The sequence below is a fragment of the Neoarius graeffei genome, chromosome 19, assembly GCF_027579695.1.
Source record: "Neoarius graeffei isolate fNeoGra1 chromosome 19, fNeoGra1.pri, whole genome shotgun sequence".
In the NCBI taxonomy this organism is placed as follows: Eukaryota; Metazoa; Chordata; class Actinopteri; order Siluriformes; family Ariidae; genus Neoarius; species Neoarius graeffei.
Genome location: NC_083587.1, coordinates 10101972 through 10174060, shown reverse-complemented (window position 1 = coordinate 10174060; position 72089 = coordinate 10101972). Strand labels below are relative to the sequence as shown.

Sequence of the window (72089 nt, the reverse complement as noted above, 5' to 3'; positions counted from 1 at the left end):
CACTATTCTTGACACAAAAGGGATTAAAACTAAAGAAATGGTTAAAAATCTTGGTGTTTTCATTGACAGCGAGCTAAACTTTGACAGTCACATGAAAGCAATCACTAAAACGGCATTTTATCACCTAAAAAACATTTCCAAACTAAGAGGACTTATGTCAAAACATGATCTGGAAAAACTAATACATGCCTTCATCTCTAGTAGGGTTGATTACTGCAATGGCCTTTTCACAGGCCTGCCAAAAAAGACTATCAAACGACTTCAGCTGGTTCAAAATGCAGCGGTGAGGGTTCTCACACGAACAAAAAGAACAGAGCACATTACTCCAATTCTAAGGTCCCTTCACTGGCTTCCAGTAAGCTACAGAATTGACTTTAAAGTATTGCTGCTGGTATACAAATCTCTAAATGGTACAGGGCCCAATTACCTCTCTGATATGTTGCAGCGGCCTAACCCAATCAGATCTACCAGATCACAACAGAAAAATTTACTATTAAAACCAGTTGTTAAAACAAAGTGTGGTGAAGCAGCTTTTAGCTACTATGCAGTACAGCTATGGAACCAACTGCCAGAGGACATTAAAAATGCTCCTGCTGTTGGCAGCTTCAAATCTAGGTTAAAGACCAAGCTGTTTTCAGATGCTTTCTGTTAAATAATTAATATTTTTACATTTTTTATAATCTTTACTTTCTCTGCATGTTTTAAATTTACTTTAACTTTATTCTATTTTATTCTGCTAGTTTTCTTTCTTTTTCTCCTTTTTCTTTTTGCCATTTTAATATTTTATTTCTACTATTGTTTAATTATTATTTTCTTTTAATTCTTTTAATTAATTCTTTTAGAATAAAGATAAAATTATTTTATGTAATTTTATTTCTCTATTGTTTACTGTTTTTGTTTTTACTTCTGTAAAGCACATTGAACTGCCATTGTGTATGAAATGTGCTATATAAATAAACTTGCCTTGCCTTGCCTTTCTGTGTGGAGTCTGCATGTTGTCCGTGTGGGTTTCCCCCACAGTCCAAAGATATGCAGGTTAGGTTAACTGGTGACTCTAAGGCCAAGTTTACATTAGACCGTATCTGTCTCGTTTTCTTCGCGGATGCACTGTCCGTTTACATTAAACCGCCTGGAAACGCCGGGAAACGGGAATCCGCCAGCGTCCACATATTCAATCTAGATCGTGTCTGGTCCGGTGCTGTGTAAACATTGAGATATGCGGATACGCTGTGCTGAGCTCTAGCTGGCATCGTCATTGGACAACGTCACTGTGACATCCACCTTCCTGATTCGCTGGCGTTGGTTATGTGACGCGACTGCTGAAAAACGGCGCGGACTTCCGCCTTGTATCACCTTTCATTAAAGAGTATAAAAGTATGAAAATACTGATGCAAATACTGCCCATTGTGTAGTTATGATTGTCTTTAGGCTTGCCATCCTTCCACTTGCAAGTGGTAAGTGATATGTGCTGGGATCACACACACAGCGGCTCAGTCCGGAATCACAGCTTGTGCACTTCACTCGCGCGCTCTGTGAGCTGCGCAGGGCCGGAGTGCGCACCCTCCAGAGGGCACTCACTGTTCAGGGCGGGGTGATTTGGAGCGCAGGATGCCTGCGGAGCCAAGCGTATCTGTGTATTGGCGTTGCTATGTGCACGCGAATCATGTATTGGTGTTGCTGTGTGCACACTAATCGTTTTAAAAACGTTAATCTGATGATCCACTGATACGGTCTAATGTAAACCCCACCTAAATTGACCGTAGGTGTGAATGGTTGTGTGTGTCTATGTGTCAGCCCTGTGATGACCTGGTGACTCGTCCAGGTTGTACCCTGCCTTTTGCCCGTAGTCAGCTGGGATAGGCTCCAGCTTGCCTGTGACCCTGTAGAACAGGATAAAGCAGCTAGAGATAATGAGATGAGACTTTGAATTCATATCTCAGCAATGAGTGAAGCTCTGGACAAATTGAAGACAAAGAAGGTAAAAATCTGAGCACAAGACTCAAAGGCAAGTAGCAATTAAAATTGCTTTTGTGGTAAAGGAATAAAGCTACTTAGTAGTAGCGGTACTGGAAATATCTTCTGCAGAATCTCCAGCAAAAGGCTCAAAGGCACGTAGCAATGACAATGAAATCTGGCAGAGTATTCAGCAGTCTCCAGCAGAACTTCAGGGTAGAGTGGCCTAGATTCTGCCTCTGGTATTTATACTTACAGAAATGCAAATGAGGGTGGGGCTACGTACAGGTTGGACTCTCCCATCCATCTGCGGTTTTCAACCAGGTTTGTTGAAAAGCAATGTTTCAAACCATACATGACAACATACACTGGTCATACAGGCCTAGACATTAAGCATTTACCACTGGTGGCCCATTGGGTCAGTGGAATTGAAAAGTTACTGGCCCAAATGGAAAATGTGGTGGCCCGAATGCGTGTGGTACCCGAATCACAGCTGCCGCCGCTGCAAGCACCACAGGTGCTTGCACAAAGAGGGGGGTCCAGGGGCCCTTCCCCGGAAAATTTAGATTTTTCAATTCATATTTGTGCATTCTGGTGCATTTTAAGGTGAAATTAATGAAAATAAGATTATTCATATTTTGCTAACATTATTATATCTTTATTGTTTGTTCACATTGATATTTTATTGTTTGCATTTCTTGTTCTATCAATTTCTTAGTTACATTTAAAAATTTCCTTTGTTCTTGTTCTCTGTTTGTTTAACACATGCTGTTGATTACTGTTTTACATTAACAATTGTTTGTATAAGTTTTAGAATAAGCTAAGTTTTGCCTCACCATGCAACTAACTTGTTTATAGAATAAGCTTTGCCTGTAACCCACCCTGTGTGATGTGGACATATTTTCCTTTTTTGTCATGGTTTCAACTTTTGCTCATATATTCTCAACATTGTAGATATTGAATTCTCACCACTGTAGATATTGTTATAGAAATAGAAGTATAATAAACTTTTTAAATACACCTTTATATAATAGCCACAAGACACATACAGGCCAGTCCCAAGTCTGGATGAAAGGTGAGGGTGGCATACTAACCCTTATCATGCTGGATTTAAATGGGCATTTTTATTGCCCATGAAGAAGTTTTATTTCTTAATTAATAAAATATCATGAGAATCATTGACAAACCATACATTTCCTGAAAGGGTGGACTTTGGGGAATAATCTATTGAGATTTTTGCAAAGCCTTACCTGCTTGGGGGTGATTTATAACCATAATTACATGTTAATTAGCTAATTAACAGGTATGCTCAGGTGATCCAAAAAGGGGTGAAATGTTGTGTTTTTTTAATAAGACAAGATATAAACACCAAATTTTCAGGATATGTCCTTGGGGGAACTAGTAGTAAATTTTTTCAAATTCAGCTCATTTGCATAAACCGTTGCCATGGCAACAGCAGATACCCTAGCAACTGGGGGTATACTGGGTTTAGCATGGTCTGGTTGTACCAGAGAGGGTCAGAATAGTTATTATTTTTGTTGTAATGAACTAATGTAGACCTAGTCTGGCTATTTTGATAGATTTCATCATCTTTGGATATTTGAATAATATATGGGATCAGATCTAATTTACCACATTATTTTATCTGTTCTTCTATTTTAGTCATAGCAACCAACATTTATACTTCATTCTTTAATCACTAAAAGTTGATACACGTGTAGCCATATTCCTTGGCATTGTATCCTGAAATTTTGATATTAATATACAAAGTCTGAACTATTTTACACCATCTGAAGCTAAAGCGTGTGTGTTGAAATGCTGTTTTATGATTTGGCGCCATATTTGGCGAGTTGTAAACTGAGCGTGACGTCGGGCGCTCTGATTGGCTGCAGAGTTCAAAATGAAGCCGTTCGTTAGCACCCAATAGTTAATTTATGCACGATTGTATTTATGAATGAATGACACCACTGAACTCTCTAGCGGAAGAGGCAGAAAGTGGTATAAAGATGGCGACGATCGGACAATGAGAAGTTTATTTGTTTTTAGCTCAAACTTGACATCTTTTCTGCTTGAAGACGGGAGAATGGCGATCATCCATGCTTGCGGACTCGAGATAGTAAGTTTGTTAATGCTCTGGGTTGATTAAAAAGCCGTGACAAACTCAAACAACACGCTTCCGAACAGCGCCGAACATCTCCGAAGATGCACGAAGACGACACACTCCTGCCGTGGAGCGGAGGGTGACAAAAACGAAGATGGCAGACCTCGTATCGAAAAGGTGCATTTTACGAACAATTTCTTCACAATTCTGGGTAAAATATGAGTAATAAAATTGTTAATTTGTATCAAAAACGTACTGGCCCACCCGGGCCACTGTTTGGCCAAATTTAGTGGCCCGAACAACGTAAAAAACACCGCCGGGCCATCGGGCAAGTGCTAATGTCGAGGCCTGCACTGGTCATACAAAACATACAGAGCAGCAGCACAGAGCTATCAAAATGTCAGTGTCAATAAGAAAATATCAACAATAAGTATAGATGTATCATAATCATTAGACCCTGCATGGCAGGGGCGTCATTTAGAGCAGAGTGAGTGCAGGCAGATGCAGGGCAGGCTGAAGGCAGAGATTCCCAGTTTAATGTCTTTGGATGTGAAAATGGATGGAGCTGGACAATTCAGTTGCATTTCACCGGGTCTGGGACATGCAAGTGAAAGTCTGAAGCCCCTCCTCCCTCTCATCCAAGAGACTTTTTGAATGCACTGGGAAGCAACACTTCTTGATTTGGTGAAATAGTCTTGGTTGCAACAAAAAACGTCACACTTCGTTTCTCTCCACCCATTTCAAAAGTGCAATGTTTGGGCTTGACGTTGGCATTCTTTTTTGAATACTGGATTAATCTGCCTGGAGTCTGCTTTCCAGGGTGGTGGTCACAGCCGCTCTTCATCACTTCCTGGCCCTCGCTGGCTGTGACAACATGTCCATGGTAGTCACAGACCACCTCACCAGCGCAAAATCTGCGGTTTGCCATGATGCTTGTGCTCTTCCCTTCAGAGTGCTGGATGCTAAATCCTTTCCGCTTCTGCTCCTTCACAAGTCTCTGAATCTGTTTGCACTCCATGATGTTTTCCTCAGATCTAGAGGGTGTCCACCTCTCAAAAAGACGTGTGGTAACAGGGCTCGACATTAACAGTAGCCAGATTGCCCGGGGCAACCATTCAATAGATTCAGACAACCAGACTCTCACAAATGCTTGCCCGATCGGGCAACTACCCAAATATGTCAACTTACGTGAAAAACGATGTTTATTCATTCATATTATGATGAAATTCCATCACGATTTGCGATTGTTTGGCTCGGAAAGACCGCGTCCATGTTATCATTACAGGATGTTCAACAACTAGCGGAATTCACATTTGCACATCGCGGGCTCGCAATGCAGTTTCCCATTGCTAATAATTATCGCGTAGTGCATATTCAGTGCTCTATTCAGACCCTCCAGGATTTCGCGATGTTGTGATTTGCAACTTCAACGCAAATTCAACCAATCCCCGCAAATTCAGGGCGGTGTTACAATTATATCCAATCACCGCAACTTTCCCACAAATTTGACCAATCGTTGGGTCGTCTTGAGGTGACGTCGACAAACTACCTTCCGCCTTACTTCCGTGTATACGTTCAAGAGAAGCAGCACGTGTGCAGTGTTGCCAGATTGGGTGGTTTTAAGTGCATTTTGGCGGGTTTTTAACATATTTTGGGCTGGAAAACGTCAGCAGTATCTGGCAACATTGCATGATGTGCGAGTCAGTGTTTATGTAGGCTTAAATTCTGTTACTGAAAGTGTGTTATGTTTACAGTGAAGGACTGTGTGCACTTTACATTATTTTTTTTTACTTAATACAAGAAATTAATGGATGCCAACATTTTTGCCAAAATGATATTTTATTTTCCATTGTTTAGGCAGCTTCAGAATCATACTGTGAGATTCTGTTCAAATTGTTTTTTTTTTCTTCTATGAAGCCTGAGCCATTTATTTTATTAGTTTATAATTGTTTAATTTAGTCTTCAGGAGAGACTGCCTGCACACAGTACTAGTATTAATAGTTTTTTTCTTACATGAAAGCTGAGGCATTTATATTTTATTTTAAGGTAACTTCATGTTGTGCTGTGAGGTTCTATGCACTTTAACTTTTGAACCAAGAGGTACATTTGGATAAGTAAAGCCTATTTTTCTGCATTTTTGTAGTCCTGGTAATCTTTTATATTGGTAAAGTTGTTTATAGGACCATTTCTCAGTGTCTTTGTTTTTTTAATCAATAGTTTTTCAGTAATAACTTAATATTTAACATATCACTCAATTTTAATCACAAAAAGAGAAAATCGCAACAATTTCTCGCAACTTTCACTTCCTCCCGCAATGTAATCGCAACAAAAACCTAAAAAACACCGCAACTTTCATCGCAATTTTTTGGAAAAACCCCCGCAACATCAGACATTTTAGCCCGCAACAATCACAAAAAAGGCCTGTGAAATCCTGGGGGGACTGTCTATTGGTATGTCCTTCACTACATGACTAATTACCGCATTACTTGCACGAGGCGCTAGTGTCAATGCTTGCTGATACAGACAGCGTCTGAGAAGGTTGAATAATAAATAAAAAAATAATAATATGTAATATTTGGGCAACCATGTTCTGAGTTCAGGCAACCAGATTTCTACAAATGGTTGCCCGAATGGGCAACCATGTCTCAAAATTAATGTAGAGCCCTGTGGTACCAGTTTTACTGACCCATTCCGGCTTTGCAACCCATTCTTCGAGCTGCTCCTGTGTTGGCTGATGCCAAGGGAAGTGTGCTGTGAAAAAAATAAGTTGTGTTAGTCAGGAAGACAATGAGTGACAACTTTGAATAACATAATTATTTTTACATGAAAATAATATTAAATATGGAAAGAAAAAATAGTCACAGAGGACACATTCTTGTTGCAGTTACAACTGCCTCTTCTCCCAATGCTCATAAACCTTTCGCCAACAAGAAACACCCTGTAAAAGTTCCCGTTTTGGTTTTGTTGGCTCATCGACTGTCACAGGATATTTCGTCGGTAGGTTTTGAAATGACACCTCAATTTCCTTTTCCAATTCTGACAAAGATCTGACAGCAGTAGAACCGGCAGTGTTGCGGGTACTACTGCTGGTACCCTCCCCAGCAGACTCTCAGCTGGTGCCCTCCTCAGAAGGTTTAGAGGTGGCTTCCTCCCCAGAAGAATCAGATCTACAATTATAATTAAAAAAATAATAATCATAAGAAAAACATCTTTTTTCCTAAATATAGAGTATGGTGTGCTTGATTGTGCTTGTATTAATTGTGCAAAAAATGCTCACCTTGAGGCAGCACCCAGGTCCTCGTGCTCGTCCTCCTTTGACAGGGCAAACGAGGCCACTTGCTGTGCTCCATTCTTGTGCTCCTTTACCCCAATCACATAACATGAATCACATGCTTTCCTGCGAAGCCACTCCTGGACCTAAAATAAATGAGGGTATCATTATTTTGTAGAGTTAATGACGAAAATATCAAGGGGAAATTTACCATTGTAGACCAAAATAACACAAACACTCACAGTCATGTTCTTCACCACACTTGGTAATTGGAGGTGTTTCAAAATCACAATAGCCTGGAGGTAGTGCAACACAAGCATGTGATCGCCAGACTCCAGGGTGTCAGAACTATCGTCAGACAGTTTATCCATAACTGCTAAGAAGTCCTTCTTGGCAACCTCCAGTACAGACAAGCAGTCTTGTGTTGACAACAGATTCATGTCCATCAACATGTCATACCTATGAGGAAAAAAATGTTAAAAGAATGAACTAATCATATTACAGCAGGCAGAGAGAGGACTACCAGTTCTTGACCATTTACATGGGTAAAATCACTCAGTGCGTTTACATGCACATCCAAATCGAGCTACTGTCGGTAATCAAGCTAAGGGTCCCAGCAGGGGTGTCAGAGAAATCCAATCCTACATGCACACAAGGAAATCGAGCTATTGTGTGAGGTACATTGTGCACCCGAGCCACAGGTGGTGCTACACGCCCCATTGTGTTGGTACACTTCCGGTTGTCGTCATGAAGAAGAGCTATTCAAGAGTATAAACAAAGTTATCAGTTCTGTGTTCACAAGAAGAACGACGACGAGGACAGCAACCAGGGCTTAATTTGAGCCGGAACATGACGGAACAAGATCCGTAACCTCCGTTGTCGGATCCGGCAGCTATTTTCATTTCATTTGGTGTTCCGGCAACTATTTAAATGGATCAGATCACCTCCGTGACCATCACAAAGAGAAAAAAATCAAACAATAAATTAAATAAGTAAATAAAAATTTGTTTAATGTTCGGTTTTGATTTTGATATCTGTTGTTGATTTCTCTCCTATGACATCCACAAAATCTATGCGAAAGGGGAAGAGGGAGGGACATGGGGTGTATACTTCCGCTCAATAGAACACCGGGTTTTTTGTAGCCGTTAGCTTGCGCTGTGGAAAAAATGGCAAAAAAACAAGAAAGCTTACTAAAATTTTTAAAATGAATTCTCCAACTTGTTTTGTAAACCCTTTATTTCTTAAAGGAAAAGGCAACTTTTGTAGAAAACCAGGTGTGTAATAGGAGAAAAACATATACGTAATCAATTCTGTTAATTATTTCCATTATATATCGAACATGAAAAAATATTTTTAACTTTGAAATCATGAATTGACACAGGAGTTGAAATTGGAGGAGTCAGCCATTTTGAGATTGTGGGCAACTATAAACCAATCAGAATCTTTCGTTAATGCGCCTCTCTCTGATCTGTGACGTCACTGGGCCCATGAAAACAGTGTTTACAAACAGATCACTGTGATTAGGAGTCCCGGCGGGTGGCTTGTATTTGATTCGTTTATGTCCCGACCTTGTCAGCTGTCAGATTTATGTTCATGGACCCAGTAAGCTGGTAAATAATATTTATTTTTTTTTCTTTACCAAATTCTAACAGAAAACGAGAGCGCCCGAAAGGGAAAACCGAGCCGAGCCGCTTCATGCATGCGCAGTAGGCTTGGTAGGACAAATCCAAATAGGAGTCATTCAGGATTCAGCCATGTTTTTGCTCCGTGTTTTTACTCAACCAAAGTTATACAGTATTATGAACTTTAAGTTGCATAAATAAAACCATTTGGTGAAACTTTGAAGAAGCGATTGTACTGGGTTTTTTACCTTATTACCACGAAGCACTGAAGAGTTCTTTTCAGTGGTGGGCCGCATGACGTCACGCAGTAGATCAATATGGCGGAACGCATCTTCGCTGAGCTCAGCGCAAGCCCATATTATTAAAAGTTAAAAGATACTGTTATGCGGTCTGTTCTTTCTCTATAAATTCCATGATCGATTACTTTATATATTTATCTATCTATTTGTGGTGATTTTGTACAAAAGTTGCCTTTTCCTTTAACTATTACTTGAATTGATTGCACTTGTGTTTGCTGGCACTGCTTTTAAATTATTCTCTTTTTTGGGCTTTTTCCACCTTTATTGGATAGGACAGTGTAGAGACAAGAAATGAGCAGGAGAAAAATGGGGAGGGCTCAGAAAATGACCACAGGTTGGAATCGAACCCGGGTCCCCAGATTTATGGTATGGCACCTTATCCACCTGAGCCACAAAGTGCCGCTGGCACTGCTTTTAAATACCCTACTTAAATCCTTAAAATGAGTCATTTAACTCATGTCTTGCGTGATCTGATCTCCAATGGTGAAATAAACCGGTTGTGATGAGTACAGTCTGTTATTTTAGAAGATAAATTTAATATATAATTTAATATATAGCCTAATAAAAAATAATATAACATAATATCACGACATATTACTGTCTGTAACTGTTCGTCACTAAAGCGTTTTCTAAGATCATAATGTCTGATATTATTATTATTATTTTTTTTTACACACACAATAGGCGTGTGCGTAAAGTTATAGTAAACCACCCCCCGCCTTTTTTTTTTGAGTCGCTGGACCCACCCACCTCCTGCGTTCCGGGACCTCCCACTTCACAAATTAAGCACTGACAGCAACATCGAGATATATTTTTTATATATATATATATATATATATATATATATATATATATATATATACACACACATACACAGTGGTGCTTGAAAGTTTGTGAACCCTTTAGAATTTTCTATATTTCTGCATAAATATGACCTAAAACATCATCAGATTTTCACACAAGTCCTAAAAGTAGACAAAGAGAACCCAGTTAAACAAATGAGACAAAAATATTATACTTGGTAATTTATTTATTGAGGAAAATGATCCAACACTACATATCTGTGAGTGGCAAAAGTATGTGAACCTTGGCTTTCAGTATCTGGTGTGACCCCCTCGTGCAGCAATAACTGCAACTCAACATTTCCGGTAACAGTTGATCAGTCCTGCACACCGGCTTGGAGGAATTTTAGCCCATTCCTCCGTACAGAACAGCTTCAACTCTGGGATGTTGGTGGGTTTCCTCACATGAACTGCTCGCTTCAGGTCCTTCCACAACATTTCGATTGGATTAAGGTCAGGACTTTGACTTGGCCATTCCAAAACATGAACTTTATTCTTCTTTAACCATTCTTTGGTAGAACGACTTGTGTGCTTAGGGTCGTTGTCTTGCTGCATGACCCACCTTCTCTTGAGATTCAGTTCATGGACAGATGTCCTGACATTTTCCTTTAGAATTCGCTGGTATAATTCAAAATTCAATGTTCCATCAATGATGGCAAGCTGTCCTGGCCCAGATGCAGCAAAACAGGCCCAAACCATGATACTACCACCACCATGTTTCACAGATGGGATAAGGTTCTTATGCTGGAATGCAGTGTTTTCCTTTCTCCAAATATAATGCTTCTCATTTAAACCAAAAAGTTCTGCTTTAGTCTCATCCGTCCACAAAACATTTTTGCAATAGCCTTCTGGCTTGTCCACGTGATCTTTAGCAAACTGCAGATGAGCAGCAATGTTCTTTTTGGAGAGCAGTGGCTTTCTCCTTGCAACCCTGCCATGCACACCATTGTTGTTCAGTGTTCTCCTGGTGATAGACACATGAACATTAGCCAATGTGAGAAAGGCCTTCAGTTGCTTAGAAGTTACCCTGGGGTCCTTTGTGACCTCATCGACTATTACATGCCTTGCTCTTGGAGTGATCTTTGTTGGTCGACCACTCCTGGGGAGGGGAACAATGGTCTTGAATTTCCTCCATTTGTACACAATCTGTCTGACTGTGAATTGGTGGAGTCCAAACTCTTTACAGATGGTTTTGTAACCTTTTCCAGCCTGATGAGCATCAACAATGCTTTTCCTGAGGTCCTCAGAAATCTCCTTTGTTCGTGCCATGATGCACTTCCACAAACATGTGTTGTGAAGATCAGACTTTGATAGATCCCTGTTCTTTAAATAAAACAGGGTGCCCACTCACACCTGATTGTCATCCCATTGATTGAAAACACCTGACTCTAATTTCACCTTCAAATTAACTGCTAATCCTAGAGGTTCACATACTTTTGCCACTCACAGATATGTAATATTGGATCATTTTCCTCAATAAATAAATAACCAAGTATGATATTTTTGTCTCATTTGTTTAACTGCGTTCTCTTTATCTACTTTTAGGACTTGTGTGAAAATCTGATGTTGTTTTAGGTCATATTTATGCAGAAATATAGAAAATTCGAAAGGGTTCACAAACTTTCAAGCACCACTGTATGTATATATATATATATATATATATTTTTTTTTTTTTTTCAACTCCTTAAGCTGAATGAGCATGAACTCTATCTCCTCATTGCTCCAGAAGTGCACGTTTCTACTACTCATGCCGACCGAGGCTGTTGTGTTTCCCGCTTGTGGTCTTGTCACTCGTCACTTCCGGAAGGGGCAGTGCTGAAGTAAGTAGCTCGACTACGTAGCTTGATAGGGTTTACATGCACTAAGTAGCTCAGCTACAATTGCATAATCTAGGTCGCGTAGCTCGATTACAAGAAATCTAGTTCGGTTTGATTTCAGCCGAGCTAAGGTGTTTCCATGGCATTTAGAACTTCGATTTCAGTCGAGCTACGGCAGAAATTCGATTTTTTCTATGTGCATGTAAACGCACTGACTGATACCTAGTTGAGAGAACCTCTTCCTATGCAGACTTGGTAATTATTTCCTGCAAAGCACCAATGAAGGAAATGAAGTTCACGCCCTGTCTATGGAGTGTCACATCCTCATTTCTCAGGTTGGTTTGGACTGTGTGGAAAACCAGGAATCTGTCAGAGGAAGTACAAGGATATAATTACATACATGTACTAACAAAATACAGAAGCTTGGCTGAAAGGTTAATTTACAAACAAGTTACTAAACTGTTGACATCATAATAAAAAACTGCTACCAAACTTTTCAAGCTCTTGAGGTAATTCTGCTGTGTTCTCTTTTTCAATTTTGCCCCCGAGAGGTCACGGAGGTACTGTCGGATATTCTCTCTGTCTTTGACAAACTGCAGGGATGGTGTCCGTGGATCAGCATAATATACAGTGGGGCAAAAAAGTATTTAGTCAGTCACCAATTGTGCAAGTTCTCCCACTTAAAAAGATAATAGATGTCTGTAATTTTCATCATAGGTATACCTCAACTATGAGAGACAAAATGAGAAAAAAAATCCAGAAAATCACTGTCTGATTTTTAATGAATTTATTTGCAAATTATGGTGGAAAATAAGTATTTGGTCAATAACAAAAGTTCATCTCAATACTTTGTTATATACCCTTTGTTGGCAATGACGGAGGTCAAACGTTTTCTGTAAGTCTTCACAAGGTTTTCACACACTGTTGCTGGTATTTTGGCCCATTCCTCCATGCAGATCTCCTCTAGAGCAGTGATGTTTTGGGGCTGTCACTGGGCAACATGGACTTTCAACTCCCTCCAAAGATTTTCTATGGGGTTGAGATCTGGAGACTGGCTAGGCCACTCCAGGACCATGAAATGCTTCTTACGAAGCCACTCCTTCGTTGCCCGGGCGGTGTGTTTGGGATCACTGTCATGCTGAAAGACCCAGCCATGTTTCATCTTCAATGCCCTTGCTGATGGAAGGAGGTTTTCACTCAAAATCTCACAATATATGGCCCCATTCATTCTTTCCTTTACACGGATCAGTCGTCCTGGTCCCTTTGCAGAAAAACAGCCCCAAAGCATGATGTTTCCACCCCCCATGCTTCACAGTAGGTATGGTGTTCTTTGGATGCAACTCAGCATTCTTTCTCCTCCAAACACGACAAGTTGAGTTTTTACCAAAAAGTTCTATTTTGGTTTCATCTGACCATATGACATTCTCCCAATCCTCTTCTGGATCATCCAAATGCTCTCTAGCAAACTTCAGACGGGCCTGGACATGTACTGGCTTAAGCAGGGGGACACGTCTGGCACTGCAGGATTTGAGTCCCTGGCGGCATAGTGTGTTACTGATGGTAGCCTTTGTTACTTTGGTCCCAGCTCTCTACAGGTCATTCACTAGGTCCCCCCGTGTGGTTCTGGGATTTTTGCTCACCGTTCTTGTGATCATTTTGACCCCACGGGATGAGACCTTGCGTGGAGCCCCAGATCGAGGGAGATTATCACTGGTCTTGCATGTCTTCCATTTTCTTATAATTGCTCCCACAGTTGATTTCTTCACACCAAGCTGCTTACCTACTGCAGATTCAGTCTTCCCAGCCTGGCGCAGGTCTACAATTTTGTTTCTGGAGTCCTTTGACAGCTCTTTGGTCTTGGCTATAGTGGAGTTTGGAGTGTGACTGTTTGAGGTTGTGGACAGGTGTCTTTTATACTGATAACGAGTTCAAACAGGTGCCATTAATACAGGTAACGAGTGGAGGACAGAGGAGCCTCTTAAAGAAGTTGGTACAGGTCTGTGAGAGCCAGAAATCTTGCTTGTTTGTGGGTGACCAAATATTTATTTTACCGAGGAATTTACCAATTAATTCATTAAAAATCCTACAATGTGATTTACTAGATTCTTTCCCCCCATTCTGTCTCTCATAGTTGAAGTGTACCTATGATGAAAATTATAGGCCTCTCTCATCTTTTTTAAGTGGGAGAACTTGCACAATTGGTGGCTGACTAAATACTTTTTTGCCCCACTGTAGATACTGAGCAACGTTTTCAACCTGAACATAAAAGAGATCATGTTACATTACCTTCTGGTCATGACTGTTTTGCTTCATCTTTTATTAACCTGCATATAAATTTCCTTATAAAAACTGTTTAATGGTCCTCACCACCTGTTTGTAATTCTTATTGAAGAGATCCTCCCTGCGGTATTTCACAAAGTCATTCAGCAGTGGATGGTCCAGGGAATGCCTCTTGTAAAGGCACTTCTCAAGCATTAGCTGCTTGACCAGTTGAGAATACTTTACGTGTTTGACATGCTCTTGACTGTCAGTGGTCCTGGATTGCCCAGTAGTAGCAATGGCATTGGGCGGTGAGTGAGGAGATCCAGGTGGCATTTTGTCGCTGGACGGCCCAGCTGTAGTGGCATTGGGTGGTGAGTGAGGAGATCCAGGTGCCGTTTTGTTGTTAGATGGCCCAGTTGTAGTAGCATTGGGCAGTGTGTGAGCAGCTCCAGGTAGCTCTCTGGTAGATGGTTCAGCATTGGGCAGAGGGGACGGGCGTCCAGTCACAATCAAGTGATGACGCTCCAGCTCCTCGATCAATCTTTCAATCAGAAAAACAAGATATTTCAAAATGTTAAATGAACTAAAGAAACTCAGTTGAAAGAAATAGCAAAATGGGATTGTGATGAAAGCAAAAAATAATAGTTTTAAGTGTGAAGGCAAGGCTTTTCTCACTCTCTCTCTCTCACACACACAGAGACACAGAGCTATCAGCCAGAACAAAAGGAGGGCCATTAACCAAAATAAAGCATGTGGCCCTTTGGGGGATGAGCTCTGGGACTAAAGTGTTTAAAACTAAATTCAAAGAAATATTAAAAGGGGATTGTGATTAAAGCAAAAAAAAAGTAGAGCTCTTTTCCAAAATGCTATAAATTCATTTTGATTGTTTTCAGAAAAATGACATTTATTTACCCAGACCCATACATTTTGCAAATATTTAATTTATCCTGTTGTAGTAGATAGTTGGTTCAGTCTGAACATTTTCAACAATAATTGACAATGTTATTGATTATAAATCCAAAGTTTATTATATATTTTTTTTCAAAACGCAATAAATCCACTCATTCTTTTTTCAAAATCCTATAAATCCATTCATTTTTTCTGTCTTTGTTTTTAAAAACAAGAGAACATGCTGTAGATATATATCAAGAACTTTCATCATACAATTAATAATAAAATCAAATAAATTATATAAACACTTAACATTAATTAATTTATGTTTAATCTTATGTTTGAAGACTGTCCACCACAGAAAACAACTAACTAAATAACAAATGGCCAGTTAGTTCAATTTTTCAAATGCAATCCATTCAGAGTGTCACCTTAAACAGCATGATAAAACCACTAATTAAATAACAATAATCAGCCCGCCACCAGAATAGCGAATTTTCTTCGTTTGCTCTCGTTCATGGTTATCTTTGTTTAAACAACGTCTTCTACCACCTAGTGTAGATCTCACATAGCCTGGGCCTGCCCATCCTAAGTGTGACGCAACACGAGGGCCTGTTGCGAGCTTAGTCTGGCAAGGCAAGCTATCTCCAGCTCTTCCAAGCTCCCGAAAAATCGGGAGCCAATCAACTTTGAGCAGCTCCAACTGCCCTGGGTAGAGGCGTGTTCAAGGCAGTGACGTAGTAGAACTGCGACCGGAAGCCATAGATTGTTTACAGAATCTATGCTGGAAGCGCTTCATTCACTAGAAACATTACGAACATGGAGCAGCGGCAAGCCTTTGACACAGTGGTAGATGCTGTATTGAAAGCATTCAACGGGAAGTTCTCATTGAAAATGGAGCAAAGAGCAGCCCTGGAGGTATTTATCTTCTTCCTGTTACTCAAGCAGTTTCCGTCGCGTCACATACGTCAGAGGAAAGAGTGATGTGATTGGTTTAAGCTTCGTCACAGCCTTTTCTGGCTTCGACCAGTAGCAAACTGAGGCATTTCAGGGAGGCGGGTCAACCACGCCTTTGGGAAATGGTTGGGCTTAATATCTTTGCCAGACCAAATGTTCGCAGAGCTTTGAAGTCGCGTTAGCCAGACTAGGTCTCACAGGTTCTTCAGAACCATCAAAAGTATTCACAACCACTATTTGCAAAAGTTGTTTGTTCTCAAGAAGCGACACAAACAAACAAAACTTCTCGCTTCCGGGCGCCGCCATGCGTGTAGAACGCTGAGCGAACTCTGATTGGTCGAGAGGAAATGTCGCACCCAGCCAAAAACAAGGTGGAGTGTCTATCGCATTTTGGAGAGAAACTACAATTTGCAGCACATATAAACAAGTAAATATAGCGATTTGGCATGAATCATTAATGGAGCAGTGAATAGGCTCAGTACACAGCAGAATAGCGCGACAAACTCTTTTTTTTTAATTTGGCTTTTATCACGTTTTGGAAAAGAGCTCTTCAAATAGTTGTGATAGAAAGTAATGAGGAAGCCACCAACCTTTGGATTGGATGTGCATTTGACAAAATGTGAATAAGGACTGCATAGTCAAATGCTCTGGCATTCCTCAGAAGATCAACAAGATCCAATTTGGCCTTTTCTACAACGGCTGCAATTGCAGCCTCAGTCCTGTTCTTCAAGCATGCCTTCCGCAAATGGCATGACAAGCTCTCGTGTTTTGTCACAAAATGGGCAGAGTAGAAAATGTCTATGTTTAGGTTTCCTGGAAAAAGAAAAGAAAGGCATTAAGTAAATGTGGTTAATAAAAGAATATGATGATTCATAATAGGTTGCATTAAAGGTGCATGAAATGTACAAACTAAAAACAAAAACACCTTACTTTGGAGCCATATGGAATGAGTGAAGTCAAGTCAAGTCAAGTTTATTTGTATAGCGCTTTTAACAATAAACATTGTCGCAAAGCAGCTTTACAGAATTTGAACGACTTAAAACATGAGCTAATTTTGTCCCTAATCTATCCCCAATGAGCAAGACTGTGGCGACGGTGGCAAGGAAAAACTCCCTCAGACAACATGAGGAAGAAACCTCGAGAGGAACCAGACTCAAAAGGGAACCCATCCTCATTTGGGCAACAACAGACAGCATGACTATAACATTAACAGTTTTAACATGAAGACAGTTTCGTTGATGTTGCAACTCTTCATTGATGGAAACTTGAGTGCAAAACTGTTCATGACAACTGCAGTCCTAAAGTTAGCAAGTTAACTGTAGTCCTCAGCCATAAAAGCATTACTGTAAGAGTCCAGAGCATCCTCCAGGTGTAACCCTCAACTGTCCTCATGGGGCCGTCCTCCACAGGGGCGATGCGATAAAACTCCAACCAGACACAGGGCACCAGGATGGATCAAGCAGGTCCGAGGGGCAGAAGAGGCCAGCATCTCAATCCCAGGACCAACATGTAACTCAGAGGGACAGATTGTGTGTGTGGGGGGGGGAGAGAGAGAGAGAGAGAAAACACAGGTTGTTAGGTATGCCCTAAAAATGACACAAGAATTAAATCCGTGTGGTAGGCTCGCAGAGACGAGAGTCTTGACATTAATAAATTAATAAGTCAGGACCTAATCATCATCAAAGAGAGAGAGGATTGAGAGAGAGAGGACTACCTGCTGCTCTGAGTGTGTTCACTGCTTCAGATGGGCTAAATGCAGAGGATGAATTTCACTGTGCTTGAAGTGTGCATGTGACAAATAAAGGGTTCTTAGGTTCTTACCAGGAAATGCAGAAAAATGAAAAGACATTAGATGACAGGGAACTAACCATAAGTCTGGTGTTCTCTGCCAAGAGAGACAGTCACAGCTTAGGCCAAAACTTTGCTGAAAGCAACCCAACCCTGGACCCACTGAATAGCACCAGTATACTGGCCAATATTCATATAAGTTGGGAGGCTTTGGGATTTAACTTTTAATTCCATTTTTAAACTTTTTTAAAAATTAAAAAATCATATTCTATTTGGGCTAACACTGCACATACTTGGCCAGCAAGTATGCTGAACTTCAAGACATACAGCATGAGAGAGTGAGGCAGGCAGACAGAGAACCTTAAAGTAATTAGAAATTCTGGAAATACAGGGCTCGACATTAACACTTGTCCGGGACAAGTGATACTTTATGTCGGACAAGTTAATTGTCTCAGTTACTTGTCCGATTGGACAAGTGCCAAAATACACCGATATTCGGGTTACATATCAAATTTATCAGTTTATTCACATGATTTACGAAGCATCACACTCGACATATTGTTCTGATGAATCGCCGGATGTTTCTATTTGGAAAGAGCGATGTGCGCATGCGCAATATTCCACTTGTGAAACCGGTCAATACCGCTTCGTGTATTTGAACTGAAAAGTAAACAGTCATTTATGATTGGTTTTAATCGCGTCATACACGTGGATTTGTTGACATTTCTGTTGGCGGGATCATTATTCAACTGTATATTTACGTTGAGTATGTGGTAATTTCCAAATCTTTGAATTGTTGTTGGTGGTGTTCATTATATAGCCGAGCATGTGGCGGGGTGTGCTGGGCTTGGAATGTGCACCTGCATGCGTGTGGATTGACAGGGAGTGAGGTAGGAGTGGGGAAAGTTATCTATGAAATACCAAGCTGTCAAATGGCTGCTAATTAGGTTACTGGCTGTATTAACTAATTAGTAATGGGAGTTTAGGGATTTGAAACATAGGGTTCTATAATTTAGATATAATTATGGATTATTTGAAATTATCTTTTTTTTTACCATTAAATACCATACAGGAGCCGCACTGAATAATTAGACAACAATTAATCAGTGGAGGATTTTATGATAATGTTACTTTTTGTGATATTTGTTACTGAACTGCAGAGTACTGATCTGTGTATATATAATGGTTAGTGTTTCTGGATCTCATAGTATAGTTATTTTGTTCTTAAAATTTTATGTTCATAATTTCTACTCTACTGGAATATATTGCTTCTGAACTTCAGCATAATAATTGGTGAATTATGGTATCAGTCTGTTTTACTATATTTAACTTTTGCCTCAGTATATCAAGTATTGATTACTTTTGATTCATAGATATTATGCATATGTTGAGAATTCGGAAACAAATGCAATAAAGATTGTTGGGTTACAAATAGTTTGTGTTTTTTTTTTTCTCTCAAATATTTCTTCGGACAAGTCAACTTCACATTCGGACAAGTAAATTTCCTTTTAACTTGCCCGACAGGACAAGTGGTTTCAAAAGTTAATGTAGAGCCCTGTAAATACTCTAATAAGACGCAGAGTAAATGAAACGCAGCAGACAGATATTTGTATTCGCATCACCACAGTTTACTAACATTGACATATTATAAAAGTACAGTAACAAGCAGTAGAATGTGGCTTTCTATAACTGTATTTACAGAAGGTACATTATATACATATCACACTTCCAGGTGAATATCTGTGGCAGTTGCATATTCCAATGAAAGCTTCTGGTTAGAGATGCAGATCACATTGTGTGTAGTCAAGTCAAGTTTATTTGTATAGCGCTTTTAACAATAAACATTGTCACGAAGCAGCTTTACAGAATTTGAACGACTTAAAACATGAGCTAATTTTATCCCTAATCTATGAACAAGCCTGTGGCGACTGTGGCAAGGATAAACTCCCCCAGACGACATGAGGAAGAAACCTCGAGAGGAACCGGATTCAAAAGGGAACCCATCCTCATTTGGGCAACAACAGACAGCATGACTATAATATTAACAGTTTTAACATGAAGTCAGTTTCGTTGATGTTATAAACTCTTCATTGATGGAAACTTGGGTGCAAAACTGTTCATGACAACTGCAGTCCTAAAGTTAGCAAGTCAACTGTAGTCCTCAGCCATAAAAGCATTACTGTAAGAGTCCAGAGCGTCCTCCAGGTGTGACTTTCAACTGTCCTCATGGGGCCATCCTCCACAGGAGCGATGCGATGAGACTCCAACCAGACACAAGGATGGATCAAGCAGGTCAGAGGAGCAGAAGAGGTCAGCATCTCGATCCCAGGACCGACATGTAACACAGAGGGACAGATTTGGGGGGAGGGAGAGAAAACAGGTTGTTAGGTATGCCCAATGTCACCTGAATAAGTGTAGGCAACAGGTCTTCTAGAAGAGACTAAAGAAAAAAAAAAAAAAAAACACTTGCTAGAGTGAGCAATACAAATGAATGAGAATGAGCATGTCTGCACAATTAATGTCTATGTCTAAAAATAAGTATCAAGTCTGCGTGGAAGGCTCGCAGAGACAAGAGTCCTGACATCAGGCATAATACACAACAATGGCATGTTAATATGGTTAAAAAATATCATGACCTGCTCTGGCTGGATGCTGGTTACATGTTGTTCAGCCATGAGAAACAGATGGTTGGAGATCCAAAGCAGGGACATTGTAGGCAGCAGGACAGAGGGGGGGAAAAAAAAAACATTTTAAATATCAACAAGGGGCAGGTAGAGAGAACACCTGAGTCCTGTTATCATACTGTCAAACAATACCAATACTTGCCTTGATTGGGCGATGGGTGCACACTCCTCAGCAATGAGACGGTTGGAAATATAGATCAGAGTGAGTGCAGGCAGATGCAGTGCAGGTTACTTTTCAGTGAGGCAGAGAGAAGATTCCCAGTTTATTGTCTTTGGATATGAATGGTGATGGGGCCCTTAGGGCTGGCCAAGACAATTCAGTTACATTTCACCGGGTCTGGGACATGCGACAGAATGTCTGACGGCCGATTCCCTGCAGGCTATGAGAGCCAGTCGAGGTCTCTACCCTCTCCACCAAAAGATTTCCTGTTGATTCCATAGTCAAACAGAACTTCCTCATTCACCAACAAAGTCCTGGTTGCAAGGAAAAGGATCACGTCCCTTTCCTCTCCATTAATTTTCACACTGAAGTACTTTGGCTTGATGTTGGCTTTCTTTTTGGAATGATTGATCAACCTGCCAATAGTCTGCATCCCAGGGTGGCAATCACAGGTGTCTGAGTGGGCGTCAATGCACATTGACTCTCCTTTTTTATTTTTGAAAAAGAAGACGTATCCAGTCTCCCTCTCAGTGTTGTTCCTGTGTATTTTCTGGCCCTCACTGAATGTGACAACAGTTCCATGGCAGTCACAGAGCACCTCGCCAGCCTCAAATATGCGGGTCGTAATGATTCCTCTGCCCTTCCCTTCAAACTCAGTGATGTGAAGTCCTCTCCACTGCTGTGTTTGCACCAATTTCTGTATCTGTGTGTTGTCCATGATACAGTCCTCAGATCCAGATGGTTTCCAGTTCTTAAGAACTTCATCGCTGATCTCGGCAGTCATCATCTTCCATCCCTGCTTTTTAACCCAAGCATCGACCCGCTCTTTTGTTGGCTTACGCCGACTGAATTGTGCTGTCAAAATAAACAAAAGTTTTGTTAGTCACGAATACAATAATTGAAATCTTTGAATCGTGCAATCATTTTTACTTGGAAATAATGTTGAGTAAGGCCAGTAAATACTCACAGCGGGTATGTTCTACACGCATTTCAAACTGCTTCTTCCCCCAGTAATTGTACAGCTTCCGCTGAAAGTCTTGAGACACAGTCCTACGTTCTTTCACTTCTGGCCTCTTCCCACTTAGTGTAACAGGGTGAGTTTGCAGGAGGATTTCAAATGCTTGAAAGAATTTGACCTTCTCATTGTCAGGGGGAAGCCTCGTCAGACTTATCACTGGCTGTTTGATGGATGAAGAAGGGACAGCGTAATGGTCACCACAGCTGGAGCTCTCCTCAGAAGACTTATGACTGGTACCTTCCCCAGAAGGCCCAGCACTACATAAAATAAATTAATGAGATTGTTAGAAAAACAGAAGACTTTCAGTGTGTCTAAATATAGATCATGGTGTGCTTGATTAAGTTTGCATTGTGTTGGCAAATATAAAACATGCTCACCTTGACACTTTACCCATGTTGCTCAATAGCTCAGAAGCCTTCACAATCAACTCAACCTGCTTCATGTGGTAATGCTTCTCGGCTGTTGTGTCTGAATGGGCCAGGTATTGGGAAAGCAATGACTTCTCTCCTTCTGTCAAGGTGGTACCTGCTGTCTCAAATACTCTACGCACCGTGTGGCTGTTCACTGACCAGAGATTGTATCTAAAAAGTTTGAACAGTATGTTAGAAATTTATCGAGACATCTCATCTGAGACAGGGATGAACGGCACATGAGGAAACATATAATAGGGGAAATGATTCGCTTACTTTGAGTGCAGCCGCAGCAGGTCATTTGATGGGTTGTGAATTTTCTTCCCTGTGGAGGAGACAAAGAACCTGTCTTTTGCATCCTCATCCTCCACATCTCTCTTGCGTTTCCTGATGGATCTAAGGAGATGTGGACGCACCCATCTGTAGTATGTATCAAACCACTGTTGGCAGAGGAAAAAGGGAATTAGGATTCATTTCTGCTGCTGGACACATTCTGACAGGTTCTTGCAGGAAATGTGATCTCACTGTGATGAACTTACGCGCTCCTCCTCCTCTGACAGGGCAAACACGACCACATGAGTTGATGAATTCTTGTGATGTTTTACCCCAATGATGAAATGCTGCCCTTCCAGTTTCCTGTTAACCCACTCAGTGACCTATGAAAAATGAGGATATCCCATTGATTAGTAAATGTAATGGCTAAACAGTCAGGGGAAATTTATCAATAAAGCACAGTAACACTCACAGTCATGTTCTCCACAATGCATGGTCGTTGGAGGTGTTTCAGGATGACGACAGCCTCAAGATAGTACACCACAAAGATGGACTCTGCATGCTCCAGCGGGCTAGAACAACTGTCAGACAGTTTATCCATAATTGCCAAAAAGTCTTGCTTGGCAGCCTCCAGAACAGCCCAGCACTCATGTGGAGTTAATTGATCTTTTTCAATCAACATATCATGCCTATGAGAAAACGCATCAATTGTATTAACAAATCATATTACAGCAGGCCAGTTCTGTAGTTTAATCCATTTACTTGGGAACAAACACTAACCTCTTTTGGGTGATCTCTTTGCTCACTAGCTTAGAGGTGGCTTTCTTCAGAGAATCAATGAAGTCCATAAAGTGCATGCACTCTGTATGGAGAGCCACGTCATCATCACTAAGGTTGGTTAGTGTAGTGTGGTAATGCAGGAATCTGTCAGAGGAAGTAGAGGGATTATGTACATGTAATAACCATTTACATTCATTGTCTACACTGTCGACATCATAAAAAAAAAAAACTGCTACCAACCTTTTCAAGCTCTTGAGGTAATTTTGCTGAGTTTGTTTTTTTAATTTTGCATCAGAGAGGTGACGTAGGTACTGTCGGAGTTTCTCTCTGTCATTGACAAACTGCAGGGATGGTGTCTTAGGGTTGACATAGTAGAGGTACCGAGAAACATTTTCAGCCTGAAAATGAAATAAACAATGTTAAATTACCTTCTAATCGTGACCGTTGCTTCTTGCTTCATCTTTTATGAACTTTCTCAGCGCTCAAATTAAGTGGTCTCGCAGTCTTGCCGTGACAGTTATTTCCTCTGTGCCAGAGTTGTTCATTAAGTCAGGGTTGCCCCGCGCGCAACTTGATTTTTGGGGCATACAAAATGATCCCTTTACAAGCGGCGCAGCACGGGCTTTAATATATGACGCGGTACGCGGTGGTCCGGATCACCGTATTTTCCATACAAAACGAGGGCATTAATTAATTATTTTTCCTGGATTGTGGTCCGGTTCACCGTATGCTGTATTATATTACGATATAAATAAAAACTTACCAAAATCATACTGTGTTTGGTCATTTAATACGAGTTTTTTTACAAAGTCGTACATTTATTTTTTCTCAAACCGGAAGAGAAATGCATGCGTAAAACACACGCGCAATAAAAGATACCAGTTCTAACGCATGTAAAAAAGCGGGAGCTGCCACGAGGGAAGTGAAAAATAATTTTACCAACTTTCGTCATTATGTCTCAGGGTGGTTATGAACAGCTTCTAAGGAATAAGAAAAAATGTGCTAGAGACTACAAAGCAACAGAAGAAAGGGCAAAGGAAAGAATTTATTCTAAATTAGGGGAAGAAGTAGCTGAAAATTTAAAATTTGTCTTCTGAACTTGGTGGTCCGGACCACACCTGAAAACGGCGTGGTCCGGACCACAACGGTAGTCCGGACCACCGCGTACCGCGTCATATGCTAGCTGAAATAAACAGCGGGTTGATTGACGTCCCGCCTGTGCGGCGCACGTGAGCAGCGCCTTAGTGACTAAGCTGGCATATATTAAAGCCCGTGCTGCGCCGCTTGTAAAGAGATCGTTTTGTATGCCCCAAAAATCAAGTTGCGCGTGGGGCAACCTGACTTTCTGAACAACTCTCGCACAGAGGAAATAACTGTCGCGGCGAGACCACTTAATTTGAGCGCTGCTTTCTAATTAACGTTTCTAATAAACACTGTGTGTAACGATGGTCCTCACCTCTTGTTTGTAATGGACATAGTTGAGATCTAATTCTAGGTGTTTGGCGAAGTCCTTCAGCAGTGGATGGTCCAGAGAATGCTTCTGATAAAGGCCCATCTCAAGCATGTTGTGCTTGGCCTTGTTGGAATAATTCACATCTCGGTCACTGCAACGTGGGATAAAACTTTTGTTATAATAGTGCATAATTATGATTTAATATGAGCCACACTGAAAAACACACATCAGATAAGTTGTGAAACTGAGACTCTCACCATGGAAACACCTCGCCACTGCTGGTAGATGCCAAGTCCCTGTCAAACTCTCCAGACGGCTCACCCTGGGGTCCAGTTACAGTTTCAGATTGCCGATGCCCGGTGGCTGGTTCGGCATTGGGCAGAGAGGGTGGGATTCTAGTCACAACCAAGTGATGACGCTCCAGCTCCTCAATCCATCTTTCAATAAGGAAAACAAAAAATACTTGAAAATGGTTAATGAACTAAAGTGTGTGAAATCAAACTAGTAAAAGGTGATTGTTTTCATACTCAAAACTATTTTTTATGCTTTCATCACTCACACACACACACACACACACACACACACACACACACACACACACACACACACACACACACACAGAGCTATCAACCAGAACAAAAGGAGAGCCATTAACCAAAACAAAAGCATTCTGCCCATTGGGGGAATGGGGAAATGTCAGCATTCTCCAAATTAGGTGCATTATCCTTACAGCCCCATTATCACCGCCCTCAGTCAGATGTAAATAGGTCGTTGATTATTCAATGTAAGGAATGGCAGATTAAACAAAAAGTACTGTGGAAGCCACCAACCTTTGGATAGGATTGCCATCAGCCAGTATTTGAGTAAGGACCACATAGTCAAAAGTCCTGCCATACTTCAGGAGATGGAAAACGTCATTCTTGGCCTTTTCGACCACCGTTTCAATGGCAGCTTCAGGGCTGTTTTTCATGCACGATCTGCGCAGATGACAAGACAGTGTTTCTTGGGTCCTAAAACAGACTGGGCAAAGCAAATGGTGCCTGCGTACAGGTTTCCTGGAAAAAGAAAAGAAAGGCATTAAGTAAATGTAATTAATATAGGAATAATAATAGGTTAATTCACAATAGGTTGATTAAAAAAAGGTGCATGAAAGGTACAAACAAGAAATACACAATTGGTTTTATTCAAAAGCTAAGCATATACTCTGAACATCACAAAAACAAAACTAGCTGCACCTATTTACAATACAATATCCAAGCAAGTATTAATGTTCCTTACTTTGAATCCATATCTCAGCAATGAGTGAAGCTCTGGACAAATTGAAGACAAAGAAGGTCAAACTCTGAGCACAAGACTCAAAGGCAAGTAGCAATTAAAATTGCTTTTGTGGTAAAGGAATAAAGCTTTTTCGTAGCAGCAGTAATGGAAATATCTTCTGCAGAATCTCCAGCAAAAGGCTCAAAGGCACGTAGCAATGACAATGAAATCTGGCAGAGTATTCAGCAGTCTCCAGCAGAACTTCAGGGTAGAGTGGCCTAGATTCTGCCTCTGGTATTTATACTTACTGAAATGCAAATGAGGGTGGGGCTATGTACAGGTTAGACCCTCCCATCAACCTGTGGTTTTCAACCAGGTTTGTTGAAAAACAATGTTTCAAACCATACATAACATACACTGGTCTCCACAAACGGTAAAACGCATTGTCTCACTTCGTGCATTTAAAATGACAATATGTATATCATTAGACCCTTAAAACCAAGAACTCAAAAATTAATTCGGGGATGGTTTAGCACTATTGCTGACCTTCCCTTCATATGAGAAAACTTAAAGCCACAAAACAGCATTTTATTCATAGAAGACATAAGAAAAGCCTCACCAGAAATCTTCAGACACCTGCTGAACAAAAGCCTGCTCTTCTTTTATTCAGAGAAGCCTTACCTAGGAAACCAAACAAAAAGACACAGGAGGATTTTTTTTTTTAAAAAGATGGTCAATAATGTTAACTCAAGCTCAAATGATGACGACATTGTGAAAAAGGCTGAGCTTACACACACAAAAGGGTGAAATAAAGCTTATTATAGCTTAAATCATTTATAAAACCCAGCTCAGAGAACTCTATGTTTACCCCCATAGCTCAGGCTTGGATAAAATGATTTACTGTATCCATAAACCATATTAAAGGGTACCTTAAGGCCTACCTCAGAGAACACTCTTGTTCATATAGCCCTTCAGAGATCTGAAATTAAGACAGCTTTAATAATGGCTATATTCTGCTGAGTTGTGAGACCTTAAGACATGCTGTATGTCTGACCTCCTTTACAGATCTTAAACTGCCTTGAACCCAACATATTAAAACACCAGAATAAAGCTTAGACTATGCCCTTTCCAACAATATCAGACTTGGGTGTATACCAACTCATAGTGCTGAGTAATTAGACAATATTTGTAGGCTTATTTATGGCATTTATGAAACCCAGCTCAGAGAACTCTTTGTTTACCCCCATAGCTCAGGATTGGATAAAATGATTTACTGTATTTTTAGACTTTGATGATATTATTGTAATAATAATAATAATAATAATTAGTAGTAGTAGTATTCAGTCTAACATATCTATTGCCTCTTTTCCACATTTCAGGATCTCTCTCTCTCTAGCCTGCTTTTCTCTCCGTCTCTCTCTCTCTCTCTGTTAAAGAGAGACAAGTTTTTGTTTTGACAGCTAAGGCGCAAGCTACAACCCCTCCCCCAGAGTCTAACAAAGAGAAAGCCATTAACAGAAGAGCTGGTCCGTGGGGGGTTGGGTTGCTTTGGGCACAGCTTTGGCCTAAGCTGTGACTGTGTCTCCTTGCAGGCCTTGGCAGGGGCAGAGAGATTGAGCCCATGTTTACATTAGACCGTATCAGCGGATCATCAGATTAACGTTTTTAAAACGATTAGTGCACACAGCAACGCCAATACACGATTTGCGTGCACACAGCAATACCAATACACGGATACGCTCGGCTCCGCAGGCATCCTGCGCTCCAAATCACTCCGCCCTGAACAGCGAGCGCCCTCTGGAGGGTGCGCACTCCGGCCTTGCGCAGCTCACAGAGCACGCGAGTGAAGTGAACAAGCTGTGATTCGGGACTGAGCCGCTGTGTGTGAGATCCCAGCGCACATCACTTACCACTTGCAAGTGGAAGGATGGCAAGCCTAAAGACAATCATAACTACACAATGGGCAGTATTTGCATCAGTATTTGCAGTATTTTCATACTTTTATACTCTTGAATGAAAGGTGATACAAGGCGGAAGTCCGCGCCGTTTTTCAGCAGTCGCGTCACATGACCAACGCCAGTGAATCAGGAAGGTGGATGTCACAGTGACATTGTCCAATGAGACGCCAGCTAGAGCTCAGCACAGCGTATCCATGTATTCTGAATGCTTACACAACACCGGAGCTGACACGATCTGGATTGAATACGTGGACGCTGGCGGATTCCCGTTTCCCGGCGTTTCCAGGCGGTTTAATGTAAACGGACAGTGCATCCGCGAAGAAAACGAGACAGATACAGTCTAATGTAAACGTAGCCTGAGGCAGGCAGACAGAAATTCAAACAGAAATCTGCAAGAAGGCAAAATAAAATGCATACAGTACCTGGGATTCCTAGGCAGTATCCCACTCAAGTCCTAACCAGGCCCAACTCTGTTTAGCTTCTGAGATCAGACAGGATCAGGCGTTGTCAGAGTGGTTTGGCCGTAAGCAACAGCTAGTTGGAAATGTGGCGTTTTTCAAGGCTTGGCTTGCCTTGTGCCACCCAGAGGGGAAATTCAAACAGATATCTGCAAGAAGGCAAAATAAAATGCTAACAGTACCTGGTATTCCTAGGCAGTCTCTCACTCAAGTACTAACCAGGCCCAACTCTGTTTAGCTTCTGAGATCAATTAGACAGATTTTTAAACAGATTAAGTAGAGTCTGCTTCTTTCAGCTGCTCCCATGAGCCATATACAGGGGTGATAGCGTTCCGGCGCCGCGCCGGATTTCCGGCGTACCGCCGCGCCGGAAAAAAAAAAAAAAAATCTAGTTCGCCCATTATCCTGTGTCATTCTGAGATGCGCAGATAGACAGTAAAGGGAATTCTGAATTCCCTTTACTGTCTATCTGCGCATCTCAGAATGACACAGGATAATGGGCGAACTAGATTTTTTTTTTTTTCCGGCGCCGCGGTACGCCGGAAATCCGGCGCGGCGCCGGAACGCTATCACCCCTGCATATATTTGATTTGGCATAGCTTCCCACCCCCAAACAACGGATACAATGTACTCAGGCTTGGGACTAGCACTAAATATGCACTGGCTTGTGCAACCCCAGTGGCTGGTTATTTTTACCTCATCTGCATGTCTTTGAACTGTGGAAGGAAACTGGAGCACCCAAAGGAATTCCACATATAACATGTAAACTCCACACAGAAAGGCCCCCGTTAGCCATGAAGTTCAAACCTGGAACCATTTTGCTGTGTGGCAACAGTGCGAACTACTACACCTCCACACCACTCTAACCCCTTTTCCACCAAATCAGTTCCAGGGCTGGTTCGGGGCCAGCGCCGGTGCTGGTTCACAACTCGTTCAACTTGCGAGACAGCTGAGAACCAGTTTGCTTTTCCATAGCTCGCGGTGCTAAGGGAAGCCACGTCATTACATCGCTGTATACGTCAGTTACGTCGTTGTATACGTCATTTCATCACTGTGTTTGCATAAACCTTGGCGCGAATATCGAAGCAAAAACATGGAAGAAGCAGCAGCAACAACAATAATAATAATTAAAGCCGCAAGCGGCCTCGACGGGCCCTCGCGCCAGCGGCCAAGGGGGGCGGGGGCATGCGTCCCTGCGAAAAACCTTCCACAGCTTCTTCGGCAAGAGACATTACTCCCACAATGGCGACAAAGCACAGAATTGGACACAGAGTACACGGTGCGCTGAGATGTTGTCATGGACAGAACATTTTATGCCATGGCTTTCCAACCAAATTAATGTATTTACCTCATCAGTCACCAAGCTAAAGCTACATAGGATTGTCTTCTGTTAGACATCTATTAGTCTGTGTGTAACGCTACAACACTTGCACCCGACTGCCTACCCATTCCCCACAAGTCATGTGTGTTAAAGGCAACCAAAACAACATACTCCTGGTGCCTCATGATTGTAAACACGTCTCCTGCAACTGCTACAGCGCAATGAGCGCCCCCAGTGGTGAAAGTGCACCAAATTTGGTACACATGTCAAGGGACCTATGAAGAGTTGTTGTGTCAAGTTTGATCAAGTTTGACCAATCAGAAGCCGAGATATAAATTGTTGCCTGAAAACAGCACCCCCAGTGGCAAAAGGTCACAAAATTTGGGAGATATGTCAGGTGACCTGTTAAGAGTGTGGTATCAAGTTTGATCAAGATTGAGTAAATAGAAGATGAGATATTGATTTTTGAAGAATAAATGTTTTGGTTTTTCCCATGTCAGTAGGTGGCGCTGTGCTATACATGAGCGATTATGAGTTGGAAAAATAAGTGTCTAGAACAGCAACGCACTATCACAACGTAGTGGTGTGAAGGAAAAGCATTATGGAATTATTTACCAAAAACCCGTTTTGGAGCAATTGCGTCGGCCAAAAACAGCGCCCCCCATGGACGAAAATTCCCAAAATGTGGTATACATGACATGGGAGGTAGAAAGAGGGTGGCCGTGAAGTTTGACCAAATTTGAGGAAAGATTGGAATTTATGCCCAAAAATAGCGCCCCCAGTGGCGAAATATCACAGAAAGTGGTTAACATGTCAGAAGCCCAATGAGTGATCTGCGTGTGAAGTATGAGCAGTTTTGAGCAAGTAGAAGATTTGTTATGAATTTTTAAGCATGTAAAATTTTGCATTGAAAATTGATTGACGTATAACTTCTGAACGGTTTATGCTACGTGAAAGGTATTGAGTAACTTTTGTCAGCCATGTCTGTAGATGAAGTGTATCAATTTTGGTGACATTCCTATGAACGGTCTAGGAGGAGTTGCGCCGTCTTCGTGGCCATGCATTTCGCACAAAAGTGAAATTACCTCACTTCCTGTTGGGCGTGGCTAATGCATTGGCATTACATTTTTGTCCGGCTTAGTGAGATACATATGCGTACCAAATGGCATGCCACTACTACAAACTACATGGCAACCAGGCTCCTTAATGCGGGAGGCCAAAATCACAACGAGTTAGGGGGCGCTATAGAGGCCCTGAGGCCCGCCTGGATCTGGGCTTCTGGTTCTCAGTAGCGGTGGCAGTCTAAGAAAAAGGAGCCAAATTTCGTGTGTTGTCGACCATGGCAAGCGCCCCAATAAGGGTCTTGTAAAGAGTTTGCTTGGCAAGTTTGACAAATCAGAAGCTGCAATATCATTATTGCCATAACCAGCACCCCCAGGGGCGAAAGTGCACAAAATTTGGCGTAGATGTCAGGTGAGCTATGAAGAGTTTGCGTATGAAGTTTGATGACAATTGAGTAAATAGAAGATGAGATATAGATTTTTGAAGAATAAATTTTTTGGTTTTTCCCATGTCAGTAGGTGGCGCTATGCTGTACATGAGCGATTATGAGTTGGAAAAATAAGTGTCTACAACAGCAATGCACTATCACAAGGTAGTGGTGTGAAGGAAAAGCATTATGGAATTATTTACCAAAAACCCGTTTTGGAGCAATTGCGTCGGCCAAAAACAGCGCCCCCCCCGGACGAAAATTTCCAAAACGTGGTGTACATGACATGGGAGGTAGTAAGAGGGTGGCCGTGAAGTTTGACCAAATTTGAGGAAAGATTGGAATTTTTGCCCAAAAATAGCGCCCCCAGTGGCGAAAAATCACAGAAATTGGGTAACATGTCAGAAGCCCAATGAGTGATTTGCCTGTCAAGTATGAGCAGTTTTGAGCAATCAGAAGATTTATGAATTTTTAAGCATGTAAAATTTTGCATCGAAAATTGATTGACGTATAACTTCTGAACGGTTTATCCTACGTGAAACGTATTTAGTAACTTTTGTCAGCCATGTCTGTAGATGATGTGTATCAATTTTGGTGACATTCCTATGAACGGTCTAGGAGGAGTTGAGCCGTCTTCGTGGCCATGCATTTCGCACAAAAGTGAAATTACCTCACTTCCTGTTGGGCGTGGCTAATGCATTGGCATTACATTTTTGTCCGGCTTAGTGAGATACATATGCGTACCAAATAGCATGCCACTACTACAAACTACATGGCACCCAGGCACCTTAATGCGGGAGGCCAAAATCACAACGACTTAGGGGGCGCTATAGAGGCCCTGAGCCCCGGCCAAGTTTGGGCTTCTGGTTCTGAGTAGCGGTGCCAATTCTCGGAACTGGCACCAAATTTCGTGCGTTTTCGCCCATGGCAAGTGCCCCGAAAATGGCCCAACAGCGGAGAAAAATAAAGAAGAAGAAGAAGACGGAAGAAGAAGAAGAAGAAGACGGAAGAATAATAATAGTGAACTCTTACAAGAACAATAGGGCCTTCGCCCATAGGGCTCGGGCCCTAATAATAGTGAACTCTTACAAGAACAATAGGGCCTTCGCCGCAAGCGCCCCGAAAATGGCCCAACAGCGGAGAAAAATAAAGAAGAAGACGGAAGAAGAAGAAGAAGACGGAAGAATAATAATAGTGAACTCTTACAAGAACAATAGGGCCTTCGCCCATAGGGCTCGGGCCCTAATAATGGATGACTTTGCGTTTGTACAGCTGCTGCTTCTTGTCGCTTAAAAATGGCGATCTTTCGCGGTCTTGTTATTGTTGTTGGTCTTAACAACTCCGCCCCCCCGCTGACGTAAGCGGTTCTTTCCTCTGGCCCAGCAGAGAGTTGGTGCTAGCCTGGAACCGTTTTTTCTGGCCCCAGAGCCAGTTCTTTGTCAGTGGAAACAGAAAACCCGGTTCCAAACTAAGCACTGGTCCCGAACCAGCCCTGGAACTGCTTTGGTGGAAAAGGGGCATCTGAAAGCTGCTCAGAATGTAGTGGTTCATTTTTGATAGCAACAGCTCTGACAGTATTTCCAGCTGCAAGCCCAAAAGTACTGGAACAGCAAGGCCAATTCTGTTGTGGGTTTTTTTGCCATACACTGAAGACATTTGCGTTTGAGGTCAAAAGTGGGTGGCACAGTGGTGTGGTGGTTAGCACCATCACGTCGCAGCAAGAAGGTTCTGGGTTTGAGCCCATTGGCGGAGGGGGCCATTCAGTGTGGAGTTTGCATGTTCTCCCCATGCCTGTGTGGGTTTCCTCTGGGTGCTCTGGGTACTTGGAAGGCTGTTCCATAACTGTGGGGCTTTGTAAGAAAAGGCTCTGCCCCCTGATGTAACCTTCACTATACGAGGTACCAGCAGATAGCCTGCACCTTTTGATCCAAGTAGGCGTGGCGGGTCATAGAGGACCAGAAGTTCACTCAGGTACTGTGGCGCGAGACCATTCAGTGCTTTAAAAGGTCAATAGTAGCATTTTATAATCGATACGAAATTTGATTGGGAGCCAATGCAGTGTGGATAAGACGGGTAGTCATATTTTCTAGTTCAAGTAAGAACTCTCGCTGCATTTTGAACTAACTGGAGCTTGTGTATGCACTTATTGGAACAGCCAGACAATAAGGCATTACAATAATCCAACCTGGAGGTAACAAAAGCATGAAATAGTTTTTTCCGCATCATATAGTGACATTACATTTCTTATCTTAGCAATATTTATGAGATGAAAGAAAGCTATCCAGGTAATGTTATCAATGTGATTTTCAAATGAAAGACTGGGGTCAATAATCACTCCGAGATCTTTTACTGCTGCACATGAAGAAACAGAAAGGCCATCCAGAGGTACTTTGTAATCAGAAAACTTACTTCTAGCTGCATGTGGTCTGAGTACAAGTACTTCAGTCTTGTCTGAGTTAAGCAGAAGGAAGTTAATAAGCATCCAGCGTCTAATGTCCTTCACACATTCCTCAATTCTATTAAGCTGGTGTCTCTCATCAGGTTTCGCAGAACCACACAACTGTGTCATCAGCATAACAGTAGAAACTAATACAATGTTTACGAATAATATCACTCAGTGGACCCAAATCAGAACCTTGCAGAACACCAAACTTTACCTCAGCATGTCTAGAAAAATCACCATTTACATTAACATACTGATAGCGATCAGTTAAATAAGAGCTGAGCCAGGAGAGGGCCGTTCCCTTAACTCCCACAACATTTTCTAGTCTATCCAGAAGAATGGAATGATCAATGGTATCAAATGCTGTACGAAGGTCAAGCAACACAAGCAGCGAGACACAGCCCTGATCAGACGCCAACAGTAGGTCATTTACTACTTTAACCAGTGCTGTTTCTGTGCTATGATGAGGTCGAAATCCTGACTGATACATGTCATGGATATTATTCCTATGTAAATATGAGCATAACCGCTGTGCCACAGCTTTTTCAAGGATCTTGGAGATAAAGGGGAAGTTTGATATTGGACAGCTGACAGGGATCGAGGTCAGGTTTTTTTTTAATCAGGGGTTTGATAACTGCTAGTTTAAAGGATTTAGGTACATAGCCAATCCTAAGAGAATAATTTATTATGAGTGGCTCAATTACTTCAGGTATTATCGGTTTGAATAAACGTGTAGGTAAGGGATCTAGTACACAAGTTGAGGCTTTTGATGTGGAGATTAATGAAAGTAATTCAGTTTCTCTAAGGGGAGTAAAACATTCTAACTGCTGATCTGATAGTTGTATTGTTAACTACAGGGTCACTTACATTGTCTGACCTTAAATTAGTAGTTTTAATTTTTTGCTGGATATTTTCAATTTTGTCATTAAAGAAATTCATGAAATCGTTGTTACTACAGGGCTCGAAATTCGCAGTGGTCCGGTCGCCCGAGGCGACTTAATTTGTCATTTGGAGGGTAATTCCTGTCACTAGCCAGCCCGGCTGGCTAGTTGAAAATAAAAAATATGAAGCGAAGATTCAGACTAGGGCTGTGCGATATATCGAATATACTCGATATATCTCCGAAAATTCTGTGCGAGATACATAAAATTATTATATCGTAACTATCGAGTATTTTATGGTCATCTGCCGACTTGCGTTTGTTTCGTGTTTGTTGCGTTTGTTTAAAACATTTTCCAGTGGTTTTCTCCCTGTCCCTCAAGCAGTAACGTGAGAGGCTGCCTAAGGGTAAAAAAAAAAAAAAAAAAAAAAAAAAACACAATATGTCACGCACTCGCCAACCAATCCCGGGCGACATCTAGGTGCTGAAAGGAACTTGCGGGAAGATTTTCTAGTTTCGGTTTACAGCGCTGACTCAGTTCGTGCAATCGCTGGTGTTGCATAGGCTACCGTGTAAGCTCTGTCAATTTCAGCGACAAATTAAAAATGGAAGTGGACGAATTGGTTCCTAAAAGAACTAGTAAGGGGTCAGTCATCTGGCATTTTTTTTGGATATCGCAAGGAGGACGTGGAACAGCAAATGCCAATTTGTAAAAGTGTGCAAGAAAAACCTGTCATCACACCTGTCAGCACTACAAATATGTTCCATCACCTGAAAACTCACCCAGTACAGTATGAAGAGTCTCTTAAACTCCAAACTACTTGCCCACGAGCTAAAACCCCCCCACAAGCTAAACAAATGACCATAGCGGCCTCGTTCTCCAAAGCCACCCCATATGTTGCAATTTTCAAGATTGTTTTTTCAGTTTGTGCGACATCTTTGTTGAATAAAAATAGTCTTATTTCAACTCAGTTGTGATTAATCACGAACATGAAAATTTAAAATGTGTTGTTGAAAACCACTTGTAAAGTTAATCAAGAATATTATTTAATCTGCAGGGATTGTAGTGAAAACAGTAAAGAGTAAAAGTTAGATTTCATGGGGTCCTTTAGAGGAGACTTCAATATATCGTATATCGTGAAATGGAGAAAATGTATCGGGATATTCATTTTTTTCCCCATATCACACAGCCCTAATTCAGACACACTGTCAACTAAAGCCGCCACATATCAAGTGTGTGCCATGTCTGCGTTAATCAATGTGTTTATCGGCAGGACAGAAAATACCGAAGAATTCCGAATCACATCGTGTACGAGTCAGGCTGTCGGTTTTTTCACTACTGCACACGCATATAACACATCTCGTTGAATATCGCAGTAATCACATTATCAAATTCAATAGATGTGGCCACATTATCGCCCATTTATTGTTTTCATCTACATCTGCCAAAGCTACGTTGCGATGTGGAATTTTCTGAAAGGTGTACAGAAACCACCACAGACGGGGACAAGGCGACCTTGGTCTGAAGAGGAGAAAAAGACCGCCGATAAAGTGTACGAGAAGGAGAAATGACAAAGGACTTATAAGCAAACGTGGGAGCAGGGTAGGCCTTGGCTGCGATACGATTTTTATGGAATAATTAATTTTTTTCAAGTTGATTCCTAGTCAAGATGAAGCTCCTAATGCTTTCTCTCTCATAAATGGTTAAATACAGAAAGCATGTTGGACATATTTTGGGTGCTATAGTCATGATAGTATTGCCGCTTTTCCACTACAAATGCGGCTGAGTCGGGCTGAGCCGTGCCGTGCTGAGTTGGGCTGAGTCGAGCTGAGCGGGGCTATTGGAGTTGCATTTCGACTACAACCGCGCTGAACCGTGCTGGCTGGAAGTGGGTGGACACATTGGGTGGAGTTAGCGAAAGTGGGTGGACGTCACGTGATGTCGTTAGGCGGTGCAAACAGTGACATCAGTGATCTTTTAAGCGGTAGTCTTGTGAGACTACCGCTTAAAAGATCACTGATGTCACTGTAAACACGGAGAGTAAACAATAAACATGGAGGACATGGAGTCGTTAGTGTTGCTGGTCTTGGTGCTGTGGCTTGTTGTCACCGACAACGCCAACAGATACTGGCAAGAGCGTATAGATGAGGCGAGGCGCATAAGGCTCCAGAAATTCTTGTAATAATTCTTCTTCTTCCGGGTTTATGGTGTTTACAGATCCCAGCGTGCTCGCGGGGCGTGTGTGGGCATGTGAGGACACTCCTCCTCACCAATCAGTGCACAGGGGAGTGTCTGTTCATGCCCCCAGCCTCACTCAGCTCGGTTTGGCTCGCTTCAGCCCCACTCCAAAACCGTGCGAGTTTTGGGTGCTAAGCAGGGCTGAAGCGAGCCGAGTCGTGCTGTTTTGAGATAGTCGAAACGCGAGCCGTGTCGGGCTGAAGCGAGCTGAAAAAGGGTAGTGGAAAAGGGCCATAAGTATATTTGTTTTCGATACTCATACACCAAGTTGCCAAGTTTTCCAATACAGTGGGGCAAAAAAGTATTTAGTCAGCCACCAATTGTGCAAGTTCTCCCACTTAAAAAGATGAGAGGCGCCTGTAATTTTCATCATAGGTACACCAACTATGAGAGACAGAATGGGGGGAAAGAATCCAGGAAATCACATTGTAGGATTTTTAATGAATTAATTGGTAAATTCCTCAGTAAAATAAGTACCGTATTTTCCGGACTATACGTCGCTCCGGAGTTTAAGTCGCATCAGCCAAAAAATGCATTATGAAGACGAAAAAAACATATATACGTCGCACCGGACTATAAGTCGCACTTTTCTGAAGGGTTATTCTATCCATAGAATCTGTGATTCTATCTGATAAGCGGCGCGTGGTTACTGCCCGACTGCATTGTTTATTTAATAAACGAACAGCTGAGCAGTGATAACGTGCCCTTTGCCCTGTAAGTAGCCTAGTCTGATTATTTTAAATATCTACTACTATCTTTAATACTATCACTATTGTTATTACTAATAGCCTATATTATTATAACTAATATTAGTAGCCTATTACTGATGCATTAATAAGTTTGCTTTTAGAATATTTTTACCGGTAGGGCTTATTATCGCCCCATGGCTCTTTCATCTGTGTTATTAAAGCTGTAGTCATCATCGAGGAGCGTCATTCTTCATTTTTGGCGAATTTTATTTCATCAAATCAGAGGTCAAGTAGGCTATAGGTATATCATCTCCAAAGACAGGTACGGTAGTAAAAACAACCGTCTAGTGAAAAAAAAAAAAAAAAAAAAACAACCGCTTTTAAATCCCCTACTTAAATCCTTAAAATGAGTCATTTAACTCATGTCTTGTGTGATCTGATCTCCAATGGTGAAATAAACCGGTTGTGATGAGTACAGGGTCATTCCACGCCAAACGTCCGAATGCTCCCGCTCGACCATCTCAGATTTACCTGAAAAAATTCCACGAGGTTCACACACTTCCCAATAGGAAAAGTCCCAAATTTCAGCTCCCAACTCATTATAGTTTTGTCATAAAAAAATATTTAGGCAGCTAACCCCAGACACGTTTTCAGCAGAGTTTTCTAGGGAGCCACTTTCACATTGCTGTATCTAGAAAACTATTTGAGCTAGGTCTTTCAAATTTTCAAGGGCTAATATCTGGCTAAAGTACTCGTAGTATATGGAGTTTTACACGTGCTTTCGGTTTATCATAGCGTTCTGGCAGCTTGAATTTGCTCAAAAATTCAACTCTTCAAATCTGGCAGCATATTTGAAGGACTGTTGAAAGTGTAATATTAAAGATAGAGGCTTGATATTGCACATGCACCTTACCACACATGCTGTGTACTTTGTATTCAAAAACTGTCCCTCTGTGAAGCATGGTCTAGAAGATATTAAGGTTTAAAAATTGGAAAAAATAATTTGGTGCCATTTTTGGCATGGTATAGCAAAAAAATGATAGGTCCCACCAACATAAAATTGGCTGTTTTTGAAAGATTAGATGTATGTTTCTAACATATCCAAAAATTGTGATGGTGTTTTGCCTTAATGTTGCAAAATGATTTTTTGAAAATGAGGTGTTTGCATATATACACAGCATTCATGGCCTATGAAGGCACTTCCAGATGCTAAGAACACGCCATGAATTTATTTTGCACAGCTTAAACTTAAAATGCTTCATTTGATTCATGGTAAAGTACACTAGAAGGATAGCCTATATGCCATTTTTAGGTATTGCAATATTGGAACTCCAATATTGGTGAAAACTGAAACTTGTCACAAACCATTACATATCTGTTGTACCATGATTTAAAAGAAAAAAAACAAAAACAAAAAAAACTGTATGCATTGGCTACTTAGGGAAAGCTATTGTAAATTATCTGAACTCTTTAATGAATCTTTCAGATGCTTCGATGTCACATTCCTGAATTGTATATAGACATCCAGTTGTAGTTCTAGGAGCATCTATTTTAGAGATGATGTGTTGCACAGGTACCCAGCACAAATCTTCTCTCATTGGCCAGAAGAAACTTTTTGCTGGGCCATGTGGATGCATAAATTGTATCTGAACATCTTGCTGATCTTCAGATGTCTCTCTGATGCTTCCAACCCACCAGTGATGGTCATAAACACAGGTTATATATTGGCCAGGTGTCATGTCACTGATCTGGAGGCCATGTGAAAACTCAATATGTTCTCTCATAGTTGACCAAAAATCCAGCAATTCCAGACACTCTGCTGACCTCAATTGTTGTGGCATTGACTGGCTTGAAACAGTGATTATCTCTAGTACCTGGCACCGTGAATGCCTTTGCGAATCTGCTTTCCAGCTTGTCAGCCATGGACTTTACACTTTCTTTGCTTATCCACATAAATTTCACCCCTAGGATGTTTTTTTCCACCCATTTGAAGAGGTCTTCAGGGGTTAGGATGTGGTTTGTATCAGTGGCCTGCAGACTCGCTCTTGCAGCCTCTCGCTTTACTGTGCCACCTATTCCATCACATGGTGACTTACTGTGTGATGTTCCAAAGAAGTTCCATTCCGCAGAAACACCGAAGTCTGATGAGTGATAAAGCAGATTGATAAAGCTTTTGCGGTTTTTATAATGAGCAGCAGCTCCATCACTGAAATAGTGAATGGTCTTCAAAGTGGGCAGCAACTTCTTCACTTCGGGTATAACACTGCACAGAAAAGTGTACACAGCTTCTGTATCATGCTTAAGACAATCACTCACTATGCACATACTTGAACATTTAAGCTGGTCATCCTCCGTGTAGTAGATCACAAAAGGATGCAGGGTACACTGGGAGTTATCCCAGTGGTAACCCTGGGCGGCGTCTTGAACAATAAAAGAGTAATTCTCAGCAAGGTCAAGAAGTATGATGCATTCATCTGAGTGCAGTTCTTCCTTCAGTTGGCATAAACGATGACTTTGATGCTTTGCAATAAAGTGATGAACCGACAGTTGGTTTACTTTTTCCATGAGCAAATCCAGGTAGTCTTCTGTTGATGGTGTAGTCCAAAAGAGTTGTTCTGTCAGTTGTCACCCACTGCTTGAAGCTAATGTTGTCTACATCATCACTTACTTTGTCATTCAAAAAGTGTTCTAGATTTGTGGATCCTGGGCACTCTTCACACCTGTGTAACATGCATTCCATGTTCTGTGTGGAACACACAAGATGGTTCAGGAGATCTGTGTGGGTGATTTTCTCTGCTTGGTTTTCAGTTGGGAAAGCAGAAAGCATTAGCTTCACATTCTGGTGGTACACACAAACACAAACAGAATGTGTCCCTCTAGCACCTACAGTTATGCACTCCTTGGGACGGAGTGAGCAAAATTTGGAGATTCCTATCTTCAGGTCAGGGTTTGATTGCTTGAATAGCTGGAAGGCTTCATTCAGATTCATTACAATTAATCTTTTTTGCTTGTGTACTCTCTTGTCTCCTTCTTTGACACTCTTAAAATCTTTTTTACCAGGCAGTGGTCTAGAAATATCATCCTGGTGAAAAAATGCAATAACTTTGTTTACAGTGTCTGTACTCAGTGGTCTTCCTATTGAGGGTGTGATGACAGGCAAAATACCATGTTCTAAGCGCAGATCTCTTGCTCGTCTGACTAGACGCTCACTAACACCAAATTCATCAATGGTCTTTGCAATACTCCAGCTTTGTGGTACCAAAGTTAATAACTTGATCTGCTCCTGCTTTCCAGTCGTGATTGATAACTTTTGCTTCAAAGCTGTGACAAGATAGCCAACATCACTCACATCAGCAGATGATGTGGTCATCATAGGAGCAGCCCATGATGTTGAAGGGACTGCAGCACACCAATGTAGCATTTCCTTGGTCTTGTGGCCAACTTCTTCAACCTTTCTCTTAATGTACGCTTCCTTATCCCTGGGACTGACTCGTGAGATTTTACATGGGGGAAGTCCAATAGCAGTGAAGCACTTATCCAATTGGTCTTTTATGTCTTCCTGTTGTACATAGTCAACATGATCATGATCAACATGCTCTTGCAATGGAACTTTGACTGACACTTTATACATATGCTTCTTGCACTGCATGCATACTTTCATTCCAGCCTTTACAGATGTCCTTCCAATGGCCTCTGCTTGGGACAGAGAGATGATGCGAAGATTTTTTTTCATAGGTCTTGCATGTAAGCCCTATGGGTTGCTGCAGTTTTTTTGTAGAGAAGAGTAACAATCCAGGTTTATTTTCTTATGGTACAAACATATAGTTGCATCAGGTGGTACATCATCCTGCAGACTACACCTGTGCTTCAGGAGCATTTGGTCATCTTTTGACAGAGAAGTGATGGATACCAGTTGTCTTGGTCTGAAACAATAGAAGCATAACATGTCAAAATGATGGTCAATCAGCAAAGTTGCAAGAAAAGTATTAATGTAAAGTAAGTATTAAAGTAGTTAGACTTACATTGCATAACTCTTGGTGTAATCCAACCTGTGGCAGTCTTCAGCACATCCCAACACAGCTCCAATAAAACATGGAGCCAAAGATGCCATCTTGAAAACTGTGAGCCTGCTCATTCTAGTCATTTAAATAGTCAATCTGATTGCAAGTGGCTCGTTCTAAATACAGGTGTGAAGATTTACTAGAGTGCCTTGGAATCTGATTGACGTGGGGATGGTATGAGACACTTGCATCCACATTATGTTCTGCAGTGTGCATGCTCAATTTGACACATTTCTGTTTCTATACCTAATGATTACATATAAGTTGACCTTCAAATATAGTTTATCATGAATCAAATGAAGCATTTTATTGAGTTTAAGCTGTATGTAATGAATTTAAGGCGTTCTCTTAGCATCTGGAAGTGCCTTCATAGACCATGAATGCTGTGTATGTGTGCAAACACCTCATTTTCAAAAAATCATTTTGCAACATTAAGGCAAAACACCATCACAATTTTTGGATATGTTAGAAACATGTATCTAATCTTTCAAAAACAGCCAATTTTATGTTGGTGGGACCTATCATTTTTTTGCTATACCATGCCAAAAATGGCACCAAATTATTTTTTCCAATATTTAAACCTTAATATCTTCTAGACTATGCTTCACAGAGGGACAGTTTTTGAATACAAAGTACACAGCATTTGTGGGAAGGTGCATGTGCAATATCAAGCCTCTGTCTTTAACATTATACTTTCAACAGTCCTTCAAATATGCTGCCAGATTTGAAGAGTTGAATTTTCGAGCAAATTCAAGCCGCCAGAACGCTATGATAAACCAAAAGCACATGTGTAAAAGTCCATCTACTACAAGTACTTTAGCCAGACAGTAGCCCTTGGAAATTTGAAAGGCCTAGCTCAAATAGTTTTCTAGATACAACAATGTGAAAGTGGCTCCCTAGAAAACTCTGCTGAAAACGTGTCTGGGGTTAGCTGCCTAAATATTTTTTTATGACAAAACTATAATGAGTTGGGAGCTGAAATTTGGGACTTTTCCTATTGGGAAGTGCGTGAACCTCGTGGAATTTTTTTCAGGTAAATCTGAGATGGTCGAGCGGGAGCATTCGGACGTTTGGCGTGGAATGACCCTATGTTATTTTAGAAGATAAATGTAATATATAATTTAATATATAGACTAATAAAAATTAATATTTTATAATATATCACAACATATTACTGTCTGTAACTGTTTGTCACTAAAGCGTTTTCTAAGATCATAATGTCTGATATTATTATTATTATTTTACACACACAATAAGCGCATGTACGTAAAGTTATAGTAAACCATCCCCCACCTTTTTTTTTTTTTTTTGAGTCGCCGGACCCACCCACCTCCTGCGTTCTGGGACCTCCCACTTCACAAATTAAGCACTGCCTAAAATCACTACATAACTTATTTAAATAACTATAGGCCTATCATTAATAATAAAAAACACAGGTCAAATCAAGTTTATCAAGCTGATGATTTCACTCCAAATCAGCAAATCCATTGAATTCCTCATCCTCGGTGTCGCTTCTGAACAATTCCGCCTCCAGCGGCAGATGAAGCGCCGTTTCCTCTTCTTCTGCGTGGCTGTCATCAGACTTGGCATCAGCTCCAGTTATTACGCGGTGGAAAAAAAAAACCCCACACACATATATACGTCGCACCGGAGTACAAGTCGCATGGCCAGCCGAACCATGAAAAAAAGTGCGACTTATAGTCCAAAAAATACGGTATTTGGTCACCTACAAACAAGCAAGATTTCTGGCTCTCACAGACCTGTAACAACTTCTTTAAGAGGCTCCTGTCCTCCACTCGTTACCTGTATTAATGGCACCTGTTTGAACTTGTTATCAGTATAAAAGACACCTGTCCACAACCTCAAACAGGTCACACTCCAAACTCCACTATGGCCAAGACCAAAGAGCTGTCAAAGGACACCAGAAACAAAATTATAGACTTGCACCAGGCTGGGAAGACTGAATCTGCAATAGGTAAGCAGCTTGGGCCATTATTAAAAAATGTTCTGTTTCCGGTCCACCGGCCGGGTGAGTGCCGTTTGTGCGGGTGAAATTTTTTTTTTAACGCCGGTTTTTCGACATTTTTTTTCAGGCTCGTAAATCTAAACTCGAACTTGACATTTACGCATTCCCAGCGCTTTCCACTAAGGCTCATACTGCCTCCGCCGAGCGCGCGCGCGGCACCGCATGTCGGGGCCGCGGATACTCTCCCCTGATCAACGAAGTCGGCGGGGAATTTGTGGCTATTATCGGTACAAACAGCGCGAATCACAACTTAAATGAGTGCGGTTCAGTTTGACATTATTGTCAGTCCGTTAGATAAACATTTAATTTTTTTTAAATAAAAAATTAATATTTAGAGCCTGTGGGCTACAAAAATAGTCATTAAAGTAGCCGGCTGGACTTAATTGCGTGGCCGCAGCCGGCGCTTGTGGAAAGCCCTGTCGAATCAGCTCTGCGCATGCGCCGTGCGGCACAAAAAAATGGCAGCCACCATGAAGGAAGGAGATCCGGAGTTTTCAAACATTTGCTTAAGTGTGAAATCGCAAAATGGTATTCTAGCAAACAACAAAATAGTAAAGATTCAGAAAAACAATTCAGTGATCATTTTAATAGTGTAATTTCATCCGAACTCGGCCTAACGGTCGATTTAGAACTACAAAAAGTCCATGTGTCGGACATTTTAAGTACCTTTGTAAAAGTTTTGCAAATGTTGCAGTCAGCATTTAAAATGCTAACTTAAAGTTTTTGTACAAGTTTGTTGATTAAACTGTCATTGTATTAAATGTGTCTGCTTTTGTCATAAAGTACTGAAAGAAAAAACACACAGCATTGCAATTTCTTATCCATCCATATACAATAAAAAATAAAATAAAAAAAAATCCCTCCCTCCCGGCTGAATTTTTTTGCTCACCCGGTGGACAGGAAACGGATTTTTTTTTAAGGATGGCCTTGGTGTGAAGAAATCAACTGTGGGAGCAATTATTAGAAAATGGAAGACATACAAGACCACTGATAATCTCCCTCGATCTGGGGCTCCACGCAAGATCTCACCCGTGGGGTCAAAATGATCACAAGAACGGTGAGCAAAAATCCCAGAACCACACGGGGGGACCTAGTGAATGACCTGCAGAGAGCTGGGACCAAAGTAACAAAAGGCTACCATCAGTAATGCACTACGCCGCCAGGGACTCAAATCCTGCAGTGCCAGACGTGTCCCCCTGCTTAAGCCAGTACATGTCCAAGCCCGTCTGAAGTTTGCTAGAGAGCATTTGGATGATCCAGAAGAGGATTGGGAGAATGTCATATGGTCAGATGAAACCAAAACAGAACTTTTTGGTAAAAACTCAACTTGTCGTGTTTGGAGGAGAAAGAATGCTGAGTTGTATCCAAAGAACACCATACCTACTGTGAAGCATGGGGGTGGAAACATCATGCTTTGGGGCTGTTTTTCTGCAAAGGGACCAGGACAACTGATCCGTGTAAAGGAAAGAATGAATGGGGCCATACATCATGAGATTTTGAGTGAAAACCTCCTTCCATCAGCAAGGGCATTGAAGGCAGGGTGTCTACAGGTTTGTCCAAGTTAAATTTAAGACTTAAGACCATGTTCCAAAAAAAATTAAGACCAAATCTAAAAAGTCACGCAAAAACGCACTCTTTTGGGGAAAAAAAAAGCTATATAATTTAAATGTAACTTATTGTTCTTGTAAACATTCACCAGAAAACACTATTCTAGTAGAAGTTAGGGGTGTCACGATTCGGTCCGGTTCATCGAAAATCGAATCGGTAGCAGTACGATTCGATTTCGATTCATCATACTTCAATTTCGATTCGATTCATGAATTACTTCACAGCTTTTCTAATTTATTTCATTTAAATTACAAGACATCGTTCTAATAAGCATCGGCCGCGAAAGTAAACAAGCAGCATTATTTCCTTCAACGTACTGTTACATACAAGCTGATTGGATTGCTCGTTCCCCTATTGACCAGTCACTGTTGATTTTACTTTGCCGACTCGTGTAAAGCTACATACATTTTCTAGTTTCGTATTTAGACATTTCGTAATATTTGGAATGTTGGCGATAAGTCTCTCACTCCAAAACAATTATAATTAACTATTTGACACGCTGGTAATTAATTCACTTCAAACATAAGCCAATACACATTTTAAATAAAGTACGAAAACATGTTGAAACATACGAAGCCATTTTGAATCCTCATTTAAGGCTGTAATACAAATTGCTTCCTTTTCAGTATACAAGTGCACTTCCATGGCAGGGAAAAACACTACATTTTGCCGCCTATGTAGTCCCCTATTTATACAAATAGGAGTCATTCAGGATTCAGCCATGTTTTTGCTCGACCCAAGTTCTACAGTAGGCTGGGCTAGGCCGTCTGCTTTTAATGGAAGTAGCTTAGGACGTTATTTTCACGTTATTTCTTGATAAGGTGTTTTCACGTTATTACATGAAAATATCATGAAATATCGCTTCCGTAGATCATAACTCGAACTCTCGCGATATTTTTTTTATTCGTTTAAAGATTTAAAACACTTATTTTATTATGATGTGTGGTATAAAGGATTCTGTGCCAAAATACTATTTTGTAAGATGTTTACTTGTGTTAATTTTTTCGAACAAAATTAAAAAAAAAGAAAAGAAAAAAAAACTTTCCTACCTACCGACCTTATTTTAGTATTTCATGTTACCGGAAACACACTTTTTTTTTTTGGCCTTACTTCTTTCTTTTTCAATGTTGACAGACAATTTGTTACAATTTCCCTCTCAGATAGCCTCAGAATGTCCCATTGGAGCATTTTTCAAAGGCTTTGCACGGCGGGGGGGGACAACCGGCATCATCCCCCCCCCCCCCCGCTTCGCTCCCTCGCCATGGTGAGCGCCCTCATACTAAAGAGGGAATATCATACTTTTCAAATTTCATTGGTTTATTTTTCATCACTTTAGTTTGTAAAATAATGGAAAAAACTGGGAAATGTTTTAAATAATATTTGCAAATGAAAAATGAAATAGTGAAAATTCTAATTTGCAGGCTGTAAGAATCAAGACTGAACCAGGAGAGCAATCTGGCCCAGCACTTCCCACTCCGCCTACCACAGATCTTGAAAATGAAGAGGTGCAACTGCAAGCTGAGACAACAGAACCAGTGCTGAAAACAGAAAACAGAGAAGAATCACATTCTGATCTTAGTGATCTCTTTGGTGATGTGTTTGTTATTAAAGTAGAGGAGGGTCTGAGTGTCTATGAGAGACTGGATGCAGAAGTGAAATCCTACAGAAATGATGAGTTCCTTGCCCTTGAAGGGGACCCACTGCTGTGGTGGAGGGGAAGGGAGGGAAAGTATCCCCTCTTAGCCAAGTATGCCAAGTGTTGTTTAAGTGTACCAGCAACAAGTGTGGCAAGCGAGAGGGTGTTTTCCACAGCAGGTGATATAGTTACTGCTCAGACGGCATGTCTGAGCAGTGACAATGTTGACAAGCTAGTCTTCCTGGCCAAAAACATGATCATCCCAGATGATTTGCAGTAAATCTGTAACTCTGTGGTACTGGTACACTACATAAACTTGTTTGTTTTAAGTTAATGTTGACTGTTAGTGTTTGACATTAGTAGCCACTAGCCAGGTAGGCTCATACTAGGCTGATAGCCAAAACCTTATGATGTTATCCTAAACAATGTGTATTTCACTATTTTGACTTTAAGTCTTCCTTGTAAGTGGCTAGGAACATGATCCTTCCAGATGGTTTGTACTTTTGCAGTGAATCTGTGACAGTGAATATCTGGTTTACAAAGTGTAAACTTATTTGTTTATTTTGAGTAAATGTTGACTGTTGACTGAAAATTTTACCTTTGTGTAACAGTTTTCAAATTAAAGTGAAACTAGTCAAAGTACATCATTTCTTACTTGTTTATCAACTTAAAGTGAATCGAATCAAAAAGAATCGAATCGAGTACTAATAATCGATAATCGTATCGAATAGAAGAGTGAGTGAATCGTGACACCCCTAGTAGAAGTACTTCATTTCTTTTCCTTGACAGGCATTCTCACACTCCGAACACAACAAGGATAGGATAAACTTGTAACTATGTGACAATCAGAATGCAGTCACAATGTTTGAATCCAAGGCCATCCTTAAAAAAAAAAAATCCGTTTCCTGTCCACCGGGTGAGCAAAAAAATTCAGTAGGGAGGGAGGGATTTTTTTTTTTTTTAATGGATGGATAAGAAAATTGCAATGCTGTTTGCTTTTTCTTTCAGTACTTTATGACAAAAGCAGACACATTTAATAAAATGACAGTTTAATCAACTGAAACTTGTACAAAAACTAAGTTAGCATTTTAAATGCTGACTGCAACATTTGCAAAACTTTTACAAAAGGTACTTAAAATGTCCGACACAGACTTTTTGTAGTTCTAAATCGACCGTTAGGCCGAGTTCGGATGAAATTACACTATTAAAATGATCACTGAATTGTTTTTCTGAATCTTTACTATTTTGTTGTTCGCTAGAATACCATTTTGCGATTTCACACTTAAGCAAATGTTTGAAAACTCCGGATCTCCTTCCTTCATGGTGGCTGCAATTTTTTTGTGCTGCACGGCGCATGCGCAGAGCTGATTCGACAGGGCTTTCCACAAGCGCCGGCTGCCGGCCATACAGCCGACTACACAATTAAGTCCAGCCGGCTACTTTAATGACTATTATTTTTGTAGCCCACAGGCTCTAAATATTAATTTTTGATTTTAATAAAATTAAATGTTTATCTAATGGACTGACAATAATGTCAAACTGAACCGCACTCATTTAAGCTGTGATTCGCGCTGTTTGTACTGATAATAACCACAAATTCCCCGCCGACTTTGTTGATCAAGGGAGAGTAACTCATCCGCGGCCCCGACATGTGGTGTGCGCGCGTGCACTCGGCGGAGGCAGTAGTGTGCCGGTGCCGTCGGAGGGAACAGAAGCAGAGATGACGCTTATTTTGTCTCCAGTAAACCAGTCTTCTCTCATTCAATTACGTGCTGGCATCAAAAGACACCAATGGTTGTAAATGAAACCAAACTGAGTCGTTGGAGTGTATTTTCATACACAAATGGAGAAATGTTCGCTGAGTGTTTAATTGTGTAGCCACCACTGCAGACCGTTGTCGTTGTTAATTCATAGCATGCTCAGCTGCGTGAATGTGTCATGCACCGAAAATAAGAGATTTACAAGCCAGGAACGCCTCATGATGCAATACGCAAGAAAAGAAAGATGACTTCTGCCATTTTACTTTGTATTTGAGTAAAGTGAATAAATAAATGGTCTGTGGAAAATACATTTAATCCTGGGAACTGCGTGCACAAGAGTTTATTATTAGTGATGCAGTGCTATGCATTGCAAACTATTGACTCCCATATAGGGAGCAAAGCACAGCAAACTCTTCTTCCGTTTTTCATCCTCCATACAAATTTCGATTTTGAATAACCCAATAACCGTACATCGCACACAGACGAACAATACATCAAAACGTGCGGCTCGATCAGACTCGCTATGCTATTACTTTGTTCAGCATTCTACGATTTTTTTTGCGACGTAGTCGCGAAAAAAAAAATCACAATTTCCCATTCATTTTCTTTGTAATTAATTGAAAAAAATTGCACATTTTCAATGTTTTTCAAACATCCGCTGCTCTGGCATGCTTTCACCTAGAGACATAATTCAAACTTTAAAATGGAGACAAAATTCTCCTGTGTGGATCTGGCATTCAACTTTTTTCCTAGGTTCTATACTTTTTGATCAGTCACAGATCAATCACCATGATCAAATCTGGAGAAATTCAGACTTTATAATGGGTGTCTATTGCGTTACAAACCAGTGGAGCTCAGGAGTTTAGAGTGTAGAGAGCTTGAAAAAAAAAAGCTCTAACTTTCTCATTTAAACTGTGTTTTCAGCCACAATTTTCACTCTGCACACAATTTTCTCAAAAGTAGTAGCCACACTTGTCTTGATTCACACAATGTGTCTACCTGAGCGATAGGATTTACAGTTTTTGAATGAGAAGCCTGAAAGTAAGGAGAGGACAGGCACTCTGCCTCATAGACCCCCATTATAAACGTGGCAGCGCTTTTACTGCAAAATCAGAAATGTCACTTGTTTTTAACTCGCTTTAGTGTCCTCATTTTTTACACTAGGGACAAAAAATTACATCAATGTGTTCATGAGAGCCTTGTAGCACTCAATGTGCAAGAATTTTGTGAATAGCTCCTTTCGTTTCCGTGTAAATCAGCGTTGTTCGAGGAGAGGGAACTCTGAGAAAAAGCGCTCTTTGCTTGTCATATTGTGTCTTTTCCCTGCACCGAGCACCGTTACCAAGGCGATGAGCTCCACTCCGGGAGCAGAGAGGGAAGGAGCTCCACTCAGGGAGCAGAGAGGGGCGGGGCTGCTCTCTCTCTCTCAAACAATAGGACTTAAGGCCAATTTATGCTGACAACCCAGTCCTCGCAGACGGCGTCGCAGAGTGTGTCTGCGTAGCCCCCCCACCTTCACAGACGCTCTGCGCGCACCTCCCAAAAATTGTGACCACCGCAGAAGCCTTGCAGACAGCGTCACAGACAAGAGGGCTCTGATTGGTCCACTCTACATCTGCTGTACACGCACTTCCGCTTCCCTACTTTCCCGGTTTGGTTTGTTTTCACGGCTCCCATTTTTAAAAACACGAGCGAAGATGGAACAGCACGAAGAGCGGTTGATCGAGGAAGTACAGACATCTATACGACTCCAGTTCTAGTCATTATAAGTAACCGGAGGATAAACACTCCACTAACCACACCCACCAACTACTCCTAGCGATTTCGCGACTTCGCGCCCCCTTGCGTTGTGGCGGTGAATAACATCGCGCACGCCTATTACTCCCCGCTCAACGATAAATTACAACTGTCTGTGAAAAGCTATCTGCGAAAGCCTTGTCGCAAGAGCATGCAGAGGCCCTTACACAACAGATCAGGCACTGAGTGGTTGTCAAGCACGCATGTGTCTAGCAACCGGTGGATTCGGAGCCTGCGCGGTATAATTGTGAGCATCAAAAACGATTAAACTTTTTCCCCATCCAAAGTGTACCACATTTTAACAATATGACTGAGTAAAATCTCCATAAATTTAAGATTGAAAATTTAAGACCACAGGGTTTGAAATTTAAGACAATTTAAGACTTTTTAATGGCCTTATTTTAGGAAAATTAAATTTAAGACTTTTTAAGGACCCGCGGCCACCCTGTGAAGGTGAAATGTGGCCGAGTCTTTCAGCATGACGATCCCAAACACACCGCCCGGGCAACGAAGGAGTGGCTTCGTAAGAAGCATTTCAAGGTCCTGGAGTGGCCTAGCCAGTCTCCAGATCTCAACCCCATAGAAAATCTTTGGAGGGAGTTGAAAGTCCGTGTTGCCCAGCGACAGCCCCAAAACATCACTGCTCTAGAGGAGATCTGCATGGAGGAATGGGCCAAAATACCAGCAACAGTGTGTGAAAACCTTGTGAAGACTTACAGAAAACGTTTGACCTCTGTAATTGCCAACAAAGGGTATATAACAAACAGTATTGAGATGAACTTTTGTTATTGACCAAATACTTATTTTCCACCATAATTTGCAAATAAATTCTTTAAAAATCAGACAGACAATGTGATTTTCTGGATTTTTTTTCCCTCATTTTGTCTCTCATAGTTGAGGTATATCTATGATGAAAATTACAGGCCTCTCATCTTTTTAAGTGGGAGAACTTGCACAATTGGTGACTGACTAAATACTTTTTTGCCCCACTGTATATTATTTGTTGATATTATATAATGGTGCTCTGTGTTGTTCGCATTTATGTATTTAACAGTATCAAAATACTCGGATCTTGAAATAAATGCACACTCGTCATGAACAATGGTAACTACTCTCTTTTGTGTTATTTTTGACAGAAGTAAAATTCATACATGAACAAATTTTGGCTAGTTGATTTTCTGTTTGGCTAGTTACTTCGGAAGGTAACTAGTCCGGCTGGCTGGTGAAAAAATATATGAATTTCTAGGCCTATGAAATAATATTTCAACTGAAGGCTACTTTTGAGCAAGCTTGCATATCCCAAACCCTTTGTTTCCATCAACATGGAACAAGTTCTCTTCAAGATGGGTATGGGCCACTTCTGCAATTTTGGATCTGAGGTTTATTCCAGTACCATCACAGCTTCAATGATATTGGGCACTATAGGTCTGGATTTGGGTGCAACATGGTGGCTCGGGGAGCATTAGAACAGTTGGCGGTGGCACGGTGGTGTAGTGGTTAACGCTGTCGCCTCACAGCCAGCATGTTCTGGGTTTGAGCCCAGTGGCTGATGGGGGCCTTTCTGTGTGGAGTATGCATGTTCGCCCTGTGCCTGTGTGGGTTTCCTCTGGGTGCCCTGTTTTCCCCTGCAGTCTGAAGACATGCAGGTTAGGTTAATTGGTGGGTCTAAATTGACTGTAGGTGTGAATAGTTGTTTGTCTTTATGTGTTAGCCCTGTGATGATCTGGTGACTTGTCCAGGGTGTACCCTGCCTCTCGCCCATAGTCAGCTGGGATAGGTCCCACCTTGCTTGCGACCCTGCACAGGATAAGTGGTTACAGATGATGGATGGAAAGCATAATTGGCTGTGCCCCTAGAACCAATTCAGAGTGATAACTGCTCATCAATGTTTAACTCACTTGGTCTGCTCACATGGCGTGATGGACCATCCATTGTACCCTCTGTTGCCACATTGGATTGTGTGGGTTGGGCTGCGAACGAGCTCAAGTTCTGATCAGATCCTGTGCACTTTAAATGAAAAGCACCTGAGTCAGTCCCCTCAGAATGAAATAGTGGTCAACTGGTGAATTCTCACAACGGACTTTCTGGAAAAGCAGTCAGCTAATGACTGTATTGTTCAGTGGTGAATAAGGCTACATCCACACGACAACAAGATTTTTTTTTTTTTAAATATCGCGTCCACATGGGCAACGGATCAGTAAAATATCAGGTTCATATGGCAACGCAACGCTTGCTGAAAACGATGTAATACACATGCCACACCTCTACGTGCACTGTAAGACGGTCCCATCGGAGACACCAGAACAACAGAAGTAGACGCATGCGCATAAACCCCTTCTTCTGTAGCATCAGCCACAAAGTTTTGATTATTAGTCAGTAGCATAAAATAGTATCTATTGTCTAAGACACATTTATATTTCATATTAAAATGTCTATGTAAATTAATACATAGAAAGCCTGGCCAGCCGCTGAACGTTCTTCTGCCTTCACTTTAAGAGAAATTCAGGGCGAGCATGAGCCTAGGTTCTTCCCTGTCACACGCGCACACCTTCTCACTCCCTGTCCTATGGCTATAGTCCCTTTAAATCACGTGCTCGTTTTTTGAATGGAGACGCAGAAAGAGGAATGAACGGGGATAGATGGAGAGAGAGAGGAATGAACGGGGGTAAATGGAGAGAGAGAGAGGGGAATGAACGGGGGTAGATGGAAGCTGGTACGCCAACATTCTGAGATCCTCCAGAATTCTTTAATGGTCCGGAATAAATTGAATGCTACACGTTGATTGATTACTTTGTTCTTCTACGCCTTTTTTGAGGAATGTATTGTTGGACTTAAACCAACATCTGAAGAGGTGAGATCGCTCCTTTTTTTCCCTATTTTTGCTGGCGGGATTGTCATGTGGTTGTGACGTCATCGTAAACAAATCCTTTCTACTCATCCAGACGACTTCGCAACGGCGCCGTTGCCAGATTTTTCCACTCTGGAACCCGTTCTCAAAAGATTTCGTTTTGGGGCACCCAAAACGCCGGTGCCATGTGGACGCCAGGCCGAAACAATAAACAATTTTATCAGATTCACCTGAATCCGTTGCCATGTGGACAGGGCCTAAGAGAAGAGAAAATACAAAGAAAAAGACCATCTATCTGTCCATCATACCCTAACAATGGCTACTACCTTCCTGGATCCTTTGGTAATTGCTATATTTTGGAGTGGTTTTGAGTGATTCAAGCAACTAAAGATACATTTTAGAGTTTATGAAATTAAAGTTACTTTCAAAATGAAGCACAATTAGATGAACTGAAAAAGGAGCACTGATTTTTAAGAGATTCATAAGTGCTTCTCTTTGAGGAAATCTCATGTGTGTATTTGAATTTCCTGCATCCTGCAATCTAGGACATCTACCTCCAACGGAGCCCCTGGAAGGAACAACGCATCATTAAGGACCACAGTCACTCAGCACGACAGCTGTTTTCTCTGTTACCATCTGGAAGGCGATACCGAAGCATGGCTGCACAGACTAACAGACTCAAGAACAGCTTCTATTATCAGGCCATCAGAATTCTTAACTGTAATGCTTAATCATTCCACATGGCACGGGATCGCCTGCACTTTTCACTTTTACTGTTTACCGTATCACATCACATGTTTATCAACATATCACAAGACTCTGTTTAAATCACCAGACTCCGTTTACATATCACCAACATATCTCCAAAACATTTACATATTTACTGTTTCCACATTTACCGACACATCTCAAAACTCTGTTCACACAGTCAGTATTTAATTTGTCTTCAACAAAGTGTAATTATTGGAAGTCACACGTGTCAATTTTTCCTATGTGCAACACAGGAGCTTGTGCTACGCTTCCTCCCCACACTACGCCCCTGAGACAATGCATGGACATCTCAAATATTTCTATTTTCACTTGAACTTTACTTTTTTTTTAATCTTTAGGACTTTGAATCTCCTCTTCCTGATATTCTGTTCAACTCCTGTTGGGCTCCAATGCCGAGAGACTTGTTTCTGGTTCTTATCTCATCCAACACATTTCATTATAAGTTGGCCATTTAACAACATGCATGTGAGCAATGAAACTGAACTGGACTAAAAAGCTGACTGTTCTCACAACACCAGGCCAAAAGTGGGCTGGGACAGCCCACTTCATATCTAGTAGCTGAGTTTCTGGCAGAGCAATCATGCACCCTGGCCATGGGACGCGGAGTGCCTTGATCATATAGTCACATCAAGTCAAGTTTATTTCTATAGTGCTTTTAACAATAGACATTGTCGCAAAGTAGCTTTACAGAATTTGAATGACTTTAGACATGATTCTAATTTTATCCCTAGTCTAACCCAAATGAGCAAGCCTGTGGCGACGGTGGCAGGGAAAAACTCCCTCAGACGAAATGAGGAAGAAGCTTTGAGAGGAACCAGACTCAAAAGGGAACCCATCCTCATTTGAGTGATAACAGATAGCGTGATTATTACATTTTTAACATCAATTCTGTTTTGTTGCTGTTATAAACTGTTCATTGATGGAAACTTGAGTGCAAAACTGTTCATGACAACTGCAGTCCTAAAGTTAACAAGTCAACTGTAGTCCTCAGCCATAAAAGCATCCCTGTACTGGCCATTTCCATCCTTTATTGGTTGTGTTGTTTTCAGGACAGGAGAAGCCTTTTCCTGTTGAGGGAAGTGTTGTTCAGAAGAAGAGATTCTATAGTTCTTTTGCAAAATGTCAATCGATTCCTTGTATCGGAATGTGCCATTGAAATAACACAACTGATTGCAGGACACAGGAAATTCAAATACACACATGAGATTGCCTCAAAGAGAAGCACTTTTGAATCTTTTAAAACCTAGTGCTCCTTTTTTAATTCATCTAATTGTGCTAAATTTTGAAAGTAACTTTAATTTCATAAATTCTCAAATGCATCTTTACTTGCTTGAATCACTCAAAATCACTCCAAAAAATAGCGCTTACCAAAGATTCAGAAAGGTAGGAGACATTTTTAGGGTATCATTTTGACAAATCACAGACAGATGGTTGTCTTCTTTGTATCTTCTCTTCTTCACCATGAATAAAAATAATAATAAAAAAGCCACAAGACAAGGAATGACACTTTCAGCCTTGACTTTGCTCCATTTTGGCAACCACTCGGGGATTAATGCATTGGACCTGAAATGCACTGGGGTTCTTTTCAGTGCAAGTTGAAGCCTGCCTTCATGGTGTTAGCTGGTGGTGTCAACTGACCCTTTTATAGTGTTTGCCAATTAGACTGGTACCAAAATTCAAAAAAGTGCTTATTTAAGAAGTTAAAGGCATTTTTGAGACAAAGTCGGCAAACAGTCTTATTTTGTCAATTTGGGTGTGCCAAATTCAAATCTGCAATATGCCAAGCTCTATCTGACCTCTGTTGACCTCTAGAGGTCATTGAACTTTGGGCCTGTAAATGTCTCAGCTGAACCCAGTTTCTCAGCTTTCTAAGGAATGAAATGTACTAAAATGATTAATGAAGTTAGCAAATGGCCTTGTTTGTTAAATGTTTGTGTGCTGAATTCATTTTTCATCTGTAAAATGACATATGACCTCTGATAACCTCAAGGTCATTAAACTTGGCCTATAGGCCTATGCATTTAATGGCATTTTTAAACTGACTTTACTCCCCCAAAAAGAATATGAACAGACAAAAAACAAATACAACATTAAATGCCAGTCCATGTACACGTGACTTACTTTTCACAATGAGAATGCCTAGGTGATCACCTTACATAACATTGCATTACATTTAGTGGTTATTATTTATACAAAGCTACAGAAAAAAGGACAGATTCAGCAGCATACAAAATGTGGGGGCATACAGGGTATACAGGTTAATCAGGGTTAGTATATGTGAGAGTTTTTTTCTTTGTTGTTTGTTTTTTGTAAAGGCTTGACCCCGTTTAAAACAAAACAAAAAAAGAAAACTCTCATATATACTAACCTTGATTAACCTGTATACCCTGTATGCCCCCACATTTTGTATGCTGCTGAATCTGTCCTTTTTTCAGTAGCTTTGTATAAACAATAACCGCTAAATGTAATGCAATGTTATGTAAGGTATTAAATAAGAATGCCTAGGCATTCTCATTGTGAAAAGTAAGTCACATGTACATGGACTGGCATTTAATGTTGTATTTGTTCCTTTCTATTTGTTTTTTGTCTGTTCATATTCTTTTTGGGGGAGTAAAGTCAGTTTAAAAATGCCGTTAAATGCATAGGCCTATAGGCCAAGTTTAATGACCTTGAGGTTATCAGAGGTCATATGTCGTTTTACAAATGAAAAATGAATTCAGCACCCAAACATTTAACAAACAAGGCCATTTGCTAACTTCATTAATCATTTTAATACATTTAATTCCTTAGAAAGCTGAGAAACTGGGTTCAGCCGAGACGTTTACAGGCCCAAAGTTCAATGACCTCTAGAGGTCAACAGAGGTCAGATAGAGCTCGGCATATTGCAGATTTGAATTCGGCACACCCAAATTGACAAAATAAGACTGTTTGCCGACTTTGTCTCAAAAATGCCTTTGGGTGGCTCAATTCTGGATTTTGGTACCAGTCTAAATTAATTTCACCAAGGGTGTCCTCTATTTCATTTACCTTACAGAACTTTGAAAATGAGAATGCTGTCAGATTTGTGGAAATCCCAGTTTCACAAATGTGGTCCCAGAATATGTTCGGTGCAGGAGATTTGATATTGTTTCCTCATCAAACGCATGCACTTCCCCCAGAGCTGCTGGTAATTAGCAGAATAATAGAATGAAGTGTGTTGGGAGAAGAGAAAATATAGAGTTCAGCAAAAGTTGTTTAGAAACCATCCATGAAGGCAGAAAACCCTTTTGCCTTCTTACACTTACAGCTAACATACCCTCCCCGTCAGGGAATCAAACCCTGGTCTTCTGCATGACAGGCAGAGATACTGGCCACTATACTAACGAGGACAAAGGTCACCACCTTGTGTAGATCATGGACAGTTCCAAGACAAGGAATGACCCTTTCAGCCTTGACTTTGCTCCATTTTGGCAATCACTCAGGGATTAATGCATTGGACCTGAAATGCACTGGAGTTCTTTTCAGTGCAAGTTGAACCCTGCCTTCAAGGTGTTAGCTGGTAGTGTCAACTGATGTTTGGTGCAGGAGATTTTATATTGTGTCTTTATTGACAGTTTGTCCCTGCTCAAAGAAATGCTGAAGATTGATTACTAAATTAAATAATAATCGGTCTTTTAGACAACACTGCGTGTTGTTCTCTTGACTCCCATCATGGACCCCAAACACTTCGGCACTGGCTACAAAAGGTCTTCAGAGGCTCCATTTCCTGAGGCCTTTGAGGAAAGCAAAACTGCCTCAACAGCTGATGATGAACTTCTATAGGTGCACCATAGTGTCACTGATCACGCACTGCATCACTTGGGCTGCATCTTGGAAGATAAGATGACCCTGCAGTGCATCATAAAAACAGCTCAGCGGATCACAGGCATTCCACTGCCATCACTGGAAGAAATCCATCACTCCTGGTGCACCCGCAGAGCCAAAAACATCATCAAGGACCCAACCCATCCTGGACACGGACTCTTTACCCCCTGGAAAGCGCTACAGAACTCTGCACGCCCACACAACCTGGCTGAGGAATAGTTTTTACCCCATAGCTATCACACTACTGAACTCACAGCACTCACTGCCTCCGCCAACCAATCCACAGGTCTGAACAGCACACCTCCACTCACTCACTGCTGCTATAGACCCTTTTCACTCACGTGACCTTCGTAAGCGCGACCGCCATTTTGGACATGAAGAAATAACGGTTTATGGCACAGACCCTTTCGGTTCTCGCTCATCTAGCTGCTACAATGACTGCTTAGACTGCAACAATAATACCTAACATACATTTAAGTATCCGTCGTAAAGACGTGAAACTCGTCGAGTGACGAGTGTGTTCATTGATAAGCTAACACAATCTAAAAGTAGACATACCATCACACTGCCCTGGTGCTGTTTACAGTTTACCTTCTATGGTTTGTGCACTCACTATTTGCCATTACTTTCTCCAACCCAGTGTTCGAACTATGGCGATATTTTCAGGGGGTCCCTTTTTTTCCCGGGGGGTGGCGCTTGCCTCAGAGCGCGGATCTCCAAACCTATGAGAAGCCTATCTTACGCACATATCACGCGGACTCCACACCTCCACACACGCATCGCATCTGAAGTCATAACTCATCAGGGGAAATCGTGTCCGCATTGGCATGTTCAAAAAACAACCTCGCGTCAACAATGATACCACACGCAAGGAAAAAAAAAAAAAAAAAACAGTCAGGCTACTCAACACATCTGATCCACAGCAGCACCAAAGCATCACTGGAAATCATGTCAACAACCAATCTTCCATTTCAACACGCGTCAACAAACAAATGGGACCACAAACATGAACGAATCGGTCAGGCTACCGATTCCAAACCCACAGCAGACGAATAATTAAATGCATCTTACCTTAAAGCAGAATCGACCACAAAGGAAGTCTGTTGGCACACTTCCTTTCTACTAGTTTGTGTCCCCAACCTGGCAGCAATAGTCGTTGTCATATCGGTTTATTTTATCTTTGATGTAAACACACTTCGGATATGCAAATGCTTCCCGTTACACACGATTGCTATGTCAATAAACATAATTTTGCCAATATTTTAGAGACCATCCATCTTCTCCGTCGGTCAGCATCTGTCGGGATCCGATAAAATGATAAATCTTGCCTTGTGTTGATGGTTTCTACATCCAGGTGCACAACAGTATACTGTAATGGCATGATGGAAGTCTTGCTGAAAGTAAAAACTTTCTTTGATGGCTATATTCCTTTCGATGCTTCACCGTCGTTCCTCGTTGTTGGCTGTGGTAGACTACTGGGTAGCTCATGTCCAAAATGGCGGCCGCGTTTGTCGTGACGTCACGTGGGAAGGGTCTATACTACTGTGCAATACAGCCCATGGCATTTGACCGGTTCTGTATATTCTGTGCTGTACATTATTATATCAACACTAGTGCAATAACATAGTACAATATTCCTCTATGTGCAATACTCATGCACTTTATCATATACATAATCTTACTCCTTCATTTGTACATATTACCTCAATAATTCTGAACATCAGCACTATTTAATTTCTCCTAGGTTTGGTGAGAAAAGCAAATGCTAAACATCTTTTGCAATGCTCAGCTGTAATTGTAGAGGTACAGTTTTGGTTTACCTATGATATTTTGGTCAAAACGGAGTGTACATGTATATACATTTACTGTAACACAGATTTGAAAAACGATAGGCTTTAACACACCATTTATTGTGAGCATTGTGTTTATAGAAGAGAAAAGGCCTGGGAGTAGACAGTGCTGAGTGCATTCATGAGAGCGCTGGCTTTATTTTGACAGATGGGTTTGATGTTTTGCATGTTGGTTTATTTTGCCCAACTGGTGAAATGAATAAGATTTCCCTGTAAATGAAACTTGGACTTTAAGAATGAGGTCAGTGTTGGCAAAATTGCAGACAATTTAGAACTTTATAGATTCAGTATTAAATTTTGTATTTGAGAGAGCTGATAAAGACCCCGTTTACACATAGCCGGGCATCTATAAAAATGGATATTTATTTATGCAGTTGCACCCATCATTTACACGTAAACGGAGGTTTCAGTCACTGAAAACAGCTGCTTTCGAAAACTCCGGGCAAAGTGGAGATTTGTGAAAACTCCGTTTTCATGCCTGCGTGTAAATAGTGGAAAACTGAGTTTTAGCATTGTGATCTGACAGTCCTTCCTCCTTGGCTTTCAGATCTCTGGTTGGCTTTCTATTTGTTTGACAGCCTCCCCTGGCTGTTTTTGAGCACTGTGTAAACGGAATTATTTTCTAGTCCAGGGAGGAGAAGATACCTGTTTTCATAAATACCCGGCTATGTGTAAACGAAGTAAAAGTAAGGTCTGATATTTCTTATTGCATTCCTTTCTGTGCTGCTGCTGGTAACGTGAAGCAAGTGGCATTTTAACAACGCTGGGTCATTTTAACTCCGTGAAAAGAGTTATGCATTTCACCTGGCAGGTTGGGTTACTTTAACAAGGCCATTGATTTAAATTTACATCATGGTTGGATTCTTATTTCAACCCAATATTTTGGTTATATTGAGTGCAATGCTGGGTTAAACTTACCAAATCAACGACTTGTTTTTACTGGCTCCTTGTTGTCCTTAATTAATTAGTCATTAGCCTAACCATTGTTTATTTGTTAATCATAGCTAATCTTTAATGATAAATTACTGTTGGTCACAATTAAATTAAACATGCTCAATTTAAGTATTTACAGCTATATTGGATATACAGCTATACTGGCCTGTGCCAAATACTCTAATTATCTGACCAAATTGTGCAAGACATTACTCTCATTGTACCAGAATTTTTTTCCCCTCTCCTTTATCATCATCCAAACAAAACACGTCTTATTGTGATTTCCTATAGACCAGGGGTGTCCAAACTGATCCATAAAGGGCCATGTAGCTGCAGGTTTTCATTCCAGCCATGCAGCAGCACACCTGATTTGGCTTATTCAATCAACTGACACACCCACCCTTTAATCAAGGGTGGGTGTGGCTGCAAGTATTTGACTGTGTGAAGACAGTTCAGTTGATTGAATGAGTCAAGTCAGGTGTGCTACTGCATGGCTGGAATGAAAACCTGCAGCCACACGGCCCTTTATGGATCAGTTTGGACACCCCTGCTATAGACCCTTCATGCACAACCTGATGCATCACGTGATAATTTCACCTGGGTGACAAACAGTCTTTTGTGCAAGCAAGGCCTGGCCTGTCTTCAATATGGTTTATTTTTGCATTTTTTTTTGTTTGTTCAAATCGAGAACTAGATAAAAGGTTTATCATCTGCCTTCTATCAAGAAAAATGTTAAAGAGAAGTGTAAGGGGCGCAGCTCTGCCCTGCACTCCGACTCCTCTGCGCGGTGTTGTGCACAATGAAAAGCTGGACACGAGAAGACTCCGGAATCACTGACTGGTTTATTCTCTCCACTAGTTTACCACAAACTCCGTCTGGTGTATAATGAAACATAGGAGAGCAGAGCACACACACGATCAAATTCCTCAAAATGCCTCTCAGTCAAGTTTTTAGCAGCAACTCCCTTACTGAATGAATTATCGAGTAACAAATAACCAGGGTGATAGCACTGGAGTACAGTACACCTAATTGACACATACCTGGTGTATAATGAAACACAGGACAGCAGAACACACACACATCATCATCGTCCTCAAAATGCCTGACAAAAGAAAACCAACTTAATCATGCAGTACACAAAAGGATGAAATGGCGGCATCACACACACTGAAAACTTAACTGGACTAGCTCGCTCTCCCCCAAAGTGTCTCAATATTCCCCACAACTGAAAAATACTGACAGAAATCTGCACACATACCCCGCTACACCCCTATAAGAAAAGCTACTGTTTGTAAGTCCATAATAACGTGAAATAAATCTTACTTTCATTCTAACAGTCATAATACGCGCATCTCTCAGTCAAATTTTTAGCGGCAACTGACGAGAGGTTAGAAATCTTCTTCTTCCTTTTTAATGGCGGTTGGCAAACAACTTTTGGAAGCATTACCGCCACCTACCGAAATGGAGTGTGAGTCTGGATATCTAAGTAATATTAAAAAAAAAAAAAACTAAATTCTTCTAATCAGACCAGATTCTTCCAAGAAGTGAAACAAAAACCTAAAGCAAACTTCGCCTGAATTTTTCTGAAGAATTGTATTTATTCTTAAAGGCACACTTTCTGCCTCTCGCTCTTGGATAAGTTGCTGCCTCTCCTGGTCAAACTCCCTACAGTATTCTAGAACATGCTCTATGGTCTCAGCAGCATCACATACACTACACTTTCCATCAGCATGCTTTTTTAAAAGAAATAAAGTACTGTCCAAACCAGTGCGCCCAAACCTCATCCTCGAGATATCTTCCTCGTGAGTGGATCTAGCAGTTGGCCTTGCACCACCCACAAACCTTTGAATACTGGAATATTTCATACCAGTGTTAGCATTATTCCAGTCACTTTGCCATTTTTCCTTGGACTTTGACTTGACTATCGTTTTAATTTCAGATTTACTATAATGAATATCCATAGTGATCCCAGGAGATTCACATGCCTTCTTAGCATTCTTATCAGCTAGTTCATTACCTCGTACTCCTAAATGAGCTGGGACCCATAAAAAACTGACATTTGTATCAGAGTTTAATAGTCTACTTATCGTCTGCACAATTTCTAAAACAATGTCTTGTCTGGACTGCGACATAGCACTCTGGATGCTCATCAATGCAGATGCAGAGTCTGACGCAATTAGCACCCCATTCCTTGGCCTGTTGCTCTCAACCCAGGACAGGGCAATAAGAATAGCTACTAGCTCAGCTGTGTAAACTGCAAGATCATTATTCAATCTTTCTTTTTTACAGATCTTGAGGCCAGGTATTACAAATGCAACACCAACTTTACCTTCTATTGACTTTGATGCATCTGTAAATACCACAAGTTTATCTTCATGCGCATCTCTAATATGATACTCAACTATATCTCTGTTGATTTCCTCATTCATTTTCAATTCTAACAGGTCTAGGTCAACTAGAGGCTCTCTCAATAGCCACAATGGAACAGCTGGATAAGACACTGATGGACACACATTAAGCAACTGGAGGCCCATTTCAATTGCTTTCTGAGATATAATCCACCCAAAGCTTCTAACTTGAGACTTATCTCTCTCTTGGTAGTGAATTAAAGAAGAATAACTTATGTGATCTTCCTTTTGCCCTCTAAGGTTAGCCCAATAAACCAGAGTTAACTGATCCCTCCTGATATGAAGAGGCATTTCACCCATCTCAACCTGAATTGCATTAACTGGGGTAGTTTTCATAGCACCACAACATAACCTCAAAGCTTTATGTTGAACTAGACAGGGACACTCTAACGAGTGCAAACCCCGCCTTTTCCCTATTAAAATACATTGGCGAAAATTTTGAAGTTCTGCCATGACCTTGACCTTTGACCTCCAAAATTTAATGGTTTCCTTCCTGGGTGATTGGCAACACGTACAAAATTTGGTCCAAATCGATCCATTGGTTCTTGAGATATCTTGCAGACACACAGACAGACAGACAGACAGACAGACAGATACACACACACACACAGACTGACGCAGGTGAAAATAATAACCCCTCCGACTACTGTCGGCGGGGTTAATAACATCCAACTTCATTAAGAGTGACTTAGATGCAGATCTGTAAGCCACACACCCATAGTCAAATACAGAACTAATGAGGCTAATATAAATAGTTTTCAAGGCTGGCCTATTTGCACCCTAATCCACCCCATGCAAGCATTGCATCACATTTCAAACTTTTTTACATTTCTCAATCATCTTCTGTATATGTACAGACCATGTTAGCCTCTTATCAAACCATAGGCCTAAATATTTGAAGCAATCGACTCTTTCTAGCTCTGTGCCAGATATCTTCAGCTTTAAGTCTAGAGGAATAATCCTTCTGGTAAAAAAATACTGTTTTAGTCTGATCTATAGAAATTTTAAATCCCCATTCAAGGGCCCACTTTTAGACAGCATCCACTGACTGCTGCATCTTATTCACAATAAAGTTAACATTCCTACCCTTCTTCCACATAGCCCCATTGTCTGCAAACAATGTAACATTAACTGATCTCTGTAAATCTTTTAAAACATCATTGATCATAATCAAGAATAGTACTGGGCTGATAATGCTACCTTGGGGTGTACCATTCTCAACTATATACTCATTACTAAATTCTTCATTAATTTTAACTATAATTCTCCTACCAGATAAGAAGTCTCTAACCCACTGGAACATTCTTCCTTTAATTCCCATCTGTTTCAACTTAATAAGAAGACCCTCTCTCCAGACCATGTCATAGGCCTTTTCAACATCAAAAAATATGGCCAAAATGGTCCCTTTATTAACCTGAGCTTTCCTTATTGAGTCCTCCAGGGCAACTATTGGATCCATAGTCCCCCTTCCTTTCCTAAAACCACTCTGGTAGCTATGTAATAGAGTTCTAGTTTCTAACCAGTAGACCAGCCTGTCATTAACCATTCTTTCCATTACTTTACCCATTTGAGAAGTTAATGCTATAGGTCTGTAGTTACTTGGGTACTTTGTATCTTTCCCAGGTTTCCTAATAGGGATGATCAGGGGCATAGCCATCATTTTAGAAGTGAGGGGGACAAATTGTTCAAAGGTCTATTGAGTGATTTTTCATCCTCTCGCATTCAATTGCGCCTCTCCTTAGCAGCTAAAGAACCACATAACCACAAACAACGCAGCACCAGGGAACCGACTTTAGTTCTTTAAAATGATATACTATCAAAATCTAAAGTCAAAATCTATAAATCTATAAAGTAAAATTTATAAATAGAATTAAGAATAGTCGTAGTGACATAGCTAGTTACATTCTCTTCTCACCTGTGACCCTGCATAATCATCCCTGTTGGCCTCTGGTCCACTGTCTTCTCTCTCACCCTGCTCTTTCTATTGTGGCAATAAAGATTAAAAAATATGTGGAAAGCAACATTTTGAAATAGAATTAGGAATACAGTAATAATAATCAGCAAATTAATGTACTTTAAACTTTAACTACCACAAAAATAAATTAAATCTTTACAAAAATCACAGTCAAAGGAACACAAATACATTTATATTCTTATTTTCTACCCAGAAGTGAGTAACCTTAGAGTAGCCAAAATAGTAACGTTACTCAAGTAAGAGTATTGTTACTTTAGAATAATATTACTCAAGTAAAAGTAAAACATATTTTGCAACAAAACAACTCTTAAGAGTACATTTATCCAAAAAGTTACTCAAGTAAATGTAACGGAGTAAATGTAACTAGTTACTACTGCCTCTAAGTTAGCTAGCTAGCTTAACTAACTAAATTGACATCTATTTGTCATCATTTAGTGAAACATTATCTACATTCAACAGCATTACTCAACTTAAACGGTTTGTTTGGAAAAAAAACTGTCTAAAGTCTTTAGCCTCTTGGCTGGTTTGCTGAACATACAGAAGCGCTGCCCAGATCTGAATCACACCAAAGATACTCATACAATATTTTCTAAAGCATTTCTGATCACACATGACAGCAGTGTTTGTTTGCCACCTTAGCTCCGCCTGCTCATGATGCGTTTAGAGGCGGCTCGGAAAAACACGTTTCCACATGTTAAAAATGAATTGAGTGGTTGTAATGGCTGTAAAAAGTGTGGGGGACATGTCCGCAACGCCCATGGGAATGATAACAGACTGCTTCCATTCTGCTGGGATGACTCCTTCTGTCCACACCTTTATTGAATAAGGTCAACACCACCTCCTTCCCTTTATCAGTCAAATTCTCCAACATTGCATAACAGATCATATCCTTCCCTGGGGTAGACTTTCCAACTTTCTTTAATGCACTATTAAGTTCTTGTAAGTTGAAAGGTGTATTTAAAATTTCCCCATCTCCTGTCTCTTCAAATAAAACATCCCTGTACTTTCCTATTGTCATTTCTCTTCCTCTTTTCTCCTCATGAGTGAGGTTCTCTGAGCTATGCACCTTTACCAATGCCTTTGCTATGGCCTCAGCTTTATCTTTACTATTTGCAATAACTCTTTGATCATCAATCATTACTGGATACTCAAAATCCCTCCCATTGCCTCTCATTTTCTTAATCATGTTCCATACACTTTGGAGTTGTTCTTTCTATTGAATCACAAAACTTTTTCCAATACTCCCTTTTTGTATTCTTGACTGTTTGCTTCACCACAGCTTGACACTGTTTGTATCGATAGTTTTCACATGATGTCACAGAGTCGGGGATTCCCTAGTGGCAGCCATCTTGTGGGTCAAGCTTACCGTACGGGTGACTGAGCACACATTGTAACGCGCGAGTACAAAGTCTTCAAAAGAACCCAAGCAGGCTATTTAAAGCTAGCAATGGTGCACACCTGTTGTATTCACGGCTGTCGTAATAGGTCAAATGATGAAGTCAAGCGGAGCTTTTATGGAATTCCCACTGTATGGGAGCACGAAGGCGAGCAAACAAAGAAACAGCATACAAAGGAGAAATCTATGGCTTGCGAGAATCAACCTCAAGGATTATCAGCCTTCCAAACACAGCAAAGTCTGCTCCGATCATTTTATAAGTGGTAAGTTGTTTAAATAAACAATCAATTGTGTTTAAGTTTGTTTTTGGAAACCAAAACATCATGTAAACAATCTCTGGAGAATGCCTAACTAGAACCGCTGAGTGTACGTTTACATTGTAATGTACACTTAATATCGCTCGTTTGTCATGTTTCTATTTGAAACTTGTCACTTCACTCACGCAAGGGTCATTTTTGAAAAACATTTTAGGTCTATTCTGTATGATTTGATTTGTGTTTGGGATGCAAACAGCGCGCCTTTTGGCGGATGCCGCCTGAATCGCGCAGATCCGATTTTTTTTTTAGGGGGGGCGTTGGAGTGTCTGATTATAATTTCAAAGTAAATTCTGTATTAAAATTACTAAGTGCCCTGTCACACTACGACGTTCTCACCAGCGTTCGAGTAACGTGTTGCGAAACGCAGAGGAACGTCGAGAACGTTAGAAAAAAGTTACAAGAAAGTTAGACGAGCGTCGGCAAACGTTGGGGAATGTCGAGGGACATCGGCGAACGCTGAGGGTGAAAAATAGTTTTGGGTGTGCACAAAAATTCAGGACGTTCTATCAAAACGCTACTTACACGTTAGAGGAATGTTACACGAAAGTTTGCGGGCGTTACTCGAACGTTACTCGAAAGTCAGGACGTTCCCTGGACGCTAGGCGGACGCCGGCCCATCAGGGTCGAGTGTCCAGCGCGTGCCTAGCGCTTGGGTAACGCTTGTCTAACACCTGTGTAACGTCCATCGAACGTCTGTCCAGCGTGTCGCCAACGTTTTTCAGCGTTCGTCAGCGTTCGCCGAGCGTTCTTAACGCTCATGTAACGCTCTTTCAACATCTTTCTAACGTCTGTCAGCGTTCTGAATTTTTCCAGCGTCTGTGTAACGTCCATGTAGCATCCTTGTAATGCGCCTGTAACCTACTGGTAGCGTTCAGGAGCATTTGGCAGGCACTTGCCAGAAATATATTTAAAAGGGGCTTGCAGAGGCCACCGACAGTCCTGTTGGAACTTTCACAGAGTGAAGACTTCAGAACAATGACAGACCAAGAGAAACACCAGTATGCTGTTGCTGCTCTCATGCATCACAACAACCTCCTGCAGTTGGCATTGCACCAGGTTAAGATGTCCAAGGCAGAGTCAAAGAAGAAAAGGAAGAGGAGAGGGAGAAAGAGCTGGGTGAGACCCTGGATAGGAAGGCGACCACAGTTTGGTGTTTATGACAAGCTGATGGCTGAACTCCAAGCTGAAGACCAAGCCTCCTTCCACAACTTCCTGCGCATGCCAGCAGTGATGTTTGATGAGCTGAGACAGAGAGTTGGTCCCAGGATCACCAAGAAGGACACTCGCTTTAGACCGGCCCTCGACCCTGGTATGAAGCTGGCCCTGACTTTGCGACACCTTGCCTCTGGTGACAGCTATGCTTCGCAGAAGTTTGCCTGGAGAGTACCTCACAACACACAGTCACTGGTGGTCAGAGAGGTTTGCCATGCCATACTGGACGAGTACCTGGATGAGATGCTGACCTGCCCCAGTACGCCAGAAGAGTGGAAGGAAGTTGCTGACAGATTCTATCAGAGGTGGAACTTCCCCCATGTCCTGGGAGCACTAGATGGCAAGCATGTGGCCATTAGGTGTCCTGCAGAGAGTGGCTCCTTGTATTACAACTACAAGGGGTTCTATTCCATCGTGTTGCTGGCCCTTGTGGATTCTGACTACAAGTTCCTGTGGGCAGATCTTGGAGGCCTGGGATCAGCATCCGATGCCCAGATCTACAACTCCAGTGAGCTGAAACATGGAGCTGAAGAAGACCTGCTTGGGTTTCCACAGCCTATACCTCTCCCACAAGACACTACAGATGTTCCATACTTCTTCATTGGAGATGACGCCTTTGCCCTGAGAGCCTACATGATGAAGCCCTACAGTCTCCGTGGTCTATCACAGGAGGAGCGCATTTTCAACTACAGACTGTCGAGAGCCAGGAGGGTCGTGGAGAACGCCTTTGGGATCCTTGCCAACAGGTTCCAGGTGATTCTTGGCACTATGCAGCACAAGCCAGAGACTGTGAAGCTGATAGTGAAGACCTGCTTGGTCCTTCACAACTTGATGAGGGTCAGATATCCAACACTGCAGAACCAACAGCTGGACCAGCCAGAAGGTCCAGAAGAAGACTTTGTGCCTGGTGCCTGGAGAGATGGCTTCAATATGGAAGACACACAGGTTGTTGCAGGCCCCAACACTGCGACCAAAGAAGCCAAGAAGCAGAGGAACCTCATCAAGCACTGGGTCAACTCCTCAGCTGGGGCACTGGACTGGCAGGACAGGATGGTGTAGACCTGGACCCTAGTGTTGCAATGCAGAATGGACTTAATATAGACTATACTTTTTGGTAGACACAACTTTTAGAAACTGAAATATTGTATGTGTAACTTAATTACAATGACTTATTTGTCGATAACAGTAATAATAAAAGTAATTGTGTGTGTCATTTCGAAGTAATTATTTTTACTGATCGCCCTACTTTTTTAGCCAATCTGTTCTAGGCATGATCTCTTTTTGAATTATTTATTTTACTGAGTTCCCGGTCGACCCCTTTTCACGTAACCAAACGTATAAAACAGTATTAATAAATGTCATAGTTTTATTTTGTATTGTTTTATTCTTTTTCATTTTTTTAACTTTATTTTTTTGGGGGGGGGATTTTGTATTTTTTTATTATATTTTTTATTTTATTTTATATTTTACTTTTTTTTATTTTTATTTTAAAATAAAAAGTAAACTAAAAAATAACATAAAATAAAATAAAACAGATAAAATAAAAGAAAAATATAAAATAAAACAGATAAAATAAAAGAAAAATATAAAATAAAACATATACAATAAAAGAAAAATATAAAATAAAACATATACAATAAAAGAAAAATATAAAATAAAACATATACAATAAAAGAAAAATATAAAATAAAACATATACAATAAAAGAAAAATATAAAATAAAACATATACAATAAAAGAAAAATATAAAATAAAAAATATATTTTACTTTTTATTTTATTTTTTATTTTATCTTTTATTTTATATTTTATTGTATATTTTTTATTTTACCTTTTATTTTTTATTTTATCTTTTATTTTATTTTATAATTTTTTTTAACTTATTTTATTTTTTATTTTTTATTTTTTTTTCCATTATTTTTTTGGGGGGGACAATATTAAAAACAAGAAATTGAAAGTTTCACGCAAGAACCAGGCAAAGTTCAAACTATGTACAACATTTATTTACAGATTCCTAAACAAAAAGTTCTACGAGTCAGTCTCTGGGTCCACTGGTGGCTGTGGAGTGTTGAGCGTGTCAGTCAGAGAGGTAGCCGTGGACGGGGTGGCAACTGGACCTGGACTGTCCAGGGTGCTGAACAAGTCGCTGACACTGGCTGCTGTAGACACTCCGGTGGGGAACACGGTAACGTCCGCAGGTTGGCGAAACGTCACAGGAACGTCACACAAACGCTCCACGCGTTACTCGAACGCTACAGGAACGCTAGGCAGACGCTGTGGAAACGTCGAGAACGTCAGCTAGACGCTGGACAAACGTCGAGAACGTTACCTGGACGCAAGGCAGACGCTACCCAAACGCTATGATAACGCTATCAAAGCGCTGTGGACGCTATGAGAACGCTAGGTTTTGCTGCTATTTTGGACCACAAACGTCGCCTGACACTGAGGGAATGTTGGCTGAGCGTTACCCAAGCGTTACAAGAACGTTACAACATCGTTGACCTAGAAACTTAATTTGAAGAATGTCGACGTTCCCCGGCGTTTCTCAAATTTTTAAAAACGCAACCAAACGTCGAACAAAACGCTATAGTGTGACAGGGCCCTAAATAAGCAAATGCGTTACAGTCCATGAAACAGGAAGTATAAGGATGAGAAAAAACAGTTTAAATCGGAAAGCTGCGCACATTTGAGCAGCCCGAGCGGTGTGCAGGACTGCGCAAATGTGCACAGCTTTGCGATTTAAACTGTTTTTTTCTCATCCTTATACTTCCTGTGTCATGGACTGTAACGGATTTGCTTATTTAGTAATTTTAATACAGAATTTACTTTGAAATTATAATCAGACACTCCAACGCCCCCCCCTAAAAAAAAAATCGGATCTGCGCGATTCAGCTGTGAAAAAGGCGGCATCCGACAAAAGGCGCGCTGTGAATATATAAAAAGTTGTATATATCAGACAGCCTTTAAAGTTTGATGAAGTCAGTTTCAGGCTTTGGAGCAGGCTTTGGCAGTTTCAGGCTTTGGCAGCCCTGCATAGTCACTTGAAAATGCATCTTTGTCCACTTCGTAGGGGTCAATTCCCCCAATCAAGGCCAGTTTGGCTGCATACCATTGTCGTGAGATGTCGTCTAATGTATCTATATACTTCTGTTTGCTTGATTTTGCCGACATTGATCTTTATTTTAGAAAACTGACTATATAACTTCATAAATTCGTCCGAGATAACATAGCCGGTAATGGCAATGGTCCGTTTTGTTTGCCCCACAAGATGGCGGCTGGAGGGCGTTCCCCGGAATGCCGTGACGTCAGTGAAAACTATCTATTTCATCAAGTTTCCAAAATTTAGAGTTTGCTTTAAAGTTCTAAAAGCTTTATTACAGTCCCTGACAGCCCTACTACATTCCTCAGACCACCAAGGAACAATCCTTCCCTTACTACCTGACTTTGACTTGGGAATGGTTAGTTCAGCAGCCCTAATTATGTTGTTTGTAACAGAATAGCACATGGAGCCAACACTGGCATTAGCTCCAATACCCATTAGGCTGCTCTCACTGATGACTGAAAAGGTTTCCCAATCTGCTTCCCTTAAAGTCCATCTCCCCTTTCTTACCACCGGATCTCTTATTACTGTAGTTCTATCTCAAACTGAACCACAACAGGATAGTGATCACTACTCAGTGTACTGTAATTTAATACCTCCCAACTACATCTGCCAGCTAAAGTTTGAGAAACTATTGTGAGGTCTATAGCTGACTCATTACCTCTTGATACATCTATTCTTGTATATGAACCATCATTCAAACATACAAGCTCTTTTTCATCTAAAAACTCTTCAATTATACTACCATTTATATCACTTTTATCTCCCCAAAGTGAACTGTGAGCATTAAAATCCCCACATCAAATGACCTTTTCACCCAAACCCCTCCAAATTTCTTCTAAATGCTCTAACTCAATCTGGTTACATGGATTATAAAAATTTATCACACTCCCTTCTTTAGTCCATACCTCAACACCTATATAGAGGATGTGCAGTCACGTGACCCGTCCGTGTTTACTCCGCCTACTCCACCATATTGGACAGCTTCAGGATTGTTTACCTTGCACGAGTGTAATGGATCCAGGGAGTAATCCCCAAGAAAATTTGGAAAATACCCCATCTACATCGCGCGATTACTTGTCTAAGTTTGTTCAGCATCTTGAAGGTGACGTGAGGCAGCGTTACGTGGAAAAGTGTTCCAGGTTGGGGATTGCAGATCCGTACAACTTGCCACAATCCTTGTTCAGGGAAATTCGGAGCTGCGGTGCCGACGATTTGCCCGATCTGGCCTACC

General features: G+C 41.1%; 1 protein-coding gene, 1 non-coding gene and 1 pseudogene across 5 annotated transcripts; all 3 read right to left on the bottom strand.

Annotated features, from left to right (window-relative positions):
* Positions 1 to 20630: 20630 nt before the first annotated feature.
* Positions 20631 to 61851, bottom strand: LOC132867684 (uncharacterized). Of its 4 annotated transcripts, none has more exons than XM_060900690.1 (15): positions 61772 to 61851; positions 61489 to 61550; positions 26458 to 26519; positions 25860 to 26145; positions 25412 to 25636; positions 24839 to 25018; positions 24585 to 24732; positions 23369 to 23526; positions 23129 to 23272; positions 22821 to 23037; positions 22615 to 22731; positions 22352 to 22515; positions 22043 to 22246; positions 21615 to 21922; positions 20631 to 21502 (listed from the first exon to the last, which is right to left on the bottom strand). In XM_060900690.1, exons 4-15 carry the CDS (start codon positions 25868 to 25870, stop codon positions 20868 to 20870), a joined length of 2511 nt encoding a protein of 836 aa, XP_060756673.1. In that variant the 5' UTR covers positions 25871 to 26145; positions 26458 to 26519; positions 61489 to 61550; positions 61772 to 61851; the 3' UTR covers positions 20631 to 20867. The 4 variants fall into 4 exon arrangements, with proteins under 4 accessions (XP_060756673.1, XP_060756674.1, XP_060756675.1 ...); XM_060900691.1 differs by having other exon boundaries at positions 25860 to 25891; XM_060900692.1 differs by lacking the exon at positions 61489 to 61550 and having other exon boundaries at positions 61772 to 61793.
* LOC132868124 (5S ribosomal RNA) lies at positions 28207 to 28325 on the bottom strand (annotated as a pseudogene).
* On the bottom strand, positions 57119 to 57190 carry trnad-guc (transfer RNA aspartic acid (anticodon GUC)). Its single transcript has one exon. It is a non-coding gene; the product is annotated as a tRNA-Asp (tRNA).
* Positions 61852 to 72089: the final 10238 nt, after the last annotated feature.

Bases quoted from the DNA above. Each gene is read 5' to 3' on its own strand.
- LOC132867684 (XM_060900690.1), bottom strand. The intron at 23,273-23,368 runs GTTGGTAGCAGT...TTCCTCTGACAG, and splicing joins TACCTCAAGAGCTTGAAAAG to ATTCCTGCATTACCACACTA. The intron at 23,038-23,128 runs GTTAGTGTTTGT...GTTTTCTCATAG, and splicing joins AAAGAGATCACCCAAAAGAG to GCATGATATGTTGATTGAAA.